Below are 72,089 nucleotides of genomic sequence, written 5' to 3' on the forward strand. Positions count from 1 at the left end.
TTTCTCTTACCAAACCCACTACTACATACAAAATGTAATTATTATTTTATTTAATCAACTTTTCTTGAGCCCCGTAATCCTACTATGTCTTGTTCCCCATTATTGATTAAACAAATGCATTATTCCCCACTACCATATGTCTTGTCCCCCACTATATTATTTTAATACCTTATTTTAATATTATTAGCTTAGTGGACAGAGCACTCAAAATAATTAATTGTTGTGATTTTTAATTCCAAAAATACCCCTCTGAAATTACTGAAATTACCATTCTACCCCCATCAACTATAACTAATTCACCTAATCAATTCTAACCAAAATACAGCAGCTATAACCAATTCCTAATCAAATTCAATCAACAAATTCCAACTAAATGATGAACAACAAAGAAACAACTGGAATTATTTTGACTGAACAATATTTTTTAACAACAAACCTACTTTCAGATTCAACAACAATAACAAACAAGTATATTCAAATCACTAAGCTCAAATTCAAATTAAACTTAAACAGAACAAATAAACAGATTCAAATCACTAAACTCAATAATCAATTGAACCTCAAACTAAATCTAACAATATTACAACCAAGATGAATGATTCAAGTTATTAAACTAACACACTTCTATATTAAAACTAAATTCTTTTAAATGAATAAAAACAAACTGAAGAAATAATCAAGAAATGATAAACCACGAACAAGAAAGAAACAAACATATACTGATTTCAGATCCGAGAATATCAAGAAAAATATGGACAGAAATGAGACTTAAACCAACTAACTGGATTGGAACAACGATGAACACGAACAGAAACCAATCTGCCCGGAAACTTTGAAACCAAAACAACTCGAATCTGCCCGGAAATTTTGTATATTTTCCGGTTGATCTCAAGCGATGAAACTGGACTACGAAAACGACCACGAACTGGACGACGAAGACGACCATGAACTAGATGACGAAGACGACCACGAACTGGACGGAAACGATCCGAAGTTCGCCAGACTGCTGCTGGGCGTGAGGAGCAGATGTGTTGCTGCTTTGGTGGTTATTTTGGAGGGTTGACGAAGAAGAAAAAGAAGAAGAAGCGATGGGAGGTTTGTTTGGACGACGCAGACAGCCATGGGAGGTGAAGCAGCAGCCATGGTGGCTGACTGGTGCTCGACGGAGATGAAGCAGCAGCAATGGCTGCTAGACATGGAGCGACGGATTGTTTGGTTGCTTGCTGGAGCTCGTTTTTGGACTAGAGGTCGACGGACTGGTGAAGATGAAGAAAAAACAACCATGGTTGTTGGTCGTTCATGGTGGAGCTGGGCACAAAGAAGAAGAAGAAAGAGCAGCCATGGCGGTTTGGGTGGACGACGAGGAGGGGTGTTGATCATGTTGGGCACATGTTACAGTCATGTATGAGTATTGAGCACATAAATTACATGGTGCACACCTCTTTGTAAGAGGGGGATGGTTTTGGAGAAGAAGAAGAAGAGGGGGGCGGGTAGCTTTTAGGGTTTTTAGGGTAAAACAATGAAAATGGGGGCATGGGATTAACCATAGTTTGGGTTATGGGGCGGACTGGGTCGGGTTGATCCGGTGGGGTTATTTGATTTGGGCCATGGTTGATTTAAATTATAAGGTGGCCCAATCCGATTTTCTTCCTCTTTTATTGCTTCTTTTTTCTTCTTTTATTTTTTCTTAAACTAAACTAAATTCTAAAAATCCTAAATTATCATATAGAACTAAATTAATTTATAAAAGTGCAAATTAACTCTCAATAACAATTAACACACAATTAAATAGCAATTACTATAAAATCACACAATTTGGACATTAAATGCTAAAAATGCAACGTACATTATTTTTATGATTTTTTGTTCTTGTAAAAAAAAACAAACTTAATTGCTCCTAATTGTAGAATTAAATTCTAAATGAAAATGCGACATATTTTTGTATTTTTTATTAATTTAACAAATAAACATGAATGTACAAATACAAATAATTATCAAAAAATGCCACAAAATCCTCAAAATTGCACACAAAGGAAAATTGTTTTATTTTGAATTTTTGGGAGTAATTCTCATATAGTGCAAAAATCACGTGCTTACAGCTGCCCCTCTTTGTCCGAAGACACGAAGAGTTTTCGTGCAAAGATAAAGTGAGTGAGTTTTGCCCATCCAAGTACTCGGTGTGAAGCATTTTTTTTTTTGAAAAAGATTTAACCGAACCTTTGCTTCAAAGGTTTCCTACATATCCCTGGCTAGAAGGGAATCAGGTTAATGTAGTTCGGGAAGTTTTGGTAGCTGGGACTACCATGGAACTGCAATTTTGCCGTTACTGTTGTTGTATGCTGTTGCTACTGCTTTTCGATCTCCTTATTACACCGTGCCAAGAGAAAACAAGAAGTTAGACTAAACTAGGAATTACAAAATCTTATCTATCTTCCACTTGCTCTAGTTGCCTTGCTTTCTGGTAGGCTTGTGTTCCCTCTGGTGCTTTTCTTTCGAAAACTGCTGGGGATGATACTGCCTTTTGCCTTTCTGAACACAAGTTTTATTATTACGCTCTGTCTGCTGGGGACACTGCTTCCTACATTAGAGCTTGTTATGCTGGGGATTTTTTTTGTAACCCTCCTCATTACTGACTTCTGTTTGATCTTGAAACGTATTCCTCTGTTCTGCAGGCGGGCTTCTGACCTCAACAGCTTCTTGAAAATAATTCAGCCTCCATTCTCCGGGCGGGCTCCTGACTTCTTTTAAATATAACAACCTCCGTTCTACAGGCGGGCTCCTGACTTCAACTTAAAATTTAACAACCTCCATTCTACAGGCGGGCTCCTGACTTCTTCAACTTAAAATTTTACAACCTCCGTTCTACAGGCGGGCTCCTGACTTCTTCAACTTAAAAATATAACAACCTCCGTTCTACATGCAGGCTCCTGACTTCTCCAACTTAAAATTTAACAACCTCCATTCTACAGGCGGACTCCTGACTTCAACAACTTTCTCAAAATAATTCAGCCTCCATTCTCCAGGCAGGCTCCTGACTTTTCCAACTTTTTAAATGTAACACCTCCATTCTCCAGGCGGGCTCCTGATTTCAAAAACTTCTTAAAAATGTCAGTATCCATTCTCCAGGCGGGCTCCTGACTTCCATAGCAACTTTGAAAATAAATCAGCCTCCATTCTCCAGGCGGGCTCCTGACTTCAATAACAACTTAAATGTAACACCTCCATTCTCCAGGCGGGCTCCTGACTTCAACAACAACTTAAATGTAACACCTCCATTCTCCATGCGGGCTCCTGACTTCTTCAACTACTTCCTTCAAAACTGGTGTTTTATTCCTCTGAAAACTATTGGGGATAACACCGATATTTTATTTCACCAATATGTCATTTTCCTTCTTCAAAGACTATTTCCTTTAAAGCTGGTGCTTTCACTTCCCTGAAACCTGCCGGGAATAACACTGCTGGGGAATTATCTTCCTCCTTTTAACAATGGTGGGGATGATATTGATTCAAAGGTCATTGCTTTTACACCTTTGGGTTATCTTGCTTCTTCCAAGATTGCTTTTCTTTTAAAACTTGTATCTCCCTTCTCGTATACTGCTGGGGATTTTACTTCCTTCAAAACTTGTGTTATCTTCTCTCTTTCCCAAATGGCTATCTGATTTCAAGAAAATTTTCATAATGAGAGAAAATTTTCTGCCCCAGTTTGATAATCTTCTTTGTGACCCTGTCTTCCTGCTGTCAATAATATTTCCTTTCCCTGCTTAAAATCAAAGAGAAATTTGTTAGTTTAAAACGTGGTGAGTGGTCGTGCCACTTCTGCTGGGGATGGTTTTCCATTTTTCCTTTCCCTCATTTGCTACAAAACTTGCTGGGGATGATATTATTTGCTGAGGATGATACTCCTGCTAGGGATGGTTTTTCTTTTCTCTTCCTTCCCTGCTATGTGTTGTCCGACCATTGTGGAGCTTGGTCGAGAATCTGTCGGAGTTGTTCCTGTATCCCGCAAATCTGCTGGGGATCCTCTTGGAATTTGATCCATAACTTTTAATTGTCGTTTTTCCGTTTTTCTCCGACTTCCCCTGGAAATTTGGTCCTCTTGGGATCTAGACCCATTCGTCATTTGGTCTTGCGACAAACTTCTTTTCACTTTGTCGCCTTATCTTTGGCCGGTCCTATTCGCATTTTGCTTTGCACCATTTTGTCCATTGGTAGTAAGATCTGAAAATCCTTTTCAAAAACAAACTGCTAGGGAAGTAAAGTCTTTAAACCAAGAAATAATAAAGTGATGATTTCAAAAATAGAAAAAAGAAGAAGTCTTTCTGAACAAATGCTGGGGAAAAAGAAAGAAAAGAACTTATCTGAGATATAACTGATCCCAACAATCATGTCGTGCATTCCGGATTGATCAACCCAGTCTATTCGTATCAATCAATCTTTCGGATGGCCTTATTTTGCTGGGGATAAACAGGCATTCAACTCTTTTCCAAATGCGGATCCTTTCCACCAATCTTGTCTTGTCGCCTCATAGTGCCCTTCGAGGGGTTTTCACTAATAAGACTCTCTCGTTTCTCTCAACTCCCGTCGTCTGACGAAGCCTGTGAAGGTTTTCACCGATAAGACTCTCTCGTTTCTCTCAACTCCCGTCATCTTACAGTGCCTGTGAAGGTTTTCACCGATAAGACTCTCTCGTTTTATTTCTCTCAACTTCCGTCGCCTTATGGTGCCTGTGGAGGTTTTCACCGATAAGACTCTCTCATTTTATTTTATTTTTCAGCTGAGAATTGGAGTGTTGTCGATGTGACTCTCTTTTCTAAGGATTCTTTTTGGTTATCAATTCATTTCAAGTTTATGATCCTCTTCTCTGCTGGGGATCAGAGTGTTATGCATGACTTGGCACTTCTCGGATACTGATCGGGAGGTCTTTTTTGGACATCAATATGGGTTTTCGTGTCTAGCTGAAAGGAAAAGGGGTATCAAAAGGCTCGAAATAATTTTGATGGGTAAAATATTACAACTCTTGGAATCAAACTTTCTTTTCAGAATTACAAACACAAACTTCTGCCCCCATTTTTCTTGCTTGGGGATTTTTATTTTTTGTTATACTATGACCGAGCCGTGAGGCGCCTACGTATCCTTCTTTGAGGAATCAGGTCAAACGTAGTTCCCAATTCCTTTTTTTTCTTGTGATTTTTCTTTTGTCTTTATTATCATTATTATTTTTTTCTTTTTCTTTCATTTTAATTACTGATTCCAAAAGAGGGATATGAAAGAATAAATAAGGATCAAAAGGGGAAGCAAAGGTTAAAGTGTTTGGATAGAAGAAAGAATTACCTCCATCATTTCATTCTCCGATAAATGCCAACCACAAACAACAATTACAATCAAAAGAAATCATACATAATATCTTTTAACTGCGTCAGAATTGATATCCATGTCGACGCATTTCCCGTCGATATCTGTTAAACATAAAGCGCCATTGGACAACACTCTGGTTATAATGAACGGTCCTTGCCAATTCGGGGCGAACTTGTTTTTTGCTTTGGCCTGATGTGGCAGGATTCGTTTCAACACCTGCTGTCCCACCTCAAATTTTTTGGGGCGCATCTTCTTGTTGTAGGCTCTCGCCATTCTCTTTTGATATAATTAGCCATGACACACAGCTGCCAATCTCTTTTCATCAATTAGGTTCAACTGCTCCAACCGGGCTTTGACCCACTCGTCATCATCAATCTCAGCCTCAGCGACAATCCGAAGGGATGGAATTTCAACTTTTGTCGGTATTACTGCTTCAGTTCCATATACCAACAAATAAGGGGTTGCAGCTACTGAAGTACGGACAGTGGTGCGATAACCCAACAATGCAAATGGTAATTTTTCATGCCATTGTCTAGATCCTTCTACCGTCTTCCTAAGTATCTTCTTGATGTTCTTGTTGGCTGCCTCAACTGCTCCATTCGCCTTGGGACGATATGGGGTGGAATTGCGGTGTGCAATCTTAAACTGTTGACATACCTCTTTCATCAAATTGCTGTTAAGATTAGCATCATTATCCGTGATGATCACTTTTGGGATCCCAAATCTACAGATGATATGGGAGTGAACAAAATCCACCACTGCCTTCTTGGTTACCGATTTGAAAGTTTTAGCTTTAACTCACTTAGTGAAATAGTCGATGGTCACCAGAATGAATCTATGACTGTTGGTAGCTGCCGGTTCAATAGGTCCAATGACATCCATGCCCCAAGCAACAAATAGCCATGGCGCTGATATTGTATGCAACTCTGTCGGCGGAGAATGAATCAGATCTCCGTGTATCTGACATTGATGGCATTTCCGCACAAAATTGATACAATCACGCTCTATAGTGAGCCAATAATACCCTGCTCGAAGAATCTTCTTTGCCAATACATATTCGCTCATATGTGGCCCACAAACTCCAACATGTACCTCTGTCATAACTGTCGTGGCTTGACTGGCATCTATACATCTCAGCAATCCCAAATCTGGGGTTCTTTTGTACAACACTCCTCCACTGAGGAAGAATCCACTTGACAATCACCGAATGGCTCTTTTTTTATCTCCGGTGGCCTGCTCCGGGTATATCCCCATCCTGAGGTACTCATTTACGTCATAAAACCATGGCTCGCCATCCACTTCTTCCTCTACCATGTTGCAATAAGCATGCTGATCACGAACCTGAATGTGCAACGGGTCAACATGAATTTTATCTGGGTGGTGTAACATCGATGCTAAAGTGGCCAATGCATCGGCAACCTTATTATGAACTCTTGGGATGTGTCTGAATTCCACTGATCGAAATTGCTTGCTCAGATCGTGCAAACATTGTCGAGATGGTATGAGTTTCAAATCCCGTGTTTCCCATTCACCTTGAATCTGATGCACCAGGAGGTTCGAGTCTCCCAAGACAAAAATGTCCTGGACATCCATGTCTACAGCTAGTCGCAGACCCAAAATGCATGCCTCATACTCAGCCATGTTGTTGGTACAATAGAAACGCAACTGAGCTGTAATAGGATAATGACGTCCTGTTTCAGAAATAAGTATCGCTCCTATTCCAACACCCTTCGCATTTGCGGCTCCATCAAAGAAAATCTTCCAACCTGGTTCCTCAGGTAATTACAACTCATCTATATGCATTACTTCCTCGTCAGGAAAATACGTCCTCAATGGCTCGTATTCTTCATCAACAGGATTCTCAGCCAAGTGATCGGCCAGCGCTTGGGCTTTCATGGCCGTCCTCGTCACATAGACGATGTCAAACTCCGTGAGTAATATTTGCCACTTTGCTAACCTCCCTGTGGGCATAGGCTTTTGGAAAATATACTTTAGTGGATCCAGGTGTGAAATGAGGTAAGTAGTATATGAGGACAAATAATGCTTCAATTTCTAGGCCACCCAAGTTAGGGCGCAACATGTCTTCTCAAGTTGAGATTACTTAACCTCATATACTGTAAACTTCTGGCTGAGATAATAGATGGCTTGCTCCTTCCTTCCTGTAATGTCGTGTTGCCCCAACACGCAGCCAAACGAATTCTCCAGGACCGTTAGATAAAGGATTAACGGTCTTCCCGGCTCAGGTGGAACCAACACAGGTGGATTTGATAAATATCCTTTGATCTAGTCAAATGCCTCCTGACATTCTGTCGTCCATTCTACCGCGGCATCTTTCTTCAGTAGCCGAAAGATGGGTTAACAAGTCATTGTGAGTTGAGCAATAAATCTGCTGATGTAATTCAACCTTCCCAACAGACTCATTACTTCTGTTTTGTTCTTCGGCGGGGGCAAATCTTGGATAGATTTGATCTTTGACGGGTCCAGTTCAATACCTCGCCGACTGACGATGAATCCTAACAGCTTTCCAGATGGAACTCCAAATGCACATTTGGCCGGGTTGAGCTTAATATCATACCTTCGAAGTCTTTGAAAAAACTTCCTTAGGTCTGCTACGTGGTCTTCCTGATGCTTGGATTTTATGATCACATCGTCCACATATACCTCAATTTCTTTGTGGATCATGTCATGAAACACAGTGGTCATCGCTCTCATGTACGTTGCCCCAGGATTTTTCAAACCAAATGGCATTACCCGGTAGCAATAAGTTCCCCATGGCATAACAAATGTCGTCTTTTTCGCATCTTCTTCATCCATCAGAATCTGATGATACCCAGCATAGCAATCTACAAAAGATCTGATGTCACGTCCGGCAAAATTGTCGATCAAGATATAGATGTTGGGTAAAGGAAAGTTGTCCTTTGGGATTGCCCTGTTCAGATTGCGGTAATCGACACACACCCTGATCTTCCCATCTTTCTTTAGCACCGGCACCACATTAGCCAACCAATCAGGATATCGAGTGACACGAATAACCTTTGCTTGCAGCTGCTTGGTTACTTCTTCTTTAATCTTCACACTCATATCCGTTTTGAACTTCCTCAATTTCTGCTTGACGGGAGGGCATGCCGGGTCGGTAGGTAATTTATGAACTACTAAATCCGTGCTTAACCCCGGCATGTCATCATATGAACATGCAAAAACATCTTTGAACTCAATAAGTGTTTTGATCAATTCCTCCCTGATATTTGGCGCAATATGGATGCTTATTTTAGTTTCTCTGATATCACCGACATCCCTAAATTGATGGCTTCTGTGTCATTTAAGTTGGGCCTAGATTTTTCTTCAAACTGGCTTAACTCCCTGTTTATCTCCTCGAAGGCTTCATCTTCATCGTATTCCGATTCATTATCATAATCGACCTCTTGTATAGTTAGTTTGGAATCAGATTGGTCTTTTAGACTAGGTTGAAGATCCGTTGTGCATGCCATGTCGTTAAGACCAGTATGAAAAGAATTGTTCAGGAAAAAAGAAAAGAAAGAAACAAGAATTAAACATAAAAATAAAATAAAATATGGAATGAAGAAAAAACTTTTCATTTTATTGAATTATGGGATAACAAATTTCACACTTTGTTGAGCAATAATAGAAATAAACAGGAATCTGGATTACAACCCTAGAATAATCCAGAAAACAAAAAGGAAAATCAGAGCCAACTACCACAACTCCCTCCAAGTAGGAAGAGGAGTAGCTGTCCAATTGTTGACATTGACCATAAGCCCCACAAACTGTATGTCTGCCTTACTGGAACCCTCTCCAGCTTCTATCATGTTGACATCTACGAACATTCTTTCAAAGCCCTCATTCAAATCTCCATCTGGCCCGATCAAGGGTCCAAGAACTTCCAGTACTGCAACTTTCTGCACCCTGCTTTGACAAATGATCTGGACAGGCGTGGGATTGGCTTAGGAAAGACCCAGACTCTTTTCTTCAACTTGCGGACCTGCTTTACATCCGCTGCGGTAGGCTTGAATCCCAACCCAAAAGTATCCAGGTTCTTGGGCAAAGAAACTGGCTGGACCATTCCCTGCAGATCAATCCCCAGACCTTTTCCTGGTACAAACCCGTTGTTCAACATCTCTGAGGCTATCATGAAGGTTGCAGCTGTGATTCTGGGAAGTGGAAGGCCCCCACCTTCAGGAATTTTGTCTACTGAGACTGCGTCAAAAACCTGATAAACCCATGGTCCCTTGTCATCGTCGGTTTCTATGAAGGGTACAACAGCATCACTGACGGCATGTGTGCCGTCATCCCCGTGTACCACAATCTCTTGTCTATCCCATTCAAATTTGACCATTTGATGTAGTGTAGAAGGCATTGCTTTAGCTGCATGGATCCAGGGTCGTCCCAACAAAAGATTGTACGACACCGCCACATCTATCACTTGAAATTCCATGATGAACTCGACTGGACCAATGGTTAATTCCAGTACGATATCACCCACTGTGTCAGTACCACCCCCATCAAAACCTCGGACGCAGACGCTGTTCTTGTGGATCCTATCATCAGCAACCTTTAGTTTGTTCAGAGTGGCCAAAGGACAGATATTGGCACTTGATCCATTATCAATTAGTACTCGAGTGACCACCGAGTCTTCGCATTTTACCGTCAAGTGAGTGCCCTGTTGTGTTCTGTACCCTCTACCGGTAACTCATTGTCAGAGAATGTCACTCGGTTTACTTTGAAGTTCTTGTGCACTATTTTCTCCAAATGCTTCACTGAGAGCTTGTCCGGGATATGGGCTTTGTTCAGAATCTTCATTAAGGCCTGACAATGATCGTTTGAATGGATTAATAAGGATAGCAACGAAATCTGGGCTGGGGTCTTCCTCAACTGCTCTATAATTGAGTAGTCCTGGGCCTTCATCTTCTTCAAAAACTCTTCTGCTTCTTCCTCCATTACCGGCCTCTTTATTGTTACAGGATTGGTCCTTCTCAATTTTGCGGGAACAAAACACCTTCCCGAACGAGTCAACCCCTGAGCCTCGCATACTTCTTCCACAACCTCCTTCCCCTTATGCATCACTATTACTTGACCGTAGCTCCACGGCATAGCTTTCCCACTTGTTATCGGCAACTTCATGACTGGCCTGATAACAACTGGTTCTACGTGGACCCCCTTTACCACCAACACTGGTGTGCTTGATACTCCCTGCAGCACTGCCTTGGCTGACTCTGGCTTCTTCGCAACAACAGATGAACTTTTCCCCACTACCACAAATGGCTTGTCATTTGCCTTTCCCAACTGTACCACTGCCTTTCCACTGGTCGAATTTTCGTTCGGACTGGCACGAATCATCATTACCGTTTGTGAGGGTGTTTTAAGTTTCCCTTCTTCGTACACTAGTTTGATCATGTGGGCCTCATGGTGCACTGGTAACGGGTTTTCATTGATGTTGGGTGCCTCTGGTGCCTGAACCTCGATCCTATTTGTGTCAATAAGATCTTGTATGGCAGTCTTCAACTTCCAACACTTCTAAGTATCATGCCCGGGAGCCCCCGAACAATATTCATAGCTTACTGAATGGTCCAGATTTCTGGGAAGGGGATTTGGCAATTTGGGTTCAACAGGACTTAATAAGCCTATCTGCCTCAACTTGTGAAACAGAGTAGTATAGGATTCTCCCAACGGAGTGAATGTTCTCGGCTTCTTCATCCTTTCGTTTCTGAAAGCCTGATTTCCGCGGAAGCTTGGCCCTGAAGGATTCATGTAGGCCCTTGGTGGTGGATATGTGTTTTGTGGAGGGGGATATGTGTTTTGTGGAGGTGGATATGTATGTTGGGGAGTCGGCGCACGCCATTGTGGACGTGCCAGAGGCTGGGTGTAAGTTTGGGCGTGATGGACGGAGAAATGGGGCTCTTGTGGTGGATAATAGGGTTGTGGAGGGTTGTATGGATTGTGTGGATAATTTGGGTAATGGGGTCTGGTTTGGTAGCGAGGGGCTGGACCTCTTGATCTGGACCAAGTACTTGCTTTGACTGTTGCGACCTCCTCTCTCTTCTTTTTCCCGAGCGCACCTCCCGTGCTGCTTTGGATAGCCTGAGTTGTGGCCTTGATCGTCGAATAACTCATTATCTTGTTGGACCTGAGTCCCTCTTCAACCATGCCGCCCATTTTTACTACTTCATTGAAAGATTTACCAACTGACGTCACCAGGTGACCAAAGTAAGTTGGCTCCAAAGTTTGTAAGAAGTAGTCCACCATTTCTCCTTCCCTCATTGGCGGATCGACTCTTGCCACTTGTTCTCTCCAACGGAATCCGAATTCCCTGAAGCTCTCTCCAGGCTTTTTCTCAAGTTTTAACAGTGTGAGATGGTCGGGGACGATCTCAAGGTTATACTGGAAATGACCTGCAAACGCTTGTGCTAGATCATCCCAGGTATACCACCTGCTAGGATCCTGCCTCGTGTACTATTCTAATGCAGACCCGCTTAAACTTTGACTGAAATAAGCTATCAACAACTCATCCTTTATACCTGCCCCTCTCATCTTACTGCAGAAACCTCATAGATGCGCCATGGGATCACCATGTCCCTCATATAGATCAAATTTTGTCATCTTAAAACCTGCCGGCAATTGAACATCGGGGAAGGGACACATGTCTTTATAAGACACACTGACTTGGCTGCCCAATCCATGCATATTCCTGAAGGATTGCTCCAGTGTTTTCACTTTACGTAGCACTTCATCCTGCTCCGGATTCTTAGTTGGCCTCTCAGTTTCTGTTGGGAGCTGAAGGTGAGGGGTGTAAGTGCATGGCTGGGGTGCTTTGAAGGTGAGTTTAGGAGGATAGTATTGATTGTCGTGAACATGAAACACTGGTTCATCGGATGATTTTTGCAATATGGCGGGTGGAGGTGCCACGAAAACAGGAACAACTGGTGGAGGAGGGTTTTGTTTGGGTGGTGAAGCTTGGGGATTATAGGAAGTTTCCCCTTGATAGTATTGGGCAATGGGGAAGCTCGTTGATGGACCAGTGGAAGGGTGTTCCGGAGTCCGAACTGGTGAAAGGGTAGGAGTAGGGGAAAGTATTGGTGGTGTTTGTCCTTTAGCCCAGGCTAGGTGCATCCCAGCTATCTCTTGTCTCAACATGTCTACTTCCTCCTTCATCATTTGCATCTCCGACTTTTCCTCCTCAACACTTTTGTCCGAACCAGACATACTTTCCGGAATGGGCCCTTTTGATCTTGTGTAGCAATGTTAATCTGCCAGAACGTTCTAACGAGCTAACTGTTTTGAAATATATTTCTCTGATATAAACAACAAACTTGTTAGCGTTAGAGTTTAACACATATTGCAATTTTACATTGGGGAATGCAATGTTCCTAGGCATTTAACCATTTCTAACATGTTTTTGTTTTGACTGCATGCGTCTTGCGTCTTTCCGGCTTATGTCCTTTCTTTATTCACTTTGCCCTTTCTTTTTATCTTTTAGTGGTGGTCGAATCTTATGTGGATTGCCTATGTATCATGTCCCCGCATGAATCAGACACTGCATAGTTCTGCCATAAGTAAAAGTAAAGACACAATTTTGCATTTTATTACCAAAATATGCTATTACAAGTTATCATTTGAAAAAAAACAAACGAAATACAGACTCCACACTATTAACATTGTTTGATATGAAAAGAGAACAGAGGGGTAGACAACAGACTCTTTAAAACAAACAAGTGCAGACTTGAACTAGGGATACATTAAAGCCTTGAATTTTGGTGCTCGCGAGGCATCGTTCGGCCTTTCCGCGGGCTTTGGTGCCAGGCCTCTTTGCAAGCTTTTTAATTCCTCCATGATCCGGTGGACATAACCCATGACTGAGGCAAAAAGGGTATCACGGGGAATTTCCTCACATGTTAAGAACTTCGTGGTGATGTAGTGCCCAATCTCATCAATCCTACCCCTGATTCTATCCCTTTCCATACACAGCTGTTCTATTCGTTGATTCTTTAGTCCCAATACTTGAGTATTGACAACGAGCTGATCTTGGAACCTCTCCATTTGTTCTTCCATTCGGGCTATTGAATCATAGCAGCGCTCCTTGTCCGTCCTAGCATCTCGGGTTTAAAGAGCCGATCCCTGAGAGTTGAATTTGTTTCTCTCAATATTGCAATGCTCCCTTCATAATCCCTTCTCACTTGCCATAAGTGCTTTTTCCGTGCTGCTGCACCTTTTGCCCATCTGGCCCGTATTCTTTCTATGCTAGCCTCGAATCTTTCCAAGTCTTTTCGGCTTTCAATGACCTGATTCTTTAACCCTGTTATCAGCCTCTTATCGGACCTGCTTCTCCGTTGGTTGTCAGCATCCATTTTCATTTTCTGGATTTGAGCTTTGAGGATCTCGCTTTCCCGGGCTAATTTGTTCTTTTCTCCTTCATCGGCAGCAACCTGCACCTTGTTCTCAAATTTCAGATCCTTAATCTGTTGCTTCAGCTTGCCTATTTCGGCCCGGTATTCCCGCTCTTTGGCCAACCAGTCCCACGGTTCTTGTGACGCCTCAATGAACTCTTGAATGTGGGCTTTTTTGACTAGTCATTCTGGCTCATCTCTTACAACATCTCTCTTCCTGTACCAGGCGATATAAGCCGGTAAGACTTCACCTCGGGATAGGTCACGCACTCGAGTGTTTACCGTTAAATATTGGAATTCATTCCATATAGAACGAATGGCTTCTTCATGAAATTGGCCGTTGATACCAACCTCGACTGCATAAATACTGAGATCTTCATCTGGGTGTACCACCTGGCACCTCCCTAACTGTCTCATCACCCGGTAAGGTGCATAAGGCTGAATGCCTCGGAGTCCCATTAAGAGGAAGTAAGGACCCGTGACGGGCATGTATACAATTTCTTCAATAGGAAGCCAACCCAATGTCCACCCTATTTGTGCTGTTGTGATGGTGCGAAGGCAAGATACCCAGTCTTCAGACCCTTCTGGCAATTTGAGCCCTGAAACCCTCGTGTTATATCCTTCAATGCAACCTTCGTTTGTAGATCTACAGCTCATATACTGAGGATGATGACACAAATGCTCGATCATCCACATTTGCAATAACAAGTTGCATCCTTCGAAAAAATCTGCCCCGGCTTTACAGGCTGTGAGAGCTCGGTATATCTCGGACACTATCATAGGGGCCAACGTGCTTTTGTTGTTGGTAATTAGGACCTTGACGACTCCAGCCACCTTTAAATCAATATTTCTGTCTTTCCGAGGAAACACCACAATGCCCAAGAATGCTACCATGAAGGCGAACCGCCTATGTTCATCCCATTTTGTCTGATTCCCTCTGCTGCAAACCCCACTTTCCAGATCGTCGAACCCTTCTATATGCCCATACCTTTGGTATATGAACTGCAAAGTAGAAAAACCCCTATCCAATTCAGAGTACGAGACTCCCTTGCTTATCTTCAGCAGATCCATGAACTTGTGCGAATTGACAGTTCTTGGTGCAATCAAATATTTGTGCCTTAACCCCTCAGTAATGTCCATATATCCTGCTACCTCTTCTAAGGTTGGGGTGAGTTCAAAATCCGAGAAGTGGAATACGTTGTGGTTCGGGTCCCAAAATGTAATCAAGGCCTTTATGATGTCACATCTGGGTCTGACTTTCAACAAACTGGTGAGACCTCCTAGATGTAGTTTGATCTTATCTCGCTCTGACTTTTCCAAATCCTCCCACCACAAGCGCTACTCCAAAGGGATCTTGCTCCTAACTGTTACCGGCAAACTTGGACACGGGCTCATTCTGTATGTTTATTTGGGGTGATTAACACTCATTGGACTCAAAGAAAGAATAACTAAAATTGACACACATAAAACTCCGGTCTTGTCAATACGGCCTTTTAGCACTTCGAAGAAGATTTAAAGGCTGTGTTTTACCAACCGGACAAAATATTGAAAATGACCAAAAGTGGCTATTTTCGCAGAAACAGCCTTCCGGCGTCTTTTTAGGGACATTCGGCTATTTTTTACAAGAATGAAATCACCCGACTTATTTACGACGAAAGATTAAAATTTTTGACATTTGTGGCTATTTTGCAAAAGGGGAGGTTGGACCCGATGAGGGTTGCCTACGTATCTCACATCCTGTGAGAATCAAACCGGCGTAGTTCGGGCAACGAAAATAAACTAATTCTGAAAACAAGACTTGTTTACTAAAAACACTTTTTTTTTCATTTTCTCAAAATTTTGGCAGAGTTTGCTATTAGGACACTGTTTTTTTTTATTTTAAAAAAAAATAGGTAATTATCTCTCTACACTGCTATTTTTTTTTTTGAATATTTCAGTATTTTCAGAAGCCGGTCAGCATGCAAGTCTGCAGCAAATAAATGCGTAAAACAAACATGATGCAGCAGGATGGTCTTTTCATTTCAGGTTGCTTGTCCTAGACGGACCCAACCCCTGTGTTGAGTCCCCTAAGTCAAGTGCGCATGATGCAAATAAGCGTTCCTACTAGGGATCCGGCATGAGGTTTTGTTATACTAGGTTTATCCTGGGTGTTCGTTCTAGACCTGGCTTACCCGAGCAGACAACTCGAGCCGAGGATGGGAGCTGCGTACCGGTAACCAAAAGATCATCCAGTTTTGCAACTCCTCCGAATCCTCATTCCATTTTGGGATATGACGCTAACAGAAAGAAGTCACGACCAGCGTGCACTCCTCAAGAGAGAGAAGAGAGGGATTTCGTAGTAGTTTATATATACAGTTCAGATAATATCAAAGCGGTAAAAAGCAACATTTTAGCACATTAGGAGAAAACATGTAATAAAATCAGATGATAAATAAAGAAAAATATAACAATTCATCTAAGCTCGAATTCTGAACTCTGAACAAGAGATTCTGGGTCTGTCCCCAGCAGAGTCGCCAAAGCTGTTACACCTCCTTTTTTCAGCACCCGCGGGGGTACAAGGGAGTTTTTCCAATTAAAGAACAATCGAAAGGGGATTTGTTTATTTTATTCAAAGTCGCCACTTGGGAGATTTATGGTGTCCCAAGTCACCGGTTGAATCCCGAATCGAGGAAAAGAATGACTTTGTTTAACAGTCTGCACGCCAGAAATCCGGATAAGGAATTCTGTTAACCCGGGAGAAGGTGTTAGGCATTCCCGAGTTCCGTGGTTCTAGCACGGTCGCTCAACTGTTATATTCGGCTTATTTATCTGATTTTTAACAATTAAGAACTTATATGCAAATTTTAACTTTGAACCGCTTTTATCAATTTTATTATTATTGTTATCGATAATTGCAACCTCGTGAAAATATATCTCGAACCACGTCACAGTCAATGTACCCGTGGTCGTCGACACACTTCGACTCCGTTGAGATTTGGATTTGGGTCACATAAATGTGCACCCGAGTATAGGAAAATAACATTATTAAATACGCGCCTAGAGACTAACGCGTTGTTATTATTTTGGGTAGGGCCGTGAAATTTGCTAAACGGCCCATCCCGGAATCTAAGTATTTTAAAAAAAAAATTTATTGAGGGCCCCGCAATTTTGTATTTATTTTTGGCGAAGCACGCCTCCTTTATTTTAAGGATATCCTAAAATGACTACATTTCTATTAAATTCGTATCTAAAATAAAAGAGAAAAAAATCCTAATTAATTACATGCTAAAAAAGAAACGTAACATATTAAATGCTAGGTTAAGACAAATGTTAACGGAAGGAATATTACTAAAATTGAAACTATAAATACAATACGGAATCGACAAATAATGTATTCAAAAGAAACTAATTATCCCATAATTAGATTAAACTCGCATTGTTATATGACTTGAACCGTTGGAATTAATTATTTACAACTATTGGAAATTAGAATCAATCTTAATTACTAATGCGTATTCGAAAATTTATTAAATTTAAACATTAACTCGTCTTGTTTGAACTCAAATCATGTCATAATGCCTAATTCGCGAAATTAATTTAAATTCATGCTTTAACTAAATTTAGCTACATGTTCACGATTAACCTAATGTTGACAATATTAAAACCTTCATAGCTAGTGAACTTAATCAGTTTTGCCAAGCCGATTCACTAAAGACCAACTTATGTTATTTTCCTCTTATTCCAATTATTAAACAGTTTGACAGTAATGAGCATGCTTAAATATATACTATTTAATAATCAAGTTAAAGCAAAGTATTATTTACTACATCACTACAAGATGCCTAGTTATGCAAAGCGACAGAAATTTACAGAATAATAATACATGAAATAGCCTAAATACAATTAGTAAAAGAAAACAAAGAAAAAGCTAAATTAAAACTTCAAAGTTCCATTCTTCATATGTATTCATGCTTTCATATTTCAGATTACAATATGCCAAAGTTACAATTGTGTACCTGGTATTGCCAATACAAGAAGAAGAAGGTCAGCAAAGTAGTATGTAACACAGCAGCAACAACAATAACCAGCAACAACCAACAAACGGAACACCCAGTGACAGATTTAAAAACCAAATAAAAATCCAGCAATAACCAGTGAAGTAGTAGCAAATAACCAACCAAACTCAAGGAACAAACCACATGAAAATCCAGAAACACCAATAATAATCAACGGGCAAAAACAAAGTGAACCCTTTTTTTTAGATTGAAAGACCAGTTAATGTTTAACCCTTAATTCTCTCTTAATGTTCAGAAAATTCTTTCTTTTAAACTCTCTTCAAATTCGAATCCTCAAAAACCTTTTAATATTTCCGAATTCTTCTCCTAATATTCAGCTCCAAATCCCCCCCCCCCCCTAATTATGTCCAAGTCTGCTCTATTTATGCCTCATAACAGACCTCTTAATCAATTAAACAAATAATAAAACAATCCACTTTCTCTTACCAAACCCACTACTACATAAAAATGCAATTATTATTTTATTTAATCAACTTTTCTTGAGCCCCGTAATCCTACTATGTCTTGTTCCCCATTATTGATTAAACAAATGCATTATTCCCCACTACCACATGTCTTGTCCCCCACTATATTATTTTAATACCTTATTTTAATATTATTAGCTTAGTGGACAGAGCATTCAAAATAAATAATTGTTCCGATTTTCAATTCCAAAAATACCCCTCTGAAATTACTGAAATTATCATTCTACCCCCATCAACTATAACCAATTCACCTAATCAATTCTAACAAAAATATAGCAGCTATAACCAATTCCTAATCAAATTCAATCAACAAATTCAAACTAAATGATGAACAACATAGAAACAACTGGAATTATTTTGACTGAACAATATTTTTTAACAACAAACCTACTTTCAGATTCAACAACAATAGCAAACAAGTATATTCAAATCACTGAGCTCAAATTCAAATTAAACTTAAACAGAACAAATAAACAGATTCAAATCACTAAACTCAATAATCAATTGAACCTCAAACTAAATCTAACAATATTATAACCAACATGAAGGATTCAAGTTATTAAACTAACACACTACTATATTAAAACTAAATTCTTTTAAATGAATAAAAACAAACTGAAGAAATAATCAAGAAATGATAAACCACGAACAAGAAAGAAACAAACATATACTGATTTCAGATCCGAGAATATCAAGCAAAATACGGACAGAAATGAGACTTACCAACTAACCGGATTGGAACAACGACGAACTCGAACGGAAACCAATCTGCCCGGAAACTTTGAAACCAAAACAACTCGAATCTGCCCGAAAATTTTGTTTATTTTCCGGTTGATTTCAAGCGATGAAACTGGACGACGAAGACGACCACGAACTGGACGACGAAGACGACCATGAACTGGATGACGAAGACGATCACGAACTGGACGGAAACAATCCGGAGTTCGCCGGACTGCTGCTGGGCGTGAGGAGCAGATGTGTTGCTGCTTTGGTGGTTATTTTGGAGGGTTGACGATGAAGAAGAAGCAGCAGCGATGGGGGGTTTGTTTGGACGACGCAGGCAGCCATGGGAGGTGAAGCAGCAGCCACGGTGGTTGACTGGTGCTCGACGGAGATGAAGCAGCAGCAATGGCTGCTAGACATGGAGTGACGGACTGTTTGGTTGCTTGGTGGAGCTCGTTTTTGGACTGGAGGTCAACGGACTGGTGAAGATGAAGAAACAACAACCATGGTTGTTGGTCGTTCATGGTGGATCTGTGCACGAAGAAGAAGAAGAAGAAGAAGAAGAAAGAGCAGCCATGGCGGTTTGGGTGGACGACGAGGAGGGGTGTTGTTCGTGGATGAAGACGAAGCTTGGGCAGCAACTGGTCGTGAGGAGGAGGCTGGAACCGGAGCTTGGGGTCAGCCATGGAGCTTGGGACGAGGGGAAGGGGGTGGTTTTGGAGAAGAAGAAGAAGAGGGGGGTAGCTTTTAGGGTTTTTAGGGTAAAAAAAAATGAAAATGGGGGTATGGGATTAACCATAGTTTGGGTTATGGGGCGGACTGGGTCGGGTCGACCCGGTGGGGTTATTTGATTTGGGCCATGGTTGATTTAATTAGAAGGTGGCCCAATCCGATTTTCTTCCTCTTTTATTGCTTCTTTTTTCTTCTTTTATTTTTTTTAAACTAAACTAAATTCTAAAAATCCTAAATTATCATATAAAACTAAATTAATTTATAAAAGTGCAAATTAACTCTCAATAACAATTAACACACAATTAAATAGCAATTACGATAAAATCACACAATTTGGACATTAAATGCTAAAAATGCAACGTACATTATTTTTATGATTTTTTGTTCTTGTAAAAAAAAACTTAATTGCTCCTAATTGTAGAATTAAATTCTAAATGCAAATGCGACATATTTTTGTATTTTTTATTAATTTAACAAATAAACATGCATGTACAAATACAAATAATTATCAAAAAATGCCACAAAATCCTCAAAATTGCACACAAAGGAAAATTATTTTATTTTGAATTTTTGGGAGTAATTCTCATATAGGGCAAAAATCATGTGTTTACAATAAGCACGGCGCAACAATGCATGGTGTGTCGTTCACCTGGGTGGTCGGCCCACAAAGTGTCATGGCATTCTGTCAAAAGAGTCCTTCGCATATCTCCTCCTTTAGGAACATAAACTGGGTTCCCTTTCACCTTCAAGAACCCATCTTCCATGTAAGACTAGCGAGTCTTGCCCCGTCCTACCAAATCAACCAAATACTGTGTAGCAGGATCCTTTAGGAGTGAATCTTGTATCTGGTCTCTTATAGTGGTGTCCACTTCGCTCCCCCTTAGGGTGGCGAGTAGGCACACTGATGCTAGCCGATTGAGCGCATCAGAAAATTGGTTAGTCTTCCTACTTCGGTACTCTAGGTTGAAGTGAAATCCCGCTAGGTGTTCCTGCCACCTAGTCTGACGGCCATTCAGCTTTGGTTGGGTCATAAAATGGATAACAACTATGTTGTCTGTCTTGACCACAAACGAGGTTCCTAGCAGATAGTTCCTCCAAAGGCGTAGGCAATAGATGGCAGCCAGTAATTCTTTTTTGTGGGCAACATAGCGCAGTTCTACATCCTTTAACTTCTAGCTCTCGTAGGCAACTAGATGCCCCTCTTGTAGAAAGACTCCACCAAGAGCATAGTCAGAGGCATTCGTTTATACTTCGAATGGCTTGGCCAAATCAGGAAGGGCCAAGACACGACTACTAGACATAGACGCTTTCAATACGTTGAAGGCCTCCACTCACTTAGGACCCCCATCACAAGGCGTGACTTTCTTTAGGAGTTCTATTAACAGCAAATCAATGAGAGAGTAATTCTTCACAAATCAACGATAAAAGTTGCATATGCCAAGGAACGCCCTCAAGGCATGGATATCCTTAGGCGTCGGCCAATCTGTGACAGCCTGAATCTTTTGTTGGTCTATCTTTATCCGCCTTTCTTCGATGATAGGTCCGAGGAAGTCAATCTACTTTTAGGCGAATGCGCACTTGGACAGCTTCACATATAGTTCGTGCTCCTACAGTCAAGCTAGGATATTCCGCAGGTGCTCCAAGTGTTCCTCCAATGTTTTGCTATATATCACAATGTCGTCCAAGTAGACCACTATGAACTCGTCAATGTACTCTCGGAAGATTTGGTTCATGAATGTGAAAAATGTGGTTCGAGCATTTGTAAATCCGAATTGCATTACCAGGCAGTCGTACAACCCATATCTTAACACACAGATCATTTTATGTTCATCTTCTTCGGCAATTCAGACTTTCTAGTAACCTATATTCAGGTCTATTTTGGTGAACAATGTAGCACCATCTAATCTATCAAACAAGTCTACCATTATCAGGATAGAGTACTTGTTCTTCACGGTGATTTTGTTTAGCGCCTGATAATCCACACAGAGTCATAGGATGCCATCATGTTTCTTTTGGAATAGCACGAGGGACCTATAAGGGGAATTATAGGGCATAATAATCCTCGTGTCTAGCATTTCCATCAACTATCTTCGAAGCTTGGCGTGCTCGGGTTATGACATTCTGTTAGGCGCCCGAGAAGGTGGCTTCGTACCCAGCACCAACTCAATCTCATGGTTCATAGTGCACCAAGGTGGGAGTCGTTTTGGCATGTCCTGTGGCATGACTTCTTCAAACTCCATTAGCAGCTCTTTCACAGGTTCAGGAATGGGACTCGAAAAGCGTTCAATATCTTCAATACAGAGGGTAGCCAGGAATGTAGGTTCATGTCTTTTGACTCTTTTATTCAACTATAAGGCCGAGATATTTTTCGCGTCCATCTTTATGGTTGCACATGGGATAATGCAGGGCTTGGCCTCATTGGCTCCCATCCTCAGCAACATATCTGCATAAGGTACAAGAATGGTGTTGGTTTGCCTCATGAATTCCAACCCAACTATCAGCTCGAAGTCATCTATGAACACCACGTGCAAGTTGAATTTTCCTTCATAAGGACCCAGCTTCACTGGCACTCCTTTGCCTATTTCACCCACTAGTTGAGGCGGTGAGTTGATAGTCTTGACACAACCTCTGCCCTTTCTCACAACTAGACCCGAGAGATCTACTTGAGTTGAGGCTAAGTGGTTGTGAGTAGCACCCGTGTCTATCATCGCCCAATGGGCCTGGCATTAACTTTTATCTCGACGAATATCAAGGTCTTCTCTTGGTTAAGATGAGGACCCTCATCCACCTTGTTTTTCCCTTTCTTAGTGGTTGGGAATGAGTCCTTCTTCTTACGGATGCGAACACTAGTTCCCACTAAAGCCTCAAAAATAGAATAAACAAGTGCATTGAAGGCACCTATTGGTTCTGTCTGGTCAGCATCATCGATGTCGTCATCTGTAGCATCATCAAAAGTTTGATGGACATTCATCTGTGCATATGGGCATTCATTGTTCTAATGTGGCCCACCGCAATGGTGACATCCTGAAGAGGGCTTCCTCCCCCAATTATTGTTGTTAGATGCAGCACTATTGCTGCTTGAGGAAAGGGCCTTAGATTTGGTTGCACTCTGATCTCCTCTACTTCTGCTAGCGCCATCATTGCTAAGCTATCCCCCTTTGTATCCTCCTCAGATAGTGATTGAGGCCTATCCTTTTGAGCTTCCACTTGATAGTCCCCAAGGCACTTCGTTGCTTGGATCACTTTGGGCAAAGTGTCTACCCTTTGTCTTTGCAGATCCATACGGGCATAAGGTTTCAAACCTTCAAGGAATGTGAAGAGTTTGTCATTGTCCCCCATATCCCGTATGTTCAGTATGAGCGCGGATAATTCCCCTACTTAATCCCACACTGACTTGGTCTGTCGGAGCTCCCATAGCTCTCTCCGTGTATTATACTCAATATTTTTGGGGAAGAACTACAGGTGTATGGCTACCTTCAGTTTTGCCCATGTCTCGAGAGTATCTTCACCGACCGTGATGGCTTCGTATTTCACCCTCCACCAGAGTTTAGCACCACCCTGAAGATACATGGCAGTAGCTGCTACATTTTTTGCTTCTTCTAACTCCCCCACGGCATAGAAGTACTATTCGATGTCGAAGATGAAGTTCTCCACTTCTTTGGAATTTTGAGCTCCATTTTATGGTTTTGGCTCAGGAATCTTCAGCTTTTATGGCACATGGGCGAGGTTCACAGCGCCCCTGATCTAGTATTTGACTTCTCGAAGTAGGCCTTGTAGTGCAGCATTGACAATATTGAGATGGCATGTCAAGTTGTATATAGTTTGCTGCATGGCAGTCATCCTATCTGCCTCTTGTACCCTATAGGCTAAATCCTCGGTACGATCCTGTTGGAGGCCCTCAAATTTACCAAAACTTTTAGCTACCTCTATGGATGTTGTTTGTCGGTCTCCTACAAAGTCACAACTGATGTTCGTATGTCACCTTCAGCCTGCCGCATCCTGCGGTCCAGGTGATCTAACCTTTGCACTAGGCTGGTTCTTAAATCAGGTACTGTATCACAATAGGTTGTATACGTCAATCAAATCTTCAAGGGACACAATGCGGTCCCCATGATTCACCATGGTCAGAAATGGTGGTAATGGAAATATGTTCCCTTGTTCGATACCGAGCCTAGGCTCTGATACCAACTATTACATGGAACCTTCCTGAGATTCCTTGGAAGGGTGACGTAAGGCTTAGCAACTAATGTTCGTGTAGTTACTATCCGCCAACTGGGTTTCCCTCCGTACGCTGGACGAGATTGTCAGTGCCATACAGGAAAATCAATGTCAAAAGCAATTAAGAGAACAAAAAAGAGAATTGATAATGAAAGAAAACTTGATTGAATTAATGAAAGTTATTATAGAAAAGCAACATGGTGTCGAGAGGGAGAGAAACCAATATAGAGAATTGTTTGCTTGCTAGAAAATTTGATTGGTTGATCCCCCCTAATAGTGCTTAAAAAGGTAAACCAAAGTTACAGGACTTGAACTAACTAAGCTAGAGAGACAATAGAAATACAAGAAATAAAGCCACTCTATATTTACAATAAAAAGGACTTAGCTTCCTACAAAGTAGAAACAGGTCCTTGGCAGCAAGCTTGTCTTTAGCATCAGAGTCTACATGTCCAACACTGTCTACACGCGCGGTGCTATTGGCATCTGCCTGCGGTTGCGCGCTGACGAGGGCTATCTATGGGGAGATAAAGGCACAAGCGTGCTTTCCATTTGGTGTGGCGAAGACCCCGAGGTCATCATGGCGCTAGGTGTTAGGAAGCTTTCCAGGAAGACATGAGGCGCATCCAAGGGGTCATGGGTCATTGCTAGAAAGCCCTCATGACATTACACATGGGAACACCTACTATTCTATAGAGCCAACTCTTATGCATTTCTTTTTTTTTAATCTATTCATGTTCTTACTTTAATAAGTGTAATGGCCCGGCCGGTTGTTTCATGAGTTACTGCTCCATTTCTTCCATTTCTGCTTCTTTATATGTTGTTCAGTCATATTATGTGGTATCGGGTTGGTTGGTTCGGGTTCGGAGTGGTTTTGGAGAGAAATGAGACACTTAGTCTCTTTTTGGGAAACTTTAGTTGGAAAAGTCAACTGGAAGTTGACTTGTGAGTAAATAATCTTGGAACATAGTTTTTATGGTTCATATAGCTTCGTGAGGTGATTTGGGATTTAGGAGCGTGATCGGAATGTAATTTGGAGGTCCGTGGTAGATTTAGCTTGAATTGGCAAAATTGAAAATTTGGCATTTCCGATTGGTAGTGAAAATCTTGATATCGGGGTCGGAATGGAATTTTAGAAATTGGAGTAGGCCCGTTGTGCCATGTGTGATGTGTGTGCAAATTTTCAGGTTTCGGAGGATATTTGATAGGTGTTTTGGTCGTTTGCGGAATTCGGCAGCTTTGGAAACCTTAGGCTTGAATCCGAGGGTGTTTTAATGATTCTACGTTATTTTGAGTATTCCGATGGTTGGTATAAGTTTGAATAGTGATATGTGACTTGTTCATATTTTTGGTTGAGGTCACGAGGGCCTCGGGATGAATTCAAAATATTTTCGGAAAGTTTGGTTTTGAAAGTGTGCAGCTTCAGTTGCTGCCCATGTCACAACCGCACCTGCGGATTGGGGACCGTAGGTGCGAGATCGTAGAAGCGCTAGAGTAGCTACATATGCAGCCATAAGCGAGAAGTCCAGAAGTCGCAGGTACGGAAGATGGAACGCACCCGCGAGACCACATGTGCGGGTATAGAGGCGCAAGTGCAGTTCAAGGGAAATAAGTGAAAATCGCATATGCGGTTGGTTAGACCGCAGAAGCTTGAAAAGGACCGTAGGTGCGGAATCCCTGGGTCAGAAAGTATATAAATTCCCCTTCGCAAAATTTGGGTTTTTTTCCACCATTTTTATCCGGAGTTGAATCTTTATGGAGGGTTTTGAAGAGGGAATCAAGGGAGTTTTCATTGAGGTGAGTTTGTTGAACCTAAAACTCGATTCTATGTGGATTTTAAGTTGTTTAAGCATGAAATTTATGAGATTAAGGGTGAAAAACAGGGAAGTTTGTGCTTGAAATTGGAGAGATAAAATTGGGGATTTGAGGGGTCATTTGAAGTCCGATTTCGATGTTCTTAGTATGTATGGACTCGTGGGAGGATACGGATTCCATTGATATGATTTTTATCGGATTCTGAGACGTGGGCCCGAGGTTCGGGTTTGACCAATTTCGGGATTTTTGGTATAATTTTATTATTTTTGCGTGGGCTTTGTTTTCTTAGCATATATTGATGTTATGATTCTGATTTTGGATAGATTCGAGACGAGTTGAGGATGAGTCGAGAGGCAAGTGCATCGTGGACTAGAATTTCATCCGGTTTGAGGTAAGTAACTATCGTAAATCTAGACCTGAGGGTATGAATCCCCGGAATTTCGTAATGTTTGATAAATGAGGTGACACACATGCTAAGTGACGGGCATGTGGGCGCTCACCCGTAGGGATTGTGACTTGGTCTGTCCCTTGGCGACTGTATAGTTGCATATTTTGATATACTGTATATGATATCCCTGTGTTTTAGAATTGAATCTGTTAACTTGGGCTGAATGCCATGTTTGGGGCCTTTGTGCCGAACTGTTTAGACCCTTAGGGGGTATTTTACTACTTTTCTTACACTGTTTTGATTTGAAAGAATATCCTCAGTCATGTTTTACCTGTTTATTGTTTAATCCGGTTTCATTACTCTACTTCTTAATATATAAAAACTGTTTGGGCTGAGTTTCCCTGATTTTCACTGAAATGTCCGAGTGGCCGTAGGTTGAGGACCTAATGGTGAGGATTATATGTATGTTATGGATCGGGCTGCACGCCGCAACGATATATATATATATATATATGGGGCTGCACGCCGCAACGATATGTATTGGATCGGGCTACACGCCGCAGCGATATGATGCTTGGGTTGTAGGAGCCTCTCCGGAGTCTGTACACCCCCAGGAAGCGTAATCGACTATATATTTACGGATCGGGTTGTACACTGCATCGGTTATTATTATGAGATATCTATTGAGCTGGAGTGCTGAGTGTGAGTACTGTGAGCACGTGATTTTTGTTTTACGCGACAATCACTCCAAAAGAAACAAAATAATAGCAATTGGTCTTGCTGTACATTTGCTGGATTTTTACGTGGCATTTTTTTTGCTAGTTATTTGCGATTTTGCCCGTGGTTGTTTTATTCAAAAAATATATATATAAAAAAAATATATGTCTATATGTCGTGTGGACCGTAATCTGTTTATTAAAAGAAAAATAAAATATGTACGTCCTTCATTGTATTTTGTCATTAAGTGTTTAGTATAATTAAATGTTAATTGTGTGATAATTGTTGTCCAATGTTTAAATGGTATTATTTGGCAAATTAATTTAAGGAATTAAAAAGCAAAAAAAAAAAAGAGAAGGAGTTTCGGACTTGGGCCAGTCCGATTTTAAAACAAACAAGCCCAAACAAACTCAGCCCAATCCCCATGTAAACCCGGTCCGGACCAGCTGGCCTCAGGGGGCATTCCAAACGACACTGTTTTACTGCAGTCCGATCTAGGCCGTTGATCTCAAATTGATCAACGGCCAAGATCAATTCCCTATAACCCACTGAGAAACCCGACCCATTTCCACTCAGACCGACCCAAACCCCTTTTGGATGAAACGACACCGTTTCCCCATCAGATGAAAGATCTGGGCCTTCCATCTTGCCTCATCCAACGGCTGAAATCAACCCACCCATTCTATATATAAGCCCCTTAACATACCCTGCCCCCCTATCCAATACCCCAGCCTTCGTCTCCACAGACCCTTCCCCTCAAACCCTAGCCGCCCCCATCTCCCTTCACCAGAAACCCGGCGGCATGAACGCCGGTGACCTCGCCCTTAACACCATAGAACCCCCTTGCCATCCGGAACACGGATCTGTTAACCACGTAGTTCGAATACCATCCCACCTTCTCGAATCTTCATTTGAAGATTCGAGTCAAAACTCGATCTACACCGTTTAACCCCAGCTTCACACCAGACACTCCCCAGACCCCCCTCGTGACCAAACCATACTTGGTTTGGTCCGAATCTGACCAGGGAAGCATGAATCTCGGATCTAGTTTTTGAACCTTAGGGTTCCTCGTCACTGGTCCGTGTCTTGTTCGAGCCAAAGAAATTAATGTCTAATGGACCTTAATCGAAGTGTTTCTCATCTGAGAAACACTTCGGTTAAAGTCCGTTCAGCCTTAAGAAAGGTCTGTCCGAGTCCGAGTTAAGGTTTTGATCTTTCGAGGTTTAAGGTGAGTTCTTTCTTTTCTTATTAGTTTTGGTTCATCTGATTGTTGTAAAGGTCTGTTCATGTTTTGTTTGTGTCCTTGACTTTTATCAACTGTGCCTTGACCACTTTGCCTGAACCTCTGTTGTTTGATTGAGTCTTTCCATTTGTTCTGATAATGTGTATGTAAGTGTTGTGCAACTAGCCGATTTTCAAATTTGGACTGACTAATTGATTCCTCGAGTACCACTTTGCTTAGTCAGTATAATTCAAGTCATGTGTCGATACTGTTAAATGTCTGATTTTTTGTTACGATTGTATGTGTTATAACTAGTATAGTCGAGTCGACATATGTCGTCAATTAGTTTCAGTTGTCCGAACAATAACAAATCGATTTACTTTTGATAAGCATGGCTTGAATCACTTAGGAACTGAGTTTAGTGCTTATAATTAGTAATTTGAATCAGAAGTGTAAAAGAGCAATGTTCTGTTTAGTCACAGCTCTGAAATTGGAAAGCATGTGCACTTATGCACAACATGTGCATTTTGTGCACAGCCTGTGCCCTGCCTAAGTGTTTTTGAATTAAATAGTTTGACAACATGTGCTGTCAGACTACATTCTGCTGCCCATTACCTTGCTTTAGTTCAAAAATATTAAACCTTACCTAAAAGTAAGTCTGCCAAGGAATATCATGGGCTGGTGTTCTTATTTTAAATAGTAAGTGGAATCTGAAAATAAGATAGCACATGAGAGGGGTATCTGATTAATCTAACAGGCTGTAAAAGGGGTGATGTTAAGGATATAAAAGGAGGAGGACATCTGATAGAGAAGGGGGAGAATACCACCTGATATTAGTGAACATAGAGAGGGCATAGATAGGGAGAAGAAATTGTTAAGAAAACAAAAGAAAAGGGAGAACTGGGAGGGAATTAAGAAAGATAGGGGACAAGGGATTGGAGGGGAGGGAGCTGAAATACATACATATAGAACATATAGGAGACAGAGATAGGGGAGGAATACATCTGATATTAGGGAACACACATAGGGAACTCAGACTGGACTGGGGGTTGGGATTTTCAGAACAGATAGAGAGAAGTTAAGAAATAGAAGGCATACAGTCAACAATCAGAAACTGTTTTCTTCCTATTGTTGTTTGGGTTTCATTTGTTCAACCTGTTCAATCAATTCTAACTCTTTGAAGTCCCAGTTGAGTCTACTAGTCGAGTGTTTTCATTGGTTTACTACTGGTTTTGTTCTGCCTGGAGTTCTGATTCTACTCCACTGTGTGCTGCTGTCATTTGGTTACTCTTTCTATCGGCTATAGTTGCATTCTTGCACTCGAGCCTGTTCTGTTGTGTTGCTTTGTTTGCTGCTGTTACTTTGTTCCTGCTGCTGCTGATTTGCTCTATCTTCTTCCTCTTCTTCTGTTGTATTCAACATCCAGGTACACATTTCATACTGATGTAACCATGAAAGGTATGAATTGAAAGACCTGAAGAATGTTTAATCATCTGTTGCCTTACTTGTAGCTTTTTGCGAATATCGTTAAAGTTGTATAAATTCTTTTATTTGTAGCCCAATAGAAAACACATTAGTAAGTTTGTACTTAATTGAAAATATTCTGGCCTAAAAATGCGATATGGTTTGTTGGCAGTACCCGTGATGTAGTCATATGATTTATGGAATGTGCTATCATTTGGTAGAATTGTTAATTCAAACTCTTCTTCCAGTTATGTTTTAAGTATGTAGGGTGAACGGTTTGCTTAGTTTCGCCGAGTATAACGCAGTTTTAAGATTAGGAGCTTCAGTTTCGGTAGGCAGTTTTAGGTTAAATTCTGAATGTTATTAGTAGTTACCATCTAATGAGTAACCCCTTTTTTATTAATCTTGTTAAAATAAATTCAAAAGTTCAACTCGGGGAGTATTTGGGGCTAAGTGTAGTGTTTCATCAATCTCGTGTATAATTCTCCTACTCAATTAAAAGCATGTTTCACGAGGAACAACGTTTCTTTACTCTGTAAATAATTAATCAGACGATTAACCACAATCTGGATTTGGCCGAAGCATATAATTGAATTAGCATGCATCTTTTCTTCTATTTTTAGAGACAAATACATTAGAAATGTAGTCGCTTTAGGATGTTTCCTTCTAAAATAATGAGACGAGCCCCGCCAAATAAAAACGTAAATTGCGGGGCCCTCAATAATTAACCATAATAAATATTTAGAATTCAGGACACGCCGTTTAGTGACTTCCATGGCCTTCCTCAAAATAATAACGCGTTAGACTTTCTAGGCACGACTTAATTAAATTACATTCTTAAATTCGGGTGTGCATTTATGTGACCCAAATTCAAATCTCAACGGAGTCGAAATGTGTTAACAACTACGGGTGCATTGATTGTGACGTGGTTTGAGATGCATTTTCACGACGTTGCAATTCTATAAAAATAAATGATAATAATAAAAGCGGTTTTAAACTTAATAAAAGCACGTAAGTCATAACATATATTTAAATCAGATATTTAGCCATTATAACAATTTAAGCGACCGTGCTAGAACCACGGGATTCGAGGGTGCCTAACACCTTCCCTCGGGTCAACAGAATTCCTTACTTAGAATTTCTGGTTCGCAGACTTCATTTGGAAAAGTCGAATATTTTCCTCGATTTGGGATTCAAGATAAACCGGTGACTTGGGACACCAAAAGCCAAACCTTTCCCAAGTGGCGACTCTGAATTAAATAAATAATCACATTTCGAATATTGTCACTTAAATTGGAAAAACTCCCTCGCGCATTTAACCCTTCGGGGGCGGGCGCGCAAAAAGGAGGTGTGACAGCTCTGGCGACTCCGCTGGGGATGCAACCCAGAACCACTGGTTCAGGGTTCAAGAATTCGAGCTTAGAATAATTGTTATATTTGGATTTATTATCTGATCTTTATTACATGTTTTTGCATAACGTGCTAAATGTTGTCTTTTACCGCTTTGATATTATCTGAACTGTATATAAACTGTGCCGAAACCCTTCTCTTCTTACCTCCGGGGAGAAGCTCGCTGGTCGAGACTCCCTATTTTATTAGTGTCAATACCTGAAATAAGAAAGAGGTCGGACAAGTTACAAAGCCGGACGATCTCGCGGGTCCCCGGTACGTAGCCCCCTCCTCGACTCGAGTTGTCCGCTCGGGTACACAGTCTAGAACAAATACCCAGGTTACGAACCTAGAATAACTTGACTTCATGCTGGATCCCTAGTAGGAACGCTTATTTGCATCATGTTGCATTTGGCTTAGGGGACTCAACACAGGGGTTGGGTCCGTCTAGGACTAGCAACCTGATGAAAAGACCATCATGTTGCATCCTATTTGTTTCCGTGCATTTATTTGTCTCGGACGTGCATGCTGCCTGACTTTGGAGTATTTGAAAAATATAAACAAAAAAAATAATAAAAAAATAACAGTGTATAGGACTAATTTTCTACTTTGAAAAATAGCAATGCCCAATTACTGTCAGAACTCTGCCGAAATTTTGCGATAATAAAATGGGAAAATGTTTTGTCTTCAGTAATTTGCTTTACTAAGAAAAAGAAAAAAAAACAAAAAAAAAAGATAGAAAAATAGTTTTTTATTTTTGGGAAGTTGTTTGTTGAAAAATAAAAGGAAAGAATTTTGTTCTAAAATAATTCGGTTAATTAGACCGAACTACGCGGGTCTGATTCTCACCGGATGTGAGATACGTAGGCAAACCTCATCGGTTCCGGCCCCAATTTTCAAAAATCCAAAAAAAATATATTTCCCTTTAGTTCTTTCTTTATAAATTTTTCCTTAGAAAATATAAAAAAAAAAAGAAACAAAAATAATATAGAAGTTTTCTTAAACTCAAATAAAAATAGTCTCCTTCTTTCTGAAGTCTTTCATGTGAAATAATGTAATAAGAATTAAAAATCAGCAATAAAAATCCAAAAAAAAATACTCTTTGCTTTTTAGTCTCTCTTTTGTAAAATGTTTTTTTAAAAAAAAATTATTTGAAAAAATGAATTTCAAAATATTAGGATTTTTCTTTAGAAGTGCTTTTGTAAATAAATAAAACTCATAATTTCACATCATTTTCTTAAAAGTCCCTCTTTCAAAATTTAAGGGGCAACATCATATACATTCTTTCTCCAGTAGAAAAGGTAAAACAAACGGAAAAAAAAATCAACCAAACATATTTTCTTTTTTAATAAATTTCCAAAATTCAAGTCAAAAGCAAATAAATTTTTTTAGAAGTCTTTCTTTAAAAAATAAAACAAAAATCAAAATAAACAAAATTTTCTTTCTTCTTTTAAAGTATTTCTTTCAAAAATTCCAAAGAAAAAAAAAATTTGAATAAGTAAATAAACAAAGAATAGTCAAATCTTTTGAGCCCTATGCTAAATGAGCACTTGCTTCTTTATTTTTATACTTGTTAGTTTCGAACTACGTAATGATCTGATTCACGTAGGCATCGTGATACGTAGGCAATCCTCATCGGATCCGGTCGCATTTCTTTTACTGCAAAATAAAAAAAATATATAATAATAAAAAAAAAGGGGGAAAAAACTGATAAAAAGAAGAATGCCGGAATGACGCATGCTCTCGTAGCAAACATGTAGTAATCCACTTAACTGTGTAGGTGTATCATGCCCAACGTGAGATTGACTATCTGTTATTTGCTGCAAATTAACCGTGCGTTTGTCGTTGAGTACTCCAGGGTTTTTGAAAAGACGGTTGGTTTGGTGAAAGTCTGGCCTCGCACTCATACTTCACGAGGTCAAGGAGAAGTGTTCAACTACCTGTTGTTAGGACCAGAAGCAGTACTCACACTTACTTCACCAGGTCAAAAGGAAGTGTGGAAATGTCTTCAGAAATTCCATTGCAAACAATCCCTGTTTCCGAGGAGAGCACGATCTCAGCCGTCCTCACACCTGAGTCCGCAACTGCGGAGGAAAATAGAATCCTACGACTCCGCATGTTGGAAATGCTGGACGACTGGAATAATGGGAAAGAGCCGCCAAGTGTCATCCCCGGATTCCCTGAATTATTCTCCAGGTCAAGTGGGACTTCTAATGTCCCCATAAATTATCCTGCTACCCCATTCGGGTACCCAGCCACCTCAGCCTTCTCTGCTGGATCGCCTTCTGACCCTCATCCCCGAATGTCAGCCACCGATGCAAGCATGAACATCTTTACTGCATCGCCTTGCCCGATTACGGCACAGCCTGCCACGTACAAGCCAAGCTTTGACTCATCCTCTTTTACATTCCAAGCACCATCGTTCTCAATGGAACCAACTAGATTCGCTACCAGCACTAATCCTCTACCGCCTCAGTGCGAGCTTGCACCCGGGCAGGATCAGAACCCCAGAATTGCAGAACAAAATGAGATTGCCAAGAGAATGAGAAGCCTTGAACAAAGTTTGAAAAATATGCAAGGATTGAGCGGACAGAAGAGCGTCTCTTACGCCGACCTATGCATGTTCCCTCACGTGCACCTGCCAGTAGGTTTCAAGACCCCAAAGTTCGAGAAATACGATGGGCACGGTGACCCCATTGCACATCTTAAAAAATACTGCAATCAATTGCGGGGAGCCGGCGGAAAAGAAGAACTGCTAATGGCATATTTTGGAGAAAGTTTGGTGGGAGTCGCTTCGGAATGGTATATGGACCAGGACATATCTCGCTGGCATATATGGGATGATCTTGCCAGAGACTTCGTAGGGCAGTTTCAATATAATATTGACATCGCACCAGACAGAAATGCTTTGTCAAACTTAAAGAAGAAACCCTCGGAAAGTTTCAGAGAATACGCCATCAAATGGCGTGAGCAAGCGTCAAGGGTAAAACCTTCCATGGACGAGATAGAGATGGTCACTACTTTTCTCCAGGCTCAAGAGTCCGACTATTCCCAAAACATGATGTCGGCCATGGGAAAGCCTTTCGCAGAAGCGATTAAGATTGGAGAGATGGTGGAGAACGGTTTGAAAACGGGAAGAATTTTGAGTCAGGCAGCCATAAGGGCAACCTCCCAAGCTGTCCAAAGCGGGTCTGGAGGAATGGCAAGAGGGAAGAAAAAAGAGGAAACATCCATGGCAGTGTCAGAGGTGGGAGAATATCATAATCCCGGGCTTTGTTCTTCGGAAAGAACCTCGCAACATTATTTCCCCCACCAAAATGCGACCTACGCTCCTCAGCCTTACATGGTCATGAGCACCCAGCCTTATATCCAGCAGACACAACCAGTCAATCGGGGGCAAGCCCCACATCCTAGGAATCAGCCTCCTCACCGAAACCACTACAATCCTCGACCTCCTCAAAATAATTTCCGTCCTCGGGAACCACCCAGGAGACCCAACTACACACCAATCGGCGAACCCTATTCCACCCTATTCCCTAAACTTGTCCAAATGAATTTGTTGCAGCCCATACCACCGAACGGGCAGAACCCGGGATCACCATCATATCAGCGGGGTGTCAGATGTGCATACCATTCAGGGGTAGAAGGGCACGACACCAACGACTGTTGGACATTGAAACAAGCTGTGGAGAGTCTGTTAGACCAAGGGAAGATTGTGTTGAGAGACGAGGATATCCCAAATGCGACCAATAATCCGCTGCCCGCCCACAACAACGGGCCGATAGTTGGGATGATTTGTGAAGACGAGGAAGTTGATCTGGCACTAAAAGCCATAATTGCTATTGCTGATACAGAAAAGGGACCCAGGATAACTCCGGAGCAAGAAAAAGGAATAAGTGATGTATTCAAGCAGGCCTCCATGGTATGGGGGACGGTCAAACCACCTCGGCCGAACGAGCCAGTGTTTGTCGGACGCATACCACAGAAGCCAAAGTACAACAAAGAGGAAGATGATAAGGTATCCCCATTCGAAGAATGGGAGGAAATATGTGAGGCTGCGAGGGAAAAGCCATGCGAAATACACATGGTCCAGCCAGGAGAGGGCACTAGCACCGTTGAAGTATCGTACATGGGGCCAAGCACCAAGCTTCAAAACTAGAAGGCTACGCCATTCTTGATCAAATGGAAGTCCTAATGAACCTGTCTTGCCACCTTCTCTGCATCACGAATTACCCCAGAGGGTGACTCAGATGTTTTTCTTCATTTTCACGTTTTTAATTTCCTGAATATCAACCTTTTTCCTTATCTTCCCCAAAATGCCAAGAAATGAAATCATGTTTCATTACTCACTTTCTTCTTCTATGTTTTCTTTCGTGTTCTCTTCAATTCTGATAAATGCAGCGTAAAATAACATGACATGTTTGCGGACTTCATGCCCGGATCACGAGGACTCCGATCAGATTTCAAATAATGAGTCAAAAATTTGAGATATAAAGAATTTGAAAAGTAGGAACAACTAAAGAAAATTGGTTCATGGTTTGGAAAATGTCTGTCACTAAAGCAGAGTTTGAGAGCAGTAAATGGGTTTAGACCCGTACAGAATGACAACCTTAATAACTGCAGTTTGTCACGAGCAATTGTACCAAGAAAGAAGGGTCCATACGTCATCGAAAAACGTTACCAAATGGAGCATTTGTATCTGGGCGACGTCGAAAGAAACGACGTCAGCCTTGCTTGGAAAGCAGGTGCAGTGATATGTCTAGATCACTCTGGCGATATCTTTGCACAGTTTGAGATGACGAAGGCTTTCATTCTCGCTACCCAAACACTATTAACCTTTTGCCAACCCATTTGAGCAGGTTACTTTTCTTTGATTACCCTCTTTGGAACCTGAAACTATTATTGAAAAAAAAATTCAAAAAAAAAAATAGAAGAAAAAGAAAGATAAAAAAAAAAGAGGATGAAAATACAAAGAAAATGAAATGAGAAAAATGAGGAAAAGGAAAGGAGAAAGAAAGAGGAAATGGAAAAACAAAAAAAAAATCCAAAAACAAAAGAATTTTATGAACTACGTCTGACTTGATTCCGAAAGGATACGTAGGCAACCTCTCCTTGGGGTTCAGTCACATCAAAATAAAATCCAGGAATTCCCCCCGAAAGTAAAACTGGGGCAGAAGTTATAACGATTCAGCAATAATCCCACCCAAAAGGTTCCAAAGTTGTAGTTCAATCCAAATTCTTTTCACCCCAAACCTTTTTCAAGTCCTTCTGATCAATCAGCAAAGCATTTCAAAATAGGAAGATGGAATTATTTGGGTCCGATACAACAAATGAGGAGAATAAAGATAAGAGAGTCTTGTCGGTGAAAACCTTTGGACACCATGAGGCGATGCGAGAAGAGAAATTGAAAATGAGAGAGCTTGTTTAGTAAAAACTCGCAAAGAGTACTAGCAGGCGACAGTAAGAAGAGAAATGAGAGAGGCCGACTAGCGAAAACCCGCAAAGGGCGTTGTCGGCCAAAAAGATGATTCCACCTCAGAAAGTCCTGGCAAGGTTCCCGGGTTTTGAAAAAATATAGATCTGTTTTGATTCATGAGGAAATGCAAGTTCTCGGAGGTCGGGCATCCAGTCCAAAAGGCATGTCATGTCAGTTTAAAACTGGCATACACTCCAGATAAGTCCTTCTTTTCTCCCCGAGAGGGGCGTTTTTCTTTAAACTCATATGTTCTCCTTTACATAGTTTTCTTTGAGTTCTTTTTTATCTAACTCTTAATTCCGTAATAATCGCAAAGAAAGGTGGCAGGACCGGTTTTACAGGGCTCCGTTTGGCAAGAGTCAAATATAAATGTACGACCTCAGTGGCGCGTCAGTCTCATCCCGATTGGCCATGGTAGTTGATTTGCTTCCAAAACCGACAAATCCCCACTGGATATCCCTTGTTACAAATCCCCATGGAGTCTCCCCTTGTACAATTCCCCAAAGAAGTCCACCCCAGCACATCCCCAGCAAGTTTGCTACAAAAAAAAAATCCTCACAGAGTTCGCATTGGACAAATCCACACGGAGTTTCTCTTGTACAAATCCCCACAGAGTCTCCCTGATAAAATCCCCACCAAAATCCCCAAGCAGAACGGGACGGAAAAACCAAAGCCTTATAAGGCAAATCATCACAAAATCTGGAAACGCAAGTCTGAGTAGTCCAAAGGGTTTCGCATGTAAATCTAATCAATGGCAGAGTTTCTCAACAAGAATTAGGATAAGACAAAGCAATTGGAACGGTCAAGGGCCCCCAAAACCAACCGCCATTTTCAAACTGACAATGTTTTCTTTGTGTAGGAAATTGAGACAGGTGCGACCCAAAGCAGCCATGCATGAAGCTGGTGTAGCCCAAAAGAAATGGAGCACACAAGCATTGAAACAGCCTTGCAGCGGGAAAACGACCAATGGTAAGTTTCCCCATAATTCTTTCGTGCATTTCTGATAAATAAAAAAAAAGAGAAAAAAAAAAAAAGGGAGAACCAAAGGAAGGAAAGAAGACAAGGAATAAAAAATGAACATCTCAAAAGAAAAACAAATCATGGTAGCATAGGACCTCGTTCCTCAACTATCCCGGTATAAACCCCGGATCTCCCTGGCATAACCCAAGGAACTTTTTCTATCCAAATTCCCGGCATAACCCGAGGACTCTTTTCCTTTTCGGCATAACCCGATGAATCTTCCCGGCATAACCCGATGAATCTTTTCGGCATAATCCGATAAATCCTCACGGCATAACCCGATGAATCCTCCCGGCATAACCCGATGAATCTCTCGGCATAACCCGATAAACCTTCCCGGCATGATCCGACGAATTTTCCGGCATAACCCGATGAATTTTTCCGGCATAACCCGATGAATCCCCTCGGCATAACCCGATGAATCTTTTCGGCATAACCCGATGAATCCCCTCGGCATAACCTGATGAATCTTTCGGCATAATCCGATAAATCCTCCCGGTATAACCCGATGAATCTTCCCGGTATAACCCGATGAATCTTCCCAGCATAACCCGATGAATCCCCTCGGCATAACCCGATGAATCTTTTCGGCATAATCCGATAAATCTTCCCGGCATAACCCGATGAATCTTTTCGGCATAACCCGATGAATTTTTCGGTATAACCCGATAAACCTCCCCGGTATAACCCGATGAAGCCTCCTGGCATAACCCGATGAATCTTCTCGGCATAACCCGATGAATCCCCTCGGCATAACCCGATGAATCTTCCCGGCATAACCCGATGAATCCCATCGGCATAACCCGACGAATCTTTTCCAATAAATCTTCCCAGCATAACCCGATGAATTTTTTCGGCATAACCCGATGAATTTTTCGGTATAACCCGATGAATCTTCCCGGCATAACCCGATGAATCCTCCCGGCATAACTCGATGAATCTTTTCGGCATAACCCGAGAACTTTTTCCTTCAATCAGCATTAGGGTTTTAAACCTTAAACTGAATTTTTCCATACAATCAGCATTAGGGTTTTAAACCTTAAACTGAACTTTTTCCATGCATGTCAGCATTAGGGTTTTAAACCCGAAACTAAACTCTTTCCTTTAGTCAGCATCAGGGTTTTAAACCCTAAACTGAACTTTTTCCATTCATCCAGCATTAGGGTTTTAAACCCTAAACTGAGTTTTTTTTTCCTTTAGTCAGCATTAGGGTTTTAAACCCTAAACTGAATTTTTTCCTTTCAGCCAGCATTAGGGTTTTAAACCCTAAACTGAGCTTTTTCCATGCATGTCAACATTAGGGTTTTAAACCCTAAACTGAACTCATTCCTTTAGTCAGCATTAGGGTTTTAAACCCTGAACTGAACTTTTTCCTTTAATCAGCATTAGGGTTTTAAATCCTAAACTGAACTTTTCCCCAGTTGGTCAGTATTAGAGTTTCAACTCTAAACTGAACCTTTCCCCAGCTAGTCGATATTAGGGCTCCAACCCTGAACTGAGCATGCATATCCTCTTTCATTAATTTTATGAACTTCCTGGCAAATAATTCACGAAATTTTCTTAGTGAAACTGGGGCAGAAAATTTCGTTCATTTGTATTTCCCGCAGGTCTAACCTCGAGCCACACAGATCGAAACGACCCACAAGATGAGTCTCAACTCAAAATCTAAGAAGAAAAAGAAAAAAAAAGATGTCCAGAGACACCGGAGAAAATGGAAGGCGGATCGCTCCAAGATTTGATCAAGGTCCCGAGTTCTACCAACCCCGTCATATTCAGTATCGTAGAAATAAATAGGCGCCTCCAACTTGCAAGCATCAAGATTCAGATCGGAGTCTACAAGCAGAATCAGCTAAGACCCAAGATCAGGTCGCAAAAGAATCATAGATAGGAATCTTGTAACTAGCAGTTGACATGCATATAAGTGTTTAGTTCAGTTTCAATTTTCTTTTGGTTGTAATAAGGCGGTCAGCAACACAGCAGTGACAACAGCAACAACAGTAACAGCAAGCCTTGCAATCCCATGGTAATCCCAGCTGCCAAAGTTTTCCCGAACTACATTGACCTGATTCCTGTTTAGCCCAGGATATGTAGGAAATCTTTGAAGCAAGATTCGGTCAGATCTTTCAAAACATGCTTCACACAGAGTAGTCCATAGGCAAAAATCGCTCATACACGCTCACTTTATCTTTGCACGAAAACTCTTCGTGTTTCCGAACAAAGAGGGGCAGCTGTGAGCACGTGATTTTTGTTTTACGCGACAATCACTCCAAAAGAAACAAAATAATAGCAATTGGTCTTGCTGTACATTTGCTGGATTTTTACGTGGCATTTTTTTTGCTAGTTATTTGCGATTTTGCCCGTGGTTGTTTTATTCAAAAAAAATATATGTCTATATGTCGTGTGGACCGTAATCTGTTTATTAAAAGAAAAATAAAATATGTGCGTCCTTCATTGTATTTTGTCATTAAGTGTTTAGTATAATTAAATGTTAATTGTGTGATAATTGTTGTCCAATGTTTACATGGTATTATTTGGCAAATTAATTTAAGGAATTAAAAAGAAAAAAAAAAGAGAAGAGAAGGAGTTTCGGACTTGGGACAGTCCGATTTTAAAACAAACAAGCCCAAACAAACTCAGCCCAAACCCCATGTAAACCCGGTCCGGACCAGCTGGCCTCAGGGGGCATTCCAAACGACACCGTTTTACTGCAGTCCGATCTAGGCCGTTGATCTCAAATTGATCAACGGCCAAGATCAATTCCCCATAACCCACTGAGAAACCCGACCCGTTTCCACTCAGACCGACCCAAACCCCTTTTGGATGAAACGACACCGTTTCCCCATCAGATGAAAGATCTGGGCCTTCCATCTTGCCTCATCCAACGGCCGAGATCAACCCACCCATTCCATATATAAGCCCCTTAACATACCCTGCCCCCCTATCCAATACCCCAGCCTTCGTCTCCACAGACCCTTCCCCTCAAACCCTAGCCGCCCCCATCTCCCTTCACCAGAAACCCGGCGGCATGAACGCCGGTGACCTCGCCCTTAACACCATAGAACCCCCTTGCCATCCGGAACACGGATCTGTTAACCACGTAGTTCGAATACCATCCCACCTTCTCGAATCTTCATTTGAAGATTCGAGTCAAAACTCGATCTACACCGTTTAACCCCAGCTTCACACCAGACACTCCCCAGACCCCCCTCGTGACCAAACCATACTTGGTTTGGTCCGAATCTGACCAGGGAAGCATGAATCCCGGATCTAGTTTTTGAACCTTAGGGTTCCTCGTCACTGGTCCGTGTCTTGTTCGAGCCAAAGAAATTAAGGTCTAATGGACCTTAATCGAGGTGTTTCTTATCTGAGAAACACTTCTGATCTTTCGAGGTTTAAGGTGAGTTCTTTCTTTTCTTATTTGTTTTGGTTCATCTGATTGTTATAAAGGTCTGTTCATGTTTTGTTTGTGTCCTTGACTTTTATCAACTGTGCCTTGACCACTTTGCCTGAACCTCTGTTGTTTGATTGAGTCTTTCCATTTGTTCTGATAATGTGTATGTAAGTGTTGTGCAACTAGCCGATTTTCAAATTTGGACTGACTAATTGATTCCTCGAGTACCACTTTGCTTAGTCAGTATAATTCAAGTCATGTGTCGATACTGTTAAATGTCTGATTTTTTGTTACGATTGTATGTGTTATAACTAGTATAGTCGAGTCGACATATGTCGTCAATTAGTTTCAGTTGTCCGAACAATAACAAATCGATTTACTTTTGATAACCATGTCTTGAATCACTTAGGAACTGAGTTTAGTGCTTATAATTAGTAATTTGAATCAGAAGTGTAAAAGAGCAATGTTCTGTTTAGTCACAGCTCTGAAATTGGAAAGCATGTGCACTTATGCACAACATGTGCATTTTGTGCACAGCCTGTGCCCTGCCTAAGTGTTTTTGAATTAAATAGTTGGACAGCATGTGCTGTCAGACTACATTCTGCTGCCCATTACCTTGCTTTAGTTCAAAAATATTAAACCTTACCTAAAAGTAAGTCTGCCAGGGAATATCATGGGTTGGTGTTCTTATTTTAAATAGTAAGTGGAATCTGAAAATAAGATAGCACATGGGAGGGGTATCTGATTAATCTAACAGGCTGTAAAAGGGGTGATGTTAAGGATATAAAAGGAGGAGGACATCTGATAGAGAAGGGGGAGAATACCACCTGATATTAGTGAACATAGAGAGGGCATAGATAGGGAGAAGAAATTGTTAAGAAAACAAAAGAAAAGGGAGAACTGGGAGGGAATTAAGAAAGATAGGGGACAAGGGATTGGAGGGGAGGGAGCTGAAATACATACATATAGAACATATAGGAGACAGAGATAGGGGAGGAATACATCTGATATTAGGGAACACACATAGGGAACTCAGACTGGACTGGGGGTTGGGATTTTCAGAACAGATAGAGAGAAGTTAAGAAATAGAAGGCATACAGTCAACAATCAGAAACTGTTTTCTTCCTATTGTTGTTTGGGTTTCATTTGTTCAACCTGTTCAATCAATTCTAACTCTTTGAAGTCCCAGTTGAGTCTACTAGTCGAGTGTTTTCATTGGTTTACTACTGGTTTTGTTCTGCCTGGAGTTCTGATTCTACTCCACTGTGTGCTGCTGTCATTTGGTTACTCTTTCTATCGGCTATAGTTGCATTCTTGCACTCGAGCCTGTTCTGTTGTGTTGCTTTGTTTGCTGCTGTTACTTTGTTCCTGCTGCTGCTGATTTGCTCTATCTTCTTCCTCTTCTCCTGTTGTATTCAACATCCAGGTACACATTTCATACTGATGTAACCATGAAAGGCATGAATTGAAAGATCTGAAGAATGTTTAATCATCTGTTGCCTTACTTGCAGCTTTTTGCGAATATCGTTAAAGTTGTATAAATTCTTTTATTTGTATCCCAATAGAAAACACATTAGTAAGTTTGTACTTAATTGAAAATATTCTGGCCTAAAAATGCGATATGGTTTGTTGGCAGTACCCGTGATGTAGTCATATGATTTATGGAATGTGCTATCATTTGGTAGAATTGTTAATTCAAACTCTTCTTCCAGTTATGTTTTAAGTATGTAGGGTGAACGGTTTGCTTAGTTTCGCCGAGTATAACGCAGTTTTAAGATTAGAAACTTTAGTTTCGGTAGGCAGTTTTAGGTTAAATTCTGAATGTTATTAGTAGTTACCATCTAATGAGTAACCCCTTTTTTATTAATCTTGTTAAAATAAATTCAAAAGTTCAACTCGGGGAGTATTTGGGGCTAAGTGTAGTGTTTCATCAATCTCATGTATAATTCTCCTACTCAATTAAAAGCATGTTTCACGAGGAACAACATTTCTTTACTCTGTAAATAATTAATCAGACGATTAACCACAATCTGGATTTGGCCGAAGCATATAATTGAATTAGCATGCATCTTTTCTTCTATTTTTAGACACAAATACATTAGAAATGTAGTCGCTTTAGGATGTTTCCTTCTAAAATAATGAGACGAGCCCCGCCAAATAAAAACGTAAATTGCGGGGCTCTCAATAATTAACCATAATAAATATTTAGAATTCAGGACAGGCCGTTTAGTGACTTCCATGGCCTTTCTCAAAATAATAACGCGTTAGATTTTCTAGGCACGACTTAATTAAATTACATTCTTAAATTCGGGTGTGCATTTATGTGACCCAAATTCAAATCTCAACGGAGTCGAAATGTGTTAACAACTACGGGTGCATTGATTGTGACGTGGTTTGAGATGCATTTTCACGACGTTGCAATTCTATAAAAATAAATGATAATAATAAAAGCGGTTTTAAACTTAATAAAAGCACGTAAGTCATAACATATATTTAAATCAGATATTTAGCCATTATAACAATTTAAGCGACCGTGCTAGAACCACGGGATTCGAGGGTGCCTAACACCTTCCCTCGGGTCAACAGAATTCCTTACTTAGAATTTCTGGTTCGCAGACTTCATTTGGAAAAGTCGAATATTTTCCTCGATTTGGGATTCAAGATAAACCGGTGACTTGGGACACCAAAAGCCAAACCTTTCCCAAGTGGCGACTCTAAATTAAATAAATAATCCCATTTCGAATATTGTCACTTAAATTGGAAAAACTCCCTCGCGCATTTAACCCTTCGGGGGGGCGCAAAAAGGAGGTGTGACAAGTACTGATTGACGAGAGCTGAGTCACGAGTGGCTGAGAGGCTTGCCCGAGTGGCTATACTTATGAGTGATACTTTGCCTGAGGGGCCTGTTTATGAGATTTTCTGTTTTCACTCTTCTTTTATACTAAGCCTCTACTGAAAAATGTTGAATAAACGCTTTAAAGGATTTTTCATTGAAACTAGAGTTTTTACTAGGTATTTGGTTATTGAACTGCAGATTTTGATTTTGATATTTCTGTTGAGATTCTTGATAAAGTATGCATATGATTTTAAATGCTTGTCACTGCACTCAGACTTTATTTACTTTGGTTACTTACTGAGTTGGCGTACTCACGTTACTCCCTGCACTTTGAGTGCAGATCCAAGTGCCAGAGCTTTCAGCAGCTTCTGTGTTTTTCCGGAGTTAGCAAGGTAGTTGCATGGCGTTCGCAGCCCTGTGTTTCTCCTTCTTATCCTAATACTTTATATTTCAGACTTATTTTGTATTAAGTAGACAGCGTTGAGTTGTACTTAGTGGCTCATGACTGGTGACACCAGATTCGGGCTGTGTTAATGTATTTACGTACTTGTTTCCGCGTATTTCTTTTGATATTTAAAAATAAAAGATTTGAGACATAATCTGTTTAGAAAAAAATGAATTTTACAAAAGATCTTCATATTGTTCGTATTGTTTTGGCTGGCCTAGTACCGTGATAGGCGCCATCACGACCGGGGTGTTTGGGGTCGTGGGGTCGTGACAATAAGTGACACATATCCCATTTTAGTATCAAAGTTTTGATTTAATTAACTAACGCAAGATCTTAACAATAGTTAGGGCAGCCCGTTGCACGAATTATCCCTCATTCATGCAGGATCCGAAATATATCACATTACTAACTAAAGAATAGGAATGACAACTTGGCAGTGCGGGGCGGGGCGGGTTTCAGCCTATGCGAGGCGGTGCGGGTTTGGGCTTCACGGGTGCGGTGCGGATTTATTTATTTATTTATTAAAATCTTTGTGGATCGTGGGGCGGGTCTTATTTTTTTTTTTTTAAATCACGTTCATGCCTAAAGGGCTGAAAACTAACCACAGTCACTAAGGGGCAATGCGGAGTGCGTGTTGTAGTGGATTATATTGTAATTTGGGAAAATGCAGGGATTCAAGTTTTTTATGGGGTAAATTTCTAATATGTACCCTATATTCAAGGTAGATACACATTCCTTTGTTTTAAAAAAATCATATACATCATTATATCATGAAAATTCTTCACGAATATAATTGTGTTATTCTTATCTCTCTTTTTTTTTTAATAAATCACTTAAAACATTGATGTAGTGCAAATTCTACATAAAGAAATATTTATCTAACTAAATAGATTTATAATATTAAAATGAAACAATAAAAAATATAACTACATAAAAATGAATTTTTTTATAAGTTAAATCCTTTTTAAAGGGTACAGTAGCTTAAGATTTCAAAAGCAAGAAAGCTATTACTAGTATTAAATCACATGTCTTATTCAATAATTTGTTGTCATTTCCTGTTTACAAGTTTTGAAAAATACATACTTAAAAAATACTTATTTTTGGTCTATGGGGAGTGTTATAATCAATAGAGAAATTAATAATGCAAATACTATAATAAGGGGATATTTGTGTTTTTTAAAATGAGCAGCAAGAACTTGTATTTTTTTAGTTGTCGAATTCAGTATATGAACAAAAAAAGAGCTTTCAATCTTTTGATTGATTAAATTCGAAAGTCCAATCAAAAGCTCAAAAGAAATAAAACTGAAAAAGTGAAGGAAAAAAAACTATGTGGAATGGGGCGTGACGGGTGACGGGGGATGTGGGTGTTGGTGTAGGGGCAGGTGTATGTGGGCGCAAATTGCCGTTACTAACTAAGGAAGGCTCTTAAACTCGGAGGAAGGAGATTGACTTTTAAGTCTGACTTTGTTGTTTAACTGCTTTGAGATTCCAACAGAGATCGCAATAAATTATTATCCGGATCTTTATTTATTAATCTACATAGAAGTAATTAAGGACCGTCAAACATGCCTGCGTTATTAACAGGGAACATCTTAACTCTATACTCCTTTAAAAGTTGTAGATCTATGGCTAGCTTAGTCAGCAATCCACTTCTCAAGACCTGATGCTTCCCAAAATCTTGGGTGGTACTAATTAAATTAAATAGCTACTCTATTAGTAGTAATTGTTAACTTAGAGCCCCTTTGGTCATGAGAAATTTTTTCCTTCTTTTTAAATGTTTTTTATTTTTTTCGAAATCAGCATTTGTTCATAAAATTTTCAATTTTTATTTGAAGACGCATTTTGAAAATTTTTGAAAATTTGAAAAACTCCAAAAACTTATTTTTTAAAATTTTCACTTAAATCACTTACAAAATTTCAAAAACAATCCAAAATTATATTCATGTTAAAACACAACTCAAAATTTCAAATACCGTTTTCAATTGAAATTTTTTTTTTACCTTTTTTTTTTTAATTTTACATTTCTAATGTCCAAACGCCCACTTAGTATCCCCAGATAATACAGTAAAACCTTCGTTCAGCACTAGGCGCAGGATTCGAGCATAACTTTAAATTCAAAGTTGCACTATTAATGAATTACAGATTTACTCCAACGCTTAATGGATGAAAAGAAAGAAATAAAGTTTGTAAACCCCAGATTGAAAAACCAAAAAGTGGTTAAACGGTGTGGATTTAAGAAAAATAAATAATGAAATGGCTGATCCAACGCTTAAAAATTAAATATGATAAAGGTAATAAAAGCAAGAAACTATTGAATCAAGGGCACTATATCTTGAGTAAACAAGATGTAAATTTGTCTTTGTCTATTAGCTACCTTAGGCAAGTGTTCTTGTTATGCGATGTGGATTCATTATCGGTAAATACATATAGCAACATCTCTAGTAGTGATAAGATAAGGTATTTTAATAATATGTATTTATGACGTAAAAAAGAAAGGTCATGCATGTAACTTCAATAATTGGAGAGACGATTCCTGAAATGAACCAAAACTATTCTAAAGGAACTTCACTGCATTGTCATTGTGTTTAATATCATTTTCACAGAGATTGACTCGATTAAAATAGCTAAAGAATCATGTGTCGTCATATATAAAACTTGTTAAGTAATAGAACTAAGTAAAGAAAGAGAAAAAAGATGAACAAGACATATAACGAGAATATAAAAAGAAATTAAAAAGGATTAGTGGGTTTTTAATAAATCTTGGATTCTTGGGTAGCTGGAGCTGTCCAGTATGACTTTACTGCAAAAAGAAGCTTTTCCCTTTCCATAGGTCCATCTTCATGATCCACAATCTGGCTATCCCAGTTCAGCCCATCTGCTATCCTCTTTACTTTAACCAATATATCTACGTCGTCTCTGATTATTACACTTCCTTCTGGTCTTAATATTCTGTCCATTTCAAGTAATATATCCTCCATTTCACACCTGTCGATACAAGTACAAAAGACAAAACAGTCTCATATATAATTCACCATCCCTTTGTATATAGAATTTAATAGCAACATAAGTTACCTGTCTTCGTAGAGAGTAAATACAGAATCACCATGGATAAGATCATATGTTCTTGGGTAAGTTGACATGGCCTCACACCTACAAAACAATGCTCACTGTAAATCAAAGATATACTAATGCCTAAATGTAACAAAAAAGGTAAATCACAATTGAATAAAGCATGGACGAGTGAAAATTCATATAGCCACCCCACATGATTGTAATTGAGGTGTAGAGTAGTTTGGGTAGTGGAATTACCAGCTTTGATATGTTCCAATTAATCCTCGTTCATAAATAACACCAAGTGTGTTGACCTTAGCTTCAACAGGAACTATATTCATCACCCAAACAGGGTCATCAACCAAATTGGCAGCAAAACCACCAAGGTTGGCATTCATATCTAGTAGATTTCTGTATCTGCCTGGTTGGCCTAATTGATTATTCACCGTCTTGTAGTAAGACATTCTTCTTTTCCATAGTTGTGAATCCTTCTTGAAAGTGTCAGCCGTGATCCCCTCTACAGTTCCCCTGCTAATCCTAGGCGGTATTGCGTGCAATCTTTTAGGCCATTTTTCCAATTGTCCACCAGCTACCCTGTCTTCACTTGATACTTCAGGCAAAGGAGTTAAACAAGTTTCAATCTCTGTGTACCTGATGAATACATCAAATGAACATGGAATAATCTTAACAAATGACATCTCGAGTATACTCTAACTACATTGTCTAATTACGATTAGAATTAAGGTGCACGAACCAGGCTTTATCAGGATCTTGGGCAGGGCACATGGGCGGATTTCTCGACATCTTTCGTGATTCTTTACACTGTAAATGATTGTATGGCTTCTGCCAAATTGCAATGTCATCTTTCTCAACAAATTTTTTCCAGCAAAGGCTCTTAGCCACCTGCTCAATTTTGGTTTGCTCAGCATTTAGGTCTTCTCTGGTTCTTTCCCAGCCTTTCCAGTGTTTCCTCCAGTTGATCGGTGGACCGGAAAGGATCCAATATCCACCAGGTCTTAGAACTCTGTCAACTTCAATCAAGTACGTACCGTCTGATCCATATATATAAGTACCAACGCAAAGAACTTTTATTACCATTATGATTTACAAAAAGTATTAACAATGACGACTGTACTGAAATGGTTACTGGATTTGAGAATTACGAACCATATTCGCCCCAGGGAATGAGGCAACGAGAGCAATGGGCCATGTCAAAAGCTCGAGATGGATAAGGAAGCCTCTTAGAGGCAATAACTCCAATCAAAGCAGGAACTCCACGCTCAAGAGCAAATTGAACCTGTGCTTCATGTGTATCCCTAGGTGCAAATGACATGGCTAGTATATTCCTTGACAAAAGATAAGCTCCCCAACTCGCCACCTGTGTAAATTGTACCAGCTTCTTAAGATGAACTTATATATGCACAAAATCCCATCAATAAAGATGAAATGAAACGCGCATTTTCCAACTTATAGGTTTATGTAAGATTAATTTCGAATGAAAACGTACCAAGTCATGAAACGCGCATTTTGCTAATACATAGTTTTGATTGGTAATTTAAATGTGACGGCCATACAAGATATATCCAAATTGAGGAACATATTTTATTTTTTTATATATCCATTTAAATAAAAATATGCTTCATGCAATACTGCCAAATTGTTTGGTCGATAGCATACAGGTTCATTGTAGAAGAAAGAGACATCATGCATGCATTGCCAGGTGTACAAGAGATATTATACATAGGATCAAAAAAGCTGCCGGTATTCTTTTTTTTCCATCCACTCGCTATGCTAATAATCCAAACAAGAGATGAAGATCACTTTCGTCATTATCTCTTTAGAAAACAGAGTTCACACAATTGATTCAAATCTTGTAAACATCAATTTAACCAAAACAAGCTACTTTAGGACTTTCCCCGACTTCTAACATGTGGAGTTAGTCTTTCTTACCAAAAGATCAGGAAGCGAATAAAACGGAGAAGAAAACACCCATAAAAGGTAAAAAAGAGAAAAAAAATGAAAAAATAAATAATTAGCAAGTGTTTTGCGTGATGCATTCAATAATGCCCTGTTTTGAAAGAAAAAAATCGACTGATAACAGAAACTTCAACAATTAATTAATGCTCTGTTTTGAAAGAAGAAAATCGACTATCAGAGTTAATAATGGAAGTAATGAAGATAAAGAAAGTGAACTTACCCCACAACCAGTATCAATGGCGGTCCTAATGGAACCATCTTTTAGATTAATCAATTTTCCAATATCATCAATATATGCATCTGCACCATTAGGAAACATAGTACCACCACCAGGGAATTTAAACCGGTCGCCCTCAAATCGAATCCAGTTCTGAACAGCTTTCTCGACCGTCAGTTCTTTGTGTGGAACATTAGCGTACCAAGCCAAATCCCTGCTCAGTGGCCACTTGAACGGATTCTTGTAACCATACGGAGCTGGTATACGGCATTTCAGTAATTCATTCTTTTCAGGGCAATGTCTTTCCCTGTATATCAATCTATCTCTCTTGAATTTCAATGATCTTTTTTGGTCTTCACAGGGAGTGTACTCGCTGAACTTAACGTCACACGGCGGGTATATTTTAACGGCGTCATCTGGGGCCACAGCTCCGCCATCATCAGCGGCGTGGTGAGTTCTGAAGTCTAGTGGGGAGGAAGAAGAAGTAGATGATACACGGGAAGTAGTAATAGAGGTATTATTTTGAGAAGAGAAGCAATTAGTGGTAGAGGCTATGGTAGATGTGGTTAAGACGCGAAGGCCAACGGAGCTGTGTTGCAAGTAGCCAGCGTAATAACAAGCACAACAGAGGAAAGTTACGGCAGCTAAAGAATAATAAGGATTGAGTTTTTTCCAAGAAGAAAAAGGGAGTGTGGCTGATGACGGTTTGGAGGTTGGAGTATAGTAAGGGGTTTGGTTAGAACCCGCCATTGCAGAGAGCAAAGCTGTCCTCAATTTGATCTGAGGGGGATATGATAATATTGCTGGCTGGTATGTTTATAGGAGTTAGTGAGAAGAGAAGGACGTTAGGAGTGTAGGGGTGGGGGTGAAGTGGAGTTGGGATTGGTGGGAGGGGGGAGTGTTTAGATAGAGATTTGTGTGTTAAAATAAATTCAAGTTGGACATATTAAGCGGAGTTTACTACTACTAATGTCTTAATGTATTGTTTAATGGGACGTAAGAATTAAAAAAGGAAGGTGGAGGGGGCTTTGAAGTCAGACTTTGAGAATAACGTATGCAAATGCCAGAGGAAAGAGAGATTTATATAGAGTTATTTCACTCCTTTTTGTTATTTTTGGAAGGTTAAATTTAAACTTATTAAAAAAAATTAAAAATATTATTTGCTAATGAAATTTAATCAGTTTTTTGAAAAAAAAGAGACGATAAATTTTCAAGTTCCATTAACTATTACTCCCTCCATTTCATATTATATGGGTAGTTTGATTCAGCACGGAGTTTAAGAAAAAAAAGAAGAAGACTTTTGAAATTTGTGGTCTTAAAAATTTAAGGGGTAAAAAGTTTGTGGGGCCATGCCATTTGTATGGCTATAAAAGCTTCTCAATAAGGGTAAATGAGTAAAATGAAAGAGTTTAAAGTTGAATTATTTCCAAATTTAGAAATATGTCATTTGTTTTGGAACACACTAAAAAGGAAAGTACATCATTTAATATGAAACAGAGGGAGTAAGTTTTTTTCCCCTCACAAAATTTCAATATTTCTTCAAGTAAAATACATGTTTAGACATGACTTCAACTTCCAAAGAGTATTTTCCAACACAACTTCAAAAATCCTTTTGATGTTTTATACTTCAATACCACACAAGAGGGGGATGATTTGTGTGGTATCCAATTTTTCGTGTACACAAATTATAGAAGGACCTGGTTCATCTACGTGTTCCTTACACTACAGTTGCGGAATAATAAATACAGAAAGTAAAAAACACAAGTATTTTTACGTGGAAAACACCCGGCTCAAAAGGTGAAAAAATCATGACTTACTACCCAGTAGAATTTTCTTCAAACACTTCACTACAACTCTAAGCCAACAACAAAGTTTACAAACTTTTGCAAAAACTTAAGGATTAACTCTAACCTTTATAGCAACCAGCCATGGGCTGTTGCGACTACTTCAAGTTAACTCTGACTTGAACAATACAACTCGAGCTTACAACCTCTTGCAAACATAAGGATTAACTCTAACCCTTATAGCAACACGCCGCAGGATGTTGCGACTACTTCAAGTTAACTCTAACTTGAATGATACAACTCAGGTACCTAGTACAATTTACTTCTAAAAAAGCTAAAAGGTACAACTCAAAACGCATAATACACTTTCAACTAGAAATAAAGAAAGGCACATAAAACTTTTTAGGGAGATGGTTCTTCAATTTAATTCGTATAGCTTCAGGATTGCACTCATAAATCTCAGAGGAATTGCTCACAAAATGTCCTGCTATTTTGCTCTCAATTTATGCTTAACTTCAGTATATGTGCATCATCTGTAAAAGAGAACACAACTGATATATATAGAGTTAGTAAATATAGATTAACTAGAGTTCTATTGCTTTACTCTTCCTTGGTGGAAGAGTTCTAGTCAACTTCAACTTCTAAGTCTTCTCTTATCTTGGATAGAGTTACCTTCAAGTAAGGAGTCATGCTCCTTATCAAATATGCAACATTTTCGTTCAAGAATTATCAGAAATAACCACTTATACTTATCTCTTTTACCTGTGTACACTGTCCATGGACCTGGTTCACATATTTGTTCCTTTGTCAATCATCAAAACCAAAATTGCTCAGGTCAATATCTTTTTTTCAAGTTTCAACCAAATCTACATCTAAACACTAGCTAATTTATCTAAACACTAACTTTTTTGAAGTTTTAACCAAATCTTTGTATAAACGCTAGCATAGTCCAAGGAATATTTTATAATATGAGTGTATTTTCACCTATTACTACAAAAGATTGTTTTTCATTTTTTTTAGGTTTATCCACTAATGTTTGTATAGAGAGTTACATGTTAGGATTTAAATCTTTTTACACCATCGAAACATAAAACTTATATTCATTTTGTAATACTTATTTTAAACGCAAATACAAGGAGACGTATTATTTACGAGAGATTTAATTAATATAATTAGAAGTACACTAAGCTTGTTTGGATGGTTGTTACATGTTGGATTATATCGTATTGTTACTTCAAATATAATATTTGTTTTATTTATTATTTAAATTTTATTGTATCGTTTTGTTAAATCCATCGTTACGTAGCGATGAAAAGTTCCACTTTATGTGACGACCGATTTGTTGTGATCACATCGTTACCTTATATTTTTCTCTTATCTTTTCATTCTTTATTATATTTAATAATCTTATTTTATCTTTTACTCTACCTTTTGATATACCAATTCTATCTTGTACCTTACTTTTTCTTTATGATATTGTAAGTTTATTCGTCATATTGTTGGTGCATAACATCATAAAATGAAGACAAATACTACTATTTATCTAAATAATGAGTAGTCATCAAACCGATACGATATAATATAATACAGTACAATATACTAATATAATATGATACATTATCATGAAACGACACATAACAACCAGAAACAAGAGGTAAGAATTGAGATGGTTTTTGTTTACTAGTGTTGACTAGGGGTGTTCATGGTTCGGTTTGGGTCAGTAAGTCGGTTTTTAAATATTGAAACTAAATCAAACCAATTAAGTCGGGATTTTTATCGATTCGGTTTTTGTCGATTTTTTGGTTATTTATCAGGTTTTTTCTTAAATATGAGACATACACTATCAAACGCATATTCCGGCGACTACACTTTCAACATAATACTATCAAATCAACTGTTCTTTGAGAAACCTATTATTTACCAAGATATATTGATGATAATTGAATCAAATAGTGATGGATAATTTAAGTACTCAGCTAAAAATCGATTATTTTAACATGAAATAAATTCTTGTACTTAGAAAAGAAAAGTACCAATCAAACTAGAATTTAAATGCAAAGAATTAGATTATTATAATAGCAAAGAACTAGACTAAAAATACAGATGACTAAAAATATAAATGTACATAGGTGTAATAATAAATTTAAATAGCTACTTTTATTCAATTTTATTGAAATATAGTTATACATACTGTGTATGTATTTAATTTTTCTTTGTAACCACAATTAGTTTAGCTAGCTTAGTTAATCATAGTTAGTTGGTAGTTAGTTGTGTCCTAGATGTCAAGTTAGTTGGAATTAGTTAGTGGAGTGGTACCCCGCGCGTATATATGCACTATTAGAGTGTGTAATACAACACATGCTCTTGTCCTCTTTTCTAGATCGATTTCCTTTTTCTTCTAGTTCATGTGAAGCTTCTAGAGCTCATCAATGGAGTCTCTAACAAATGGTGAAGTTTGAGATTCCAAAGCCACAACTTGACATGGTATCAGAGCAGAGAAATCTCCGACTTAGACGTCCCATAAATCAAGCAATCTAAGTTGTGTTCTTCGTCTTGATTCAATTCTCAATCGATCCACACAGTGTGAGCTTTACCTCATCTTCAATTTCATTTTCCTAAGTTTTCTCCTTCTATTTTTTTACTCTGAGTTCCTTGCATTTCTTAATATGGATGTTGTCGATCAAACCGATGTAAATAATAAAAATACTGCTAATGTCAAAAATGTTAAACCTACCGTTAATTCTGTTCTAGATCCTAGCAATCCTCTCTACCTACATCTGTCGGATAATCCTGGAACTATGCTAGTTAGTGTGGCTTTTAGTGGAATTGGATATAGATCCTGGAGGCCTGCAATTTTGCGTGGTCTTTCTGTAAAAAAAAATAAGACTGATTTCATTAGTGGATAGTGTAAGCGTCCAGATCCCCAATCTCTTAAGTTTAGATAGTGAAAAAGATGTGATGATATGGTGACTTCGTGGATTCTAAATTCACTTTCAAAGGAAATAGCGGACAGTGTAGAATATGCAAATGATGTTGTTGAATTATGGAGAGAATTGGAGGATCGATATGAACAAACTAATGGTGCGAGATTGTATCAAATCCAAAAGGAGATTAATGATCTGTCTCAGGGAATTCTGGACATCACAAGTTATTACACTCAGTTGAAGAAACTCTGGGAAGAGTTAAGCACTTTGAGTGCCAGAACTCAATGCAACTGTCAGTGTACTTGTGGTTCTAAGAAAGGTATGCACAAGGCCGAACAAGATAGGAGATTGATTCAATTCCTCATGGGGCTCAATGAGGTGTACAGTGTTGTGAGATGTAGTATTCTTATGATGAATCCTCTTCCTTCAATGGCACAAGCTTTCTCTCTGCTGATTCAAGATGAAAAACAACGTGAGATGAGACCTTCAAATCATATGGTTGTAGAGTCAATGTCACTACATGTTAATGCTGCAAGAAATGCCAACAATTCCAGGAACAATAACTTCAGGACTAACTACACTCTTAATTCTAATTTCCCAAACACAAATAGGTTAAGACCTTTTTGTGACTATTGTAAACGTCCAAGGAGCAATACAGCCAGTTGATCAACATACTTCAGCACTTCAACACCAGTAGTTGAGGAGAAGTTTCTCAGAACATAAGTCATGGGGCTGGATCTATAAACCTTGTTGTAGCAAACATGAACTTTGCAGGTATAATAACTTGTACATCCTCTATTGATTTTGGCAAGTTATCTTGTAAATGTTTCAAAACTTGGACTGACACATGGATTTTAGACTCAAGAGCCTCAAACCACATGACCTTCAATAAAACTACCTTAGTTGATATTAGGATCTTACCCTATCCTTTGCTAGTCACTCTCCCAAATGGCTATAGAGTTAAGGTAACAGAAATTGGCAGTATAAATCTTGCTCCTCATATCACCCTACACAAAGTCATGTTTGTTCCCACTTTCAAGTTTAATCTCATCTCCATATCCTCTTTAACTGCACAGCTTAAATCCTTAATAGCCTTTACTGACACATGTTGTCTAATGCAGGCCCCTTGAATGAAGAGGCCTCTGGAGATTGGTAAGATCAGGATGGTCTGTATCTCTTGTGCTCCCTTTGTTTGAAGAATGCCAGTACTTATTCTACATATGTTTCTTCCTTTCATGTTTCATGTCATGCTTGTAACGTACATAGTTTGAAAACTCCATCTAGTATCTGTCAGAGTCTTTCTTCCTCACGTGTAAATAATTCCATTTGCAATAAACATATGATTATGATTCTTTCTTGTCTCACAAAGATGATATTAATGTGTTATGACATAATAGATTAGGTCATGTTCCTTTTGCAAAGATGAGAAATATCACCACTATACTTGTTGCCTTCTCTAATAAACAACCTTTCTATGTTCTATATGCCCCATGGCCAGACAGTCTAGATTACCTTTTCCTAGCAAAACCAGCAACACTAAACAAGTTTTTGATCTCTTACATGTTGATATGTGGGGATCCTATCATGCCCCCACACATGAAAATTATAAGTACTTCTTAACCATGGTGGATGATTATAGCAGGTCTACATGGACTCACCTTTTGTCCAGTAAAAGTAATGCCCTGCATATCCTTAAAGCCTTCATATCCTTTGTAAAAACTCAGTTTCACCTGACTATCAAGTCAGTGAGATCAGATAATGGCTTGGAATTCACCAGTATAGAAGCAAATTCCTTCTTTCAAACTCAAGGAATTTTCCACCAAAGAACTTGTCCATACACACCATAGAAAAATGGTGTAGTTGAAATAAAACATAAATATCTTTTAGAAACAGCTAGAGCACTTTTATTTCAATCAAAACTACCTATCAGGTATTGGGGAGAGTGTGTTCTGATAGCCACCTACATTATCAATAGACTCCCTACTATATACCTCAACAACAAATGTCCTTTTGAAATCCTATACAAAAAGAAACCGAATTACTCCCATTTGAGAAGTTTTGATTGCATATGTTTCCCCACTACACCAAAAATTCACAGGGACAAGTTTGATCCCAGAGCTATGCCTCATGTGTTTATTGGATATCCCTTTGAAATGAAAGGATATAAAGTGATAAACTTGCAGACCAGAAAAATCCACATATCCAGAGAAGTAACCTTTCATGAAAATGTTTTTCCTTTTGCTGTGTCACCTGTCACAGGCTCCTATTTCCCAATTTTACCACCTTTCATCTCTGACCTGTACACTACTACATCTCAATCAACAACAGAAAGTCCACTAATCCCAGGCACTCCTGAGACAAAACATTATCGCCCCTTATCTGATCATTCACCTATTATCCATTTTGCACCTGGTTCCCCAGAAACACAATCTCACTCTCCTGAAGCTTTGCCAGAAAATCCTCTTGATTCCACCTCACAAAGTGAGTCTCTTATATTAGAGCCTACGAGATATGGTAGAGAACATAAGTTACTTGTACACCTGCATGACTACATCTATTCCATACCTCAGTTGAAACCAACTCCTACTCCTCTATCTACTAACCCATCAACCACTCCAACTTCCCTTGATGCTTTATTTTCTTTACATAGTCATGTTCCTATTGACTCTTTAGTCCATGATAGTCAGTTAGTTGTAATGAATGTTTGCAATATTTCTGAACCATCTTCATATGAGGAAGTTGCTCTAATCCTGCATGGCAAGCAGCAATGACATAGGAGTTTGAAGCCCTGCATGCAAATCATACCTCGGACATAATGCCTTTGCCAAGTGGAAAGCAGGCAATTGGTTATATATAGGTATACAAGATTAAACACAGAGCTGATGGAACAGTAGAAAGGTTCAAGACTAGGCTGGTAGTGAAGTGATACACTCAGCAAGCTGGCATAGATTATACAGAGACTTTCAGTCCTGTAGTGAAGATGACAATAGTGAGAGCTCTCATAGCTACGCAATAAAGAAGTAGTGGCATATCTTTCAGTTGGATGTGAATAATGCATTCTTTCATGGAGACTTGCGTGAAGAAGTTTATATGCAAATACCACCAGGATTGGAAGTAAGCTCTATAGGTTTAGTTTGCAAGTTAAATAAAGTCCTTATATGGTCTTAAGCAGGCAAGCAGACAGTGGTACTCTAAGTTGACTGAGGCATTTTGCTCAATAGGCTATGTGTGTTCTCTAAATGACTACTCACTTCTCTACAAGAAAATAGAACATTCTACCATCTACATAACTGTATATGTAGATGATGTTATCATCACTGAAATAGACACCTCAGAGATTGAACAAGTTAAATGCTTCCGGCACGATCAATTCAAAATAAAAGACCTGGAGAAACTACACTATTTTCTTGGTTTAGAGATTCTTTACACCAGTGAAGGGGTAATAATATCTCAAAGGAAGTTTGCACTGGATTTATTGAAAGAATATGATTGTCTTTCTTATAGCAGCTTCTCTTCTCCCCTTGATCCAAATAAAAAACTCTGAGCCAAGGAAGGAGCAGCTTTGCCAGATCCTACTTACTACAGAAAGTTGGTAGGCAAATTAAACTTTCTCACTAATACCATTGACATAGCCTTTAGTGTGCATCACCTCAGCCAGTTCATGCAAGACCCCAGGGAGCAACATTTGAAGACATCTTTCCACTTACTTAGATACCTGAAGAGTGATCCAACTCTAGGAATTTGTTTTGTCCAATGATCATGATTGCACTCTGAAGGGTTATTGTGACTCAGACTGGGCTGCTTATCCAGATTCTAGGAGGTCACTTACTAGTTACATAGTCCTGCTGGGCAATATCCCAATTTTTTGGAAGTCCAAGAAGCAAGAAACAATGTCCCTATCTTCAACAGAAGCAGAATACAGATCCTTGAGGAAAATTATTGGTGAACTAACTTGGCTTTGCAGATTGTTTGATGAGCTCACTATTCCCTATCCTAAACTTGTCTCTGTGTTTTGTGATAGTCAATATGCTTTACACATAGCTCGCAACCTAGTCTTTCATGAACGGACAAAACACATCGAGGTTGATTGTCACTTTGTGCGCGATAAACTCCAAGAGAAGTTGATTTCTCTTCATCATATTGGTACAGGTGCACAGTTAGCAGATGTACTCACTAAAGCTCTTATTGGTGTCAAGTATTCTGCGATATTGAGCAAGTTGGGTGTGAGAACCTCACCTCCAACTTGAGGGGGTGGGGGGTATTGAAATATAGTTGTACATACTGTGTATGTATTTAATTTTTCTTTGTAACCACAGTTAGTTTAGCTAGCTTAGTTAGTTAATTGGTAGTTAGTTGTGTCCTAGCTGTCAAGTTAGTTGGAATTAGTTAGTGGAGTGGTACCTCAAGTGTATATATGCACTATCAGAGTTTGCAATACAACACATGCTCTTATCCTCTTTTCCAGATCGATTTTCTTTTTCTTCCGGTTCATGTGTAGCTTCTAGAGCTCATTAATGGAGTCTCTAACAAATGGTGAAGCTTGAGATTCCAAAGTCACAGCTTGACAGGTTTGGTTCGGTTTATTTGGTTATTTTTTGATTAAAACCAAAACCAAATCAAATTTGATCGGTTTTTAAAATTCAAAACCAAAACCAAATCAAACTAAACCTAAAAAGTATTGATTTTTTTGGTCGATTTGATTCGATTTTTCGAGTTTTTACGAAAGCCCCTAGTGTTGATATGTCTATCCAGTAGATGCATATTTAAGGTAAAGTGAGATACGAGTTAGGCTTTACCTTTTAAGTGTATATCTGAGTCATGCTCTACAGTCTACATTGGTTCCCTTGTGCTACATAAAATTTCGTCAGCAGGCAGCAGCTTAGAATTGTGAACATGAAGAAAGGAAGAGATAGCAAATAGGAAGTCATTTTATTAATGTGTTTGGTCCCGACGCTGATTTTAAACTTTTTACTGGATGCATGTATTAATCTACCACACCTCAATATATAAACATATCAATCCCTAGAGCATTCTTTAAGTCGGAGTGATCATATGATTTTTGACAGGAGACATTCGAATGACTTAAATTGGGTGGAATGGAGATTAATGATCATTACCAAACGTGAAGGCAACGGAGGCTCTATTCCTATTTGAGAATCCCAATATAGGCTAAGTTATACGCCCGCTCTTCCTCGGAAATTGTCACAATTTTATGCAGTTGCTACACATTTCCACACGTCCAAAGTCCAAATTAATTTAATTTTATTGATCTGCAGGGAACTTTCGTTGCCCATTTGAAGTGGCATTGTTCTTGTTCTTGCTGCTGCCACTTTCTGCGCATTACATAGATATAATAGGAGTATAAATAAACTATCAAGAAAATTCTCTCATATATTTGGTGTTTCTGAACTTCTTCTCATTAGTTGTTCTTATTTAATACTCCTCCTTTCCCGAAAAGAATTGCATTTTATATGAGTAAACAATTTTTTCAGTAGAAAGTTCATTTTTAAAATAAAAATGTTTACATATGAAATTATAAGTTCTTACACTTTTGGTAGAATTCTTCAATATATAAATCTATTTCAAAAAATGAAGAAATCAATGTCCAGATAGTTAAGCAATCAACGTCTGAGTTCACGATTCAGATGCACTGACCAAGTTTAGACTGGGACGAATGTAGTGCTAATATTGTTAGGGATATACTATTAACCATGTGGTTTAGACATAATATTATATTTTATTCTTTATGGAACAATTATTTATTTAATTTATTCAATTCAATAAAGTACTATTTTAAATAGATCATTTGTTATATGTGTGTCCTTTTAGTTATATAGTAGACAATTTAGTATATGGAGTCTTAACTCATGTACAGAAGATTAAATTGTTGGTTCTCATAATTAATAAACTATGTTCACAATCAAATATTGTTGGACAAAATATCTTGATAACTGTAGCAAAAGATTATAGTATAATTTGTCTTGATTATGGGAGTAGTTTTACTCCAACTTCTTGTGCTAGTATACTCAGTGTATATTGAACGGACCAAGTAGAGAAAAGATGTTTTTGTACTGAATATATAAAACATTTTCTCTAATTCATTAAATGAGCTTATACTCCTAATCTTGATATAATTGTTATGATCAATGTAATTTGTTTATTGTTTTGATTTATCAAAAGGTACTACTCTATTTAGAGTTGGTGTATGCCTAATAGATTGGACAATAACGAATAATATTTGTGAATAATAATTAGTTGATAGAATCCATGACTCGATTTTAGGTTTGATGATACCCCTTTATGTAAGCTTATAAGTTTTCATGTGAAAATCCGGCCGGTGGATTTTGTATCCGTCACATGAAATAGTTTAAGTGGAATTATAAAGGATTTAATTAGTTAATTGAATTATATTTTCAGTGATTTAATTTAATTAACTGGTATTTGAAATCTTAACATGGGGAGTTAAAATAAGTGTAAATGAATTTTCGAAATTCATATTGAGGAGTTCAATTGCAGTTTTTTAGTGGGATAAATTGCAATTAATTATAGTAAGAATTAATTCATGCTAATTTCGAATTAATGCTATAATTAGTAGTCTCTTATTATTTCTGTGGTCCCTGCTATACCTAGTAAAAAAACTGGATAGACTTGGGTAAAAAATAGCTTGGGAGAAAAGTTATCCTTTTGAGTTAGAGTAGGATTCTACTTGCAGAATCCTACATGTTTTTGAGCCCCTATTGTGGCTTAATTTCGGGTCTATTAAAGGAAGACTAGTTTCGCCTAATAACTTACCTTTTAGTTGTATTGTTCTTGCCCACCCAAAAGCAAAATCGTCCAAGGTTTTACTAGGCATATAGCAGAAGACTGCAGCCCTAGATTCTTGCTGTTTGGAGGATTTGTGCAACTACTTCAAGAGGTTAGTGCTTCTAATCCTGTTATTATTGCGTTGTCTAGTTTACATGTATTTGATGCCTGGTTTGTATGTTTGCTTCCGCTGCGCATGTTTTAACAAATATTATGGTTCATCCAATTTCACTAAATAAGTACAAAAATGATTTATAACCGAGTAAATCAAATCAGTACATGGGGTAGAATTTCTAATTCGAAACCATAAAATTCAAATCCTCAATTCACCTCAACTTTTGAAATTATATAAAATACCAGCGAAACCGGTGAAACTTTCTTCCTTAATAAATGTTTGCACGTCGAACAATTTTTTAACATTAAGAAGCACTTCAACTTGCTAAACTTGGTGCTTTAATTTATATGAAGAGATCAAGAAATCATGCCCTGCGCTTTAATGGCACAGAGATTATTACACATTGTTCTTTTCTCTTTCTATCAAGTAGTTCATAGTTTAGTTTTTTTCTCTAGACATTGAGTACAAATTACACAAAAAGCTAAACCTAAGGAGAAAATGTAAAAGAAAAATCGTTGATTATCCCACTTTGGGATGAAGGTTCATTTTGCCTTCCTGGCTTTGAAAAAGTCATGACAATGTCAAGCAGTAATGGATCAGCAGTTTGTTTATTCTAGCTAACACAAGTACATAAAAAGTATTACTATTTCATTAACCGTAACATATGGTATCGAAGTGTGAGTGAACAACTTTGACCTATATAAAACTACAAGAGGAAAATATTATTTTAATTTTTTCCTTTTTTGACATAAAGAATAATTTGGAATCTAATGTCCACTAGAAAATCAAAATATACTTTAAATTCTTATATCCAGATCAAACGGCGCCTCTCGCGTTGACGGAATAGTTAAACTAAAATACGTAATTAAATGTCCAATTTGACTTGCTAGTCTAGTCAGATTATTAAAGAAAATCTGTACCTTACGCTCTGTTTGGATCTTTGTTCCCCATTGTTTTATAATGTATTGTATCGTATTGTATCGTATCGTTTTATGAATACGATGTTTGCATAGATTGTACTGTTTATTATTGTTAAATAGTATATTGTTGTTTGGTTTGATTGTAACGTATTGTAGACGTTTACTAAAATACCCTCAATTATTTAAATATTATATTTGTATTAGTGAAAAATAGACTCGCCACGTGGGTCTATGAAATGGCGACACGTGTCAGCAAAGTTTGGAGAAAAGTGAAGAATCACATATAAAGATGATATGTGAAATATCCCGGGACCGAACATACTCGTACTGTGCCCGTTAGTCTCGGAACTAATCATCGTAAAATAACCTGGATCAGGTGCGGGAGAATATCTCATAATTACAAATGAGGAAGGAATCAATTAATTCCGGATTATATGGGATTTACCATCATTACACCATCAGTTACAAATCAATTATTAACAAATGCAATAAATGATTGTAACGGTCAGAACAAGGCAATCAATTACAAGATTGACTCAACAAGCACGAGATTGACTCAACAAGTACAGGATTGACTCAATAGGTACGAGATTGACCCATTAGTTATGGAATTAACTCATCAGTTACGGAATTAACTCATCGGTTACGGAATTCCAGCATTTACACAACTAATACAAGTCTTCCAAAAGTAACAAATGGATTGAGTAAATGGTAATAATGGACCCATAATTCAAGGAGAATAGTTACTTAGATTTAGCTCTATAAATAGACATACTTTTACCGCCATCAGGGGAATCTAATTTTCTTCTCTACAATTCTATACATTGTAATTCATAGCATCTTGCTCCCAAGTTAGCCATAGTTCGGCCCTTCAAGCTCTGTTCGGCTCATTATCCTATCAAGGATCATTCAATAAGAATTCTTTCTTCTCTGCTTTATTTTTATTGAATTTATTTCTCATTTCTCTATCACGTTGTATTAACAAAATTTTATATCTTTCGGATTGAATCAGTTGAAAACTATTTTTTGGGTTAAACAGTTTGGTTCCGTTACCGGGATGTGACGACCTAGCCTATCGTCTCATTAGGTACCGCTCCATTTTTTTCATTTCTGCTTCTTTATGCTTCGTTATCCGTGTTTTGTGGTATCGAGTTGGTCGGATCGAGTCCGGAATGATTTTGATAAGGTTTGAGACACTTAGTCTCTTTTAAGAAGGTTTAAGTTGGAAAAGTCAACCGGATGTTGACTTATGTGTTTGAGGGATCGGATGTGAATTCCTATGGTTCGGTTACTTCGGGAGGTGATTTATGACTTAGGAGCGTGATCGAAATGGGTTTTGGAGGTTCGGAGTAGAATTAGGCTTGAATTCGCGAAGTTGATATTTCGGCGATTTCCGGCTGATAGGTGAGATTTTGATATATGGGTCGGAATGGAATTTCGAGAGTTGCAATAGCTTCGTTGTGTCATTTGGGATGTGCGAGTAACATTTCAGGTCATTTGGACATGGTTTGGTTGGGTTTTTGATCAAAAGCATATTTCGGAAGATTTTAGAAACTTAGGCTTGAATTCGATGTGATTTGGTAGATTTGATATTATTTGAGGTGTTTTGATGATTGGAATAAATTTGAATAAGGTACTGGGTTATGTGTGTGCTTTTGATTGAGGTCCCGGGGGCCTCGGAGTGATTTCGGATGGTTAACGGAAGAGTTGAAGTGTAATTGCAGCTGCTGAAGTTCTGATGCTTCTGGTGTTTTCGCACATGCGGTTCGGGGACCGTAGGTGCGGTGCCGCACGTGCGGAAGGAGAGGCACAAATGCGGATTTGAGAGGAAAAGTCTGGAGCCGCAGATGCGGTAGTTAGGCCGCACCTGCGGAGTCGCAGATACGGAGCATGGACCGCAGGTGCGGAATCTGGCCCATTAAGTGATTTCCGCAGAAGCGAAAGGTAGACCGCAAATGTGGTATCGCAGAAGCGGTTATGGGACCGCAGTTGCGAAAAGGGCTGGGCAGAATGTATATATTTCTTCCTTCGCGATTTTTGAAGGGTTTAACCATTTTTGAACTCGGAATTAGGAACTTTGGGCGATTTTGAAGAGAAAAATCAAAGAGACTTCATTGCGGTAAGGATTTTTGACCTAAAACACATTTCTATGGTAGAATTTCATGAATTAAGGCTGTAATTAAGGGGATTAAAGGGATAAAAATGGAGGATTAAGGCTTGAGTTTAAGAGGCCTTTAATGGAGGATTTGACAGGTCATTTGGACTCCGATTTTGGTGTTCTTTATATGTCTAGACTCGTGGGGATATAAGGAATCCAATAATGTGAAAATTTCTAAGTTTCGAGAAGTAGGCCCGGGGCTTGAGTTTTGCTAATTTCGGGATTTTTGGTATTTTTTGATTGTTTTCGCTTGGGCTTCGTTCCTTTAGCATATTTTGACGTCGTGATTCTGATTCTGAATAGATTCGACACGAGTGGAGGCCGATTTGAGGGGCAAAGGCATCGCGGAGTAGTACTTTCATCGGTTTGAGGTAAGTAACCATTGTAAATCTGGAACTGAGGGTACAAAACCCCGATATTTGACTTGATTTGATAAATGCGGTGACACACATGCTAGGTGACGAGTGTGTGGCGTGCACCGGTAGGGATTGTGATTTGGTCCGTCCGGTAGCGACTATTAAGCCGCGTATTTTATATGAAAATGTTATATTATTCCGTATTTTGGATTCCTATACTGTATTATGGGTTGCATGCCGTGTTTGGGGCCTCGTGCCGATCTGTAGAAACCCTTAGGGGCATTTTGATTATTTACCTCACTTCACTTGCTAGAAGCATGTACCCAGTCTTGTTTTACCTGCTTAAATGTTTAAAACTGGTTTTACTACTCTACTCCTAATTGTGAGGACTATTTTGGCTGAGTTCCCTAATTTTCATTGTTGTGCCCGAGAGGCTGTGAGATTAAAGACTGAGTGAGGTTGAGAACCCAGTTGTGTGGATATATATATATATATATGGATCGAGCTGCACGCCACAGCGATACTTATATGGATCGGACTGCACGCCGCAATGATAAATATATATATTGGGTTGGGCTGCACGCCGCAACGATATGATGCTTGGGCTGTAGGAGCCTCTCCAGAGTCTGCATACCCCCATTGAGCGTAGTCGACTATAAATATATGGATCGGGCTGACGCCGCATCGTTTACTATGATTTCTATTATTATGAGATATAAATGAGCCGAGTGTTAAAAGTGAGTACTGAGTGACGAGAGTTGAGTCACGAGTGACTGAGAGGCTGCCCGAGGGGCCAGATTCTGAGTGATTCCTTGCCCGAGAGGCCTTGTCATGATGTTTTCACTGATTTCACTCTTCTTTTAAATAAGCCTCTGTTTTATATACTGCTAAGTAATTGGTTCCAAATGTTTAAACTAGAAAATGTGGTTTTATACCGGAAACAGAATTTTGAACTGTAAAGATGACATGTTATTTTGTTGGTTAATCCATTATGTATTTTTGAACTGCTTGTCCCTACTTTCAGACCTTATTTACTTTAGTTACTTACTGAGTTGGTGTACTCACGTTACTCTCTGCACCTTGTGTGCAGATCCAGGTGTCCGAGTGGCTGAGTGAGCATTATTCAGCTAGTTCAGTTTTCTGTCGGGGATTTCGAGGTAGCTGTATGGTGTCCGCAGCCCTGATTTCTCCCCTCTATTTTAGTATCTTTCTGTATTTCTAGACTATCTATGTAGGAGGTTGTTCAGACTTGTATTAGAGGCTCTAGACTCGTGACACCAGATCAGTGTGGGTTGTGTGGTATTTCATGTTTTATTGACTTCCGCATATTTATCTTGCTGTTTTAAACACTTATTATGTTAATTGGTAATCAAATCGTGTTAGCAAATGAGTTATTAAATGAAAATGGGTTGTGGTTTGATAGTTGGTCTGGCTTGCCTAGTAATGTGATAGGTGCCATCACGACCGGTATTTGCGATCATGACAAGTTGGTATCGGAGCCTAGGTTACATAGGTCTCGCAAGTCATGAGCTGGTTTAGTAGAGTCTCGCGGATCGGTATGGAAACGTCTGTATTTATCCTCGAGAGGTTGCAGAACCTTTATAAAAAACTTTATATTCTTGAAATTCTTGTCGTGTGAATTTGTTGATCCGAGTACTAAACTTCTGATATTCCATTCTCTCACAGATGGTGAGGACACGTGCTATTGGGCAGGGCGGACGACCGCCAGTACCACCAGCTAGGGCCACCAGAGGCTGAGGTCGTGGTCGAAGCCATGGCAGGGGCAGAGCAGCTAGAGCAGCACTGGCAGATCCATCAGCTGCCCTAGTTCCGGATCAGGCCCCGGTTGTGGACGCTACAGCAGTACCGATTCAGGCACCAGCTATGCCTATTGTGATCCCAGGTCTCTAGGAGGTTTTAGCTCAGATCTTATCAGTGTGTACCGGTTTGGCTCAGGCGGTCTCAGCTACTATGGCCGCAGCTACTTCCTAGGCTGGGGGAGGCACCCAAACTCCCGTTGCTCGTACACCTGAGCAGGTAGTGCAGGGATTACAAACACCGGGGTACCTCCAGCCTAGCCGGTTGTACCAGCTCAGAAGTTTGTAGTACCAGTTATGCCGGATGATGAGCAACGTCGACTTGAGAGGTTTGGTAGGCTCCAACCTCCGTCATTCAGCGGTGCAGAGGGCGAGGATGCCTAGGGTTTCTTGGATAAGTGCCAGCGGATGCTTCGTACAATAGGGATTCTTGAGACCAGTGGTGTGGCATTTACTACCTTTTAGTTTTCTGGGGCTGCCTTCACTTGGTGGGAGGCGTATGAGATGCGTAGGCCTGTTGGTGCAGCGCCCCTTACTTGGCAACAGTTCTCTGTTCTCTTCTTGGAGAAGTATGTACCACAGTCGCGCCAAAAGGAGCTACCAGGCAGTTTGAGCAGTTGAGTCAGGGGGAGATGACGGTGATGCAGTATGAGATACGGTTCTCTAAGTTAGCCCGTCATGCGGTTTGGATGGTTCCCACAGATCGAGAGAGGATTAGGAGGTTTTTTGATGGCCTCATGTATCATCTACGGATTCTCATGACTAGAAAGAGGGTGACAGGTGCTACCTTCGAGGAGGTTGTTGATATCGCCCGTAAGATTGAGACTTTACGCCGGCAGGAATGAGAGGAGAGAGAGGCCAAGAGGCCTCGGGGTTCTGGTGGTTTTAGTAGTGCTCCTTCGAGGGGTCAGTTCCATCAGGGTAGAGGCCGTTCTTTCAAGCAGGCCTAGTCAACTCGCCTAGGTTACCGTGGGGCGTCTTTGGGTCATGGTTATCATGGATCTCAGTAGGGCCAGTCATCACTTAGTGCTCTTCCAGCTCAGAGCTCGTCTCATGCTCCGTCAGTCCAGGGTTCTTCCATGCCAGGTCTTTCTACTGGTCATTCCAGTGACAGGGGTTCCCTTCAGTCCCCATTTTCAGCACCGGGGAGTTGTTATGAGTGCAAAGAGTTTGGACATATGAGGAGGCAGTGCCCTCGGCTTCATGATAGTCCGTCTTAGCAGAGGGGTCAACCATCGACTTCTGCTCCAGTTACTTCACCACCCACCCACCCAGCTAGGGGTGGAAATGTCACGCCCCAAACTAAGTGAGGCACGACTGGCACTCGATACTGTATTCAATCGAGTTAGCCATTAGACATACTAGCTAACTAAACTAGGGGCCCAACATATCGGGCAGCACAACATCTGAAATACTAAACCTGGACTATTATGGTCATGACCTGAATAACAATAAGCCATTTAAACAAAGGTAGACGAGCCAAAATAATAAAGTACTAGCTAGCCGATGAGGCCGAGATTGGAGACATACATGCCTATACACATATATATATACATGCCAAGCCTATGGGCTGGAGACTGAAAGCTGCAAAAGAAACCCAGAATACTGTGTCCATAATAGCCTCTAAGAGTGTCATAAGCACTGTCGAGACAAGGCCCCGACTATACCCAAACTGTACAAAAAAAGTAACCATCCTATGAAATCTCCAGGAAGAGGTGGATCTTACCAACTCACAGCTGAACCCCGAAATCCTAGCGGAGGGGTCGATCAGAGTCCCTACCTGGACCTGCATGCACAAAACAAAAATGCAGTGTCCCCAGGCAACGGGACATCAGTACGAATAAAAATGTACTGGTATGTAAGGCAGAAAGTAGAATCATACATAGCTGATGGAAAAAAAATAATAGAGATACCACATGACACTGAAACTCTGATAGCCTCCATGGCCGACATCCGACCTCATGGTAATCAAATATGCATGGTATGCTCGTGTAATCGTATGTCATGAATACATATATATTGATGCAAATGCATGACATATCCAACCAAATGCTAGCAATGGCGGTCTCTTCCGGTATCTAACCCGTATCATATTGCCAACATGTGGTCATCTGTACAATATATATAGTTTTTCGGGCAAATAGGCCCCTTACCTTCGATTATAGCTCGAAGTCCATGCATAAAATGCCATGTATGATATGAACTTTGAATGTACATAATAGGCCATAACGAGAACTTAGCCAACCTTGGCTCATAGGTACTCTTATTCTCATAATCATTTTCGTATCGCATATAACTGTCTCATGGAACCTCATATGTTTTCTTTCTTTTGAATAAGCTTGGAAACTTAACTAGACTTTTAGAAAGATAACTTAACTCTGAAGAGGTTGATAAAAAGCTTAAGGTGCTTCACTTAGTCCTTATACCTATTTTTTGATATTTAGTAAAAGAAAGTATTTTTAAAAAAATCAAGTGTTTTAGTAGTTTAAATATAAAAATTATATTTGAGATTTTTGGAAATCGACGTGTCACTTTTAGAGATTTTAAGATACACTTTAACAAGGGAGAATGACTGATCGCAAATACTAAATGCCTTTATTTTCTAGTTACACAACCCAAAGACGAAAAAGAATTCACATATATAGACATATAGTTAAGAAAGTCGACAAAATGACATATATAGATGTCGAATACCCTTTTAACCGAATGAGTGGAATATCAACCTAATAGCATCATGAAAATACTTTCCAATGCCTTTCACAGAAGGTCTTTCTAGCATTAGAATAGTAAAATATCACATTTGACGTCTTAGGAATTTCCTAGAATTTGTTCTAAAAGGAAGGACAGAGCTTAGCCTTAACATACCTTTCCAACGAACGTCCGAATGCCTGTAGTTCCTTCACGAAAGTTGTTCCTTACGTCCTAAGCTTCGAAAAAATTACATATATGCAGCTTATACGTACCTATAAATAGTTCATAATTGAGTTTAAATCGGCAGATTTGCCATATGACCTAACTTGACGAACGTCCGTAGAACTTTGTAAAAACGATCATAAAAGAGTCCCAAGATGATTACCTTGGCAAACCAAGTATAAAGCTTGAAAAACATCAAGAACAAAAAATTCCTATCTTCCAAGAATAGCTCCAAACACAGCTAATAGAAGGGGGAAACGATTGCAAAGCGTAGAGATTGAGTTTCTAGGAACGGGGACAAACTTTAACGGTAGAAATTATTAAAAACATACCTTAATCACTCAAGACCACCATGAAACCCTCTCTTCAGCTCCCTCACTGTTTTTGGATGAAAATGAAATGTTTTTAGGTTTGAAAAGTCGAATTTTCTGACTTATACTACTTGTTTGACCCGACCCGGCTCGCGACCCGATTTCAGCCTGGACAGTCCGCGGTAAAATAGTCATAACTATTTACTTCCACGTCGGATTGATGTGAGGTCTTTTTGGTTGCAAACTAGACTCGTAGAACTTCGATTTGATAGGTTTTGGGTCTCATAACGCATTATATATTGGGAGAAATGATTTGATACATTTGACCCAAAGTTTAGAAAATATATTAAAGAAATTTACGATAACCTTTGCCGACCTTTATTTCGCAACTTGCTTGATTCCAAAACATAACATGTGACCCGTGTGATATTATAATACCTCATAACACATTATTCTTAGCATATTAGACACTCTTGGTCTTATCCCACATATGTGAATTAACTTAAACCTTCCGAACGTGCTGGGTGCCACCCGAGCTATTTCTTTAACCACGAACCTTTGTTTAAGGGATTCCTTTGACCTACAGCTTTAGTTTAGTTCCTTGATATTACCACACATTTTCATTCTTATTCTCCCAATGTGCTACACCCAATCATATATACCTAATATAACCGCGCCACGTTACGTATATTACGTAAGAGAAAAAGAAAAAATATGGGGTCTCACAGTCTCCCCCCTTAAGAACATTCGTCCGTGAATGGGTCAAGTCAATTCCTTGGTTTCATTTTTTTCCCACTAATACGTTCTTTGCAAGGCTATACTTGTTACATTTGCAAAGCATATATCATATTCTGAAGATTCCAACTACTAGGCTTCGTATAGCTATCTCGCAATAAGAAATTTAAATTGCTCTTTCAAGTCATTTAAAATCCAATTAAGTTGTTGTAAAGAAATAATTTCCAATTATTTAAATGCGACTCACCTTAAGTCGTAAATAGGTAGGGGTACTTCTTTCTCATTTCCTCCTCAGCTTCCCAGGTCATTTCCTTGATGTTGTTATTTCGCCATAACACTTTCACGAAAGCCACTTCTTTAGTTCGAAGCTTTCTTACCTGCCGATCTAAAATAGCTACTGGTACCTCTGCGTAAGATAAGTCTTCAGCAATGTGAATATCCTCAATGGGCGTAATACGTGAAGGATCTCCAATGCACTTCCACAACATAGATACATGAAACACAGGATGGACTGCTTCCAATTCTGAAGGCAAATCAAGCTCGTACGCCACCCTACCAATCCTATGAATAATCTTATACGGTCCAACATACCTGGGGCTGAGCTTCCCCTTCTTTCCAAATCGCATGATGCCCTTCATAGGTGATAATTTCAGGAAAACCCAATCTTCCACATCAAACTTTAGGTCTCGTCGTCGAACATTTGCATAAGACTTCTGCCGACTTTGTGCTGTACGCAGCCGGTCTCTAATAAGTTTTACCTTTTCCATTGCTTGTTGGACTAAATTAGGACCTAGCAACTCTGCTTCCCCGACCTCGAACCAACCGATCGGCGACCTACATTTCCGCCCGTATAGTGCTTCGTAAGGGGCCATCTGAATACTAGCTTGGAAGTTGTTATTATAAGCAAACTCAATAAGAGGTAGATGATCATCCCAACTTCCTTTAAAATCTAGCACGCAGGCACGTAACATATCTTCAACTGTCTGAATAGTACACTCTGCCTGTCCATCAGTTTGCGGATGAAAAGCGGTGCTAAGATTTACCTGCGTGCCTAGACCCTTCTGAAAAGATTTCCAAAAATGTGTTGTAAATTGAGCCCCTCGATCAGAGATAATAGATAATGGCACTCCGTGAAGGCGAACAATCTCTCGAATATAAAGCTTGGCATAATCCTCGGCTGAATATGTCGTCCTAACTGGCAGGAAATGAGCAAATTTTGTAAGCCTATCAATAATTACCCAAATAGAATCATACCTCCATGGAGTGCAAGGCAAACCAGTGATGAAGTCCATATTTATCATGTCCCATTTCCATAATGGAAGTTCAATATACTGATTTAGGCCTCCAGGCCTCTGATATTCGGCTTTAACTTGTTGGCAGTTGGATCATTGGGCTACCATCTCCGCAATATCTTTTTTCATTCCATTCCACCAATAGATCAGTCGTAGGTCCCGATACATCTTTGTCGCTCCGGGGTGAACTGCATATCTAAAATAATGGGCCTCCAAAAGAATCTTGGCGCGGAGCTCTCCGACTGTTGGTACACATAAACGGCCCTGGTATCTAAGGACTCCATCTCCAGTTAGCTCAAATAAAGGTTGTCGCTGCTGTGGAATTCTTTCCCTTAGTTTTATAAGCTCAGGGTCCTCGTGTTGTCGCTCTTTCACTTCAGTAACCAAAGAAGATTTTGCTGTATTCTGAACGAGAATACGTCCACCCTCTGCGTCTACCAAACGCACCTGCAAATTAGCTAGATGGCATAGATATTTGGTCATCTTGACCTTATCAGCTTCAACATGGCTTAGACTGCCCATGGACTTCCGGCTAAGGGCATTAGCAACAATATTAGCTTTGCCGGGATGATATAAAATATCAACATCATAGTCCTTTAGTAATTC

At 39.5% G+C, this 72,089-nt stretch overlaps 2 protein-coding genes across 2 annotated transcripts in view; both read right to left on the reverse strand.

Moving 5' to 3' along the window:
• Positions 1-46,646: 46,646 nt before the first annotated feature.
• LOC107766739 (putative methyltransferase PMT15) lies at positions 46,647-50,230 on the reverse strand. Its single transcript, XM_016585577.2, has 6 exons — positions 49,358-50,230; positions 48,328-48,538; positions 47,915-48,212; positions 47,419-47,811; positions 47,182-47,259; positions 46,647-47,094 (listed from the first exon to the last, which is right to left on the reverse strand). The coding sequence occupies exons 1-6, from the start codon at positions 50,102-50,104 to the stop codon at positions 46,860-46,862; spliced, it is 1,962 nt and encodes a 653-aa protein (XP_016441063.1). The 5' UTR covers positions 50,105-50,230; the 3' UTR covers positions 46,647-46,859.
• A 21,346-nt stretch (positions 50,231-71,576) lies between these two features.
• The window catches only part of LOC107766740 (uncharacterized), a 3,258-nt gene continuing 2,745 nt past the window's right edge, over positions 71,577-72,089 (reverse strand). Inside the window, exon 3 of the mRNA XM_075255899.1 lies at positions 71,577-72,077. Within this exon, the coding sequence (XP_075112000.1) occupies positions 71,577-72,077 (501 nt within the window). The remainder of the gene's footprint in view (positions 72,078-72,089) is intronic.

This window comes from Nicotiana tabacum, chromosome 6 (assembly GCF_000715075.1).
Source record: "Nicotiana tabacum cultivar K326 chromosome 6, ASM71507v2, whole genome shotgun sequence".
Taxonomy (NCBI): domain Eukaryota; kingdom Viridiplantae; phylum Streptophyta; class Magnoliopsida; order Solanales; family Solanaceae; genus Nicotiana; species Nicotiana tabacum.

Bases quoted from the DNA above. Each gene is read 5' to 3' on its own strand.
- LOC107766739 (XM_016585577.2), bottom strand. From the start codon at position 50,104: ATGGCGGGTTCTAACCAAACCCCTTACTATACTCCAACCTCCAAACCG. The intron at 48,539-49,357 runs GTAAGTTCACTT...CAATTTACACAG, and splicing joins CCATTGATACTGGTTGTGGG to GTGGCGAGTTGGGGAGCTTA. The intron at 47,095-47,181 runs GTAACTTATGTT...TTGTATCGACAG, and splicing joins TTTACTCTCTACGAAGACAG to GTGTGAAATGGAGGATATAT.